This window comes from Telmatherina bonti (genome assembly GCF_933228915.1).
Source record: "Telmatherina bonti genome assembly, chromosome: 4".
NCBI lineage: Eukaryota > Metazoa > Chordata > Actinopteri > Atheriniformes > Telmatherinidae > Telmatherina > Telmatherina bonti.
The window spans coordinates 19,839,634-19,911,722 of NC_136622.1; the positions used below are offsets into that span (position 1 = coordinate 19,839,634).

General features: G+C 37.9%; 3 protein-coding genes across 3 annotated transcripts; all 3 read left to right on the forward strand.

Moving 5' to 3' along the window:
* Positions 1-1,212: 1,212 nt before the first annotated feature.
* Positions 1,213-37,901, forward strand: cntn3a.2 (contactin 3a, tandem duplicate 2; the record flags this gene model as incomplete). Its single annotated transcript, XM_079239235.1, has 22 exons — positions 1,213-1,267; positions 1,902-2,037; positions 9,241-9,416; positions 12,383-12,478; positions 12,692-12,895; positions 13,728-13,830; positions 14,146-14,330; positions 17,019-17,155; positions 20,380-20,509; positions 20,955-21,105; positions 21,311-21,438; positions 22,629-22,798; positions 24,180-24,297; positions 29,651-29,809; positions 32,649-32,798; positions 32,881-32,951; positions 33,610-33,844; positions 34,316-34,425; positions 35,980-36,166; positions 36,434-36,546; positions 36,704-36,872; positions 37,804-37,901. The coding sequence occupies 22 exons, from the start codon at positions 1,213-1,215 to the stop codon at positions 37,899-37,901; spliced, it is 3,081 nt and encodes a 1,026-aa protein (XP_079095361.1).
* A 6,890-nt stretch (positions 37,902-44,791) lies between these two features.
* On the forward strand, positions 44,792-58,941 carry srm (spermidine synthase). The gene is made up of 33 exons (XM_079238481.1): positions 44,792-44,925; positions 45,367-45,503; positions 45,787-45,910; positions 45,996-46,100; positions 46,276-46,435; positions 46,531-46,639; positions 46,723-46,798; positions 46,892-47,002; positions 47,126-47,269; positions 48,228-48,418; positions 49,042-49,198; positions 49,604-49,752; positions 49,881-49,931; positions 50,045-50,156; positions 50,260-50,307; positions 50,410-50,485; positions 50,569-50,681; positions 50,773-50,865; positions 50,947-51,015; positions 51,126-51,231; positions 51,315-51,388; positions 53,412-53,589; positions 53,694-53,758; positions 53,909-53,985; positions 55,176-55,239; positions 55,397-55,578; positions 55,876-55,996; positions 56,373-56,465; positions 56,998-57,151; positions 57,240-57,323; positions 57,504-57,649; positions 57,763-57,885; positions 57,988-58,941. Exons 1-33 carry the CDS (start codon positions 44,800-44,802, stop codon positions 58,003-58,005), a joined length of 3,636 nt encoding a protein of 1,211 aa, XP_079094607.1. The 5' UTR covers positions 44,792-44,799; the 3' UTR covers positions 58,006-58,941.
* Positions 58,942-62,493: 3,552 nt separating this feature from the next.
* LOC306755491 (somatostatin-1B-like) lies at positions 62,494-63,189 on the forward strand (the record flags this gene model as incomplete). The annotated part of the gene is made up of 2 exons (XM_079239892.1): positions 62,494-62,598; positions 62,962-63,189. The coding sequence occupies 2 exons, from the start codon at positions 62,494-62,496 to the stop codon at positions 63,187-63,189; spliced, it is 333 nt and encodes a 110-aa protein (XP_079096018.1).
* Positions 63,190-72,089: the final 8,900 nt, after the last annotated feature.

The following is a 72,089-nucleotide window of genomic DNA, read 5'->3' on the forward strand; positions in this document are numbered from 1 at the left end:
TGGGGGGGAAGAAAAAAGACTGAGCAAACATGAAAGGTTGAGAAGAAAATCCTGGCTGAGACCCCACATGTCTGATTTGACATCCAGGCAGCTGACAAACAATTAGGCTCTCCATAAGTAGTGCTCTGAACAGACTCGCCTCGGGATTAGGCCACAAATGAGCCGCACATCACGGCTTATGTCTTCTAAATGGAAAGTGAGTGAGTGTGTGTGTGTGTGTGTGTTGGAGAGTTTCTGTGTGTGGAGGTTGGCTGTAAGCTGTGTGTTATACATGGTTAGAAAGCAAGTTTGGTGTGTAGGTGTGTGTGTGTGGGTTGTGTGACATTCAGCAGATGGATGCTATTATCTGTCCCTGGCCTTATCCTGAACACCTCTCGAGGAAATGTGGTCTGTTTCTTCCTGCTTATTCATGTGCACGCCTTCATGCAGGTGCAGACTAATGTACACAAATCTGCATATACTTCAAACATGCTGCACTGCTCTCTTAACTGCTGCGTTATTGCTGCTTCTCCATTGTGTGTATGTTTGACATTTCATAATTGCATCATTACTTGCTCAGTGCATCGCAATTTGCAACACATGCTACGAGCAGACAGGCTCCCGCCCTTGATTATGAACCTGAGTGGAATGGTTTCCTCATCAGGCTGTCTTGATTCACCCCAGCATGTGGGGAGACACATGCTGCTTTGGGTGAATCTAATTGATTGGATGGCACCCAATTCCCAGGTCCAAGTCTTCTCAGGCAGCCAGAGACTAAACCGTCCAAGTGAAGGATGAGCTTAGGCTTTTGGGTGCCCCTCTAATAGATTGGCATGGACTTCCTCCCATATGCCTTTGGTATCACCCTCCGACATCTCTTAGGACAAGCTGGTCACAGCACAGGGCAAAAAAGTGATATTGACAGGATCTCTACCGATTAGAAATGTGAAACTGAACCAAAGAAGTTGGACACATCTGACACAAAGCTCGCGTTTTTCAGCTTTATCAGGAAAATATTCCTTCTAAAAAATACCATCTGCTGCCTGTTTTTTCCTAAATAGATTATTAAAAAGCCTAATATGTAAAACACGTGTGATTTTGAGTATCAAAACTGCAGTTTTTTTTTTGTTTTTTTTTTTTGTTTCAACAGGTCCCGCTCCTCTCAATCTGAGAACACAAGTGCCATTTCAAAGCTTATTGGATGAAAAGCTCATTTACCCCTGGCTGCCAAAGATGATGCTGCCATGGAAACAGCTTCTACTGTTATCAATCATCCACTGTCTGACAGGTAAAGCACCTTTTTATGTGAGTAATGATTTTTTTTCACATTTGGACATTCAACAAGAGATGTCAAAGATTATAGGAGGGCCAGGTTTAAAGGGGCACTCCTGAGTATTGACTTCTATTCACACGACAGACACAATACTCTCAATCTTCTTTCTCGCTCTGCTGTGATCATAATCTGATGTTGGGATAAAACAGTTTTATTCTGTAATCTTTACTATAGAAAAACACAGAACGAAACCTTTGCCATCCATCAGAGCAATATATTAGTTGATAAAATGCATGTTTCCATTCACCAAGAGCCCACGATGACTGAGCGTCATCTGCTCTATTTTTGTGAGAATATAATGTGAAAGAGTTTGCTGATGAGGGAGTAGAAAATGTTTTTCTATTGGAATATAAAAACACAATTAGAGTTAATTACATAGACAACAGCTGATCTCAGCTGTTGATTTGGTTTTCAGTTTATTTGTTAAGAGTCGTCTACATCACTTCAAGATCTTAAAAATACCGGAATTACTTTCAGTGTTTTCTAATAACACTCACACAAACCGGGAGAAATAAAGAATTGTGAAAGTCTGGTGTCAAAATGATTTTTCTCTGTTTTTATGCTCCTGTTTTTTGGTTTCTCTTGACAGACTGTCTGGAAAGTGGATCGTACCATGGGCCACGGTGGAGGATGGAGCCAGCTGACTTGTTCATTCCAGTTGAGTCCATTGAAGAAGAAGCCACCCTTACCTGTGATGCTAAGGGAACGCCACCTCCTCAGTACAGGTAAGAGTGCATTTTCATTCAAATCTGAACACATGATTTGTATAATAATTTATCACCTTAGATAGACAGAGAGTGCAAAAACACTGTGACTGAATAATGCGTTAATGTAATGACTTAGTTTGTGCACTGTTGAAGCAGATGGCTGCCCTCCCTGTGTGTGGTTATGATGGTAGTCTCGTCCTGTTGAAAAATAAGTTCTTCATCTGTTGCTCAGTCTCCTATGTATGCTTAGGATGTGGAACTGAATCAGGCGGAAGATTCAGTGTCTTCTGCTGCTTTTCTTCGCCAAACCTTTGATGAAAAAGCATTTTATGAAACATTATTTTCGGAAATCAAAAGGAATTGAATTGAGTTGGATTATGATTGGAAATGTAATGAATCTGTTTACTTTCTCTGTGGATTATACAGAAGCCAAGAGTGGCTTTGCTCGACTGTTATTCTTTTTTAATCGTTATCTTGAGATAACGTAGTAAATGTTCTTGTTAACGTGAGATACTGAGGGCTGTTTTCTGGTGATAATGGGATCATTTATCTCGTTATCCAGAGAAAACAAAGTTTGTATTCTGGAGATGGCGAGGTGATTAAAGTGGGCTCATAAATAAGTGGTTACAGTGTTACACCTGATTTAATTGATGAAGATACATCTCATGACAGCTGAGGATGGGCTGTAGTCATGACGTACTGTATATGTGTAAGTCTGTAAATGAGTGTTTGGAAAAACCTAATAGTGAGACATGTTCAGTCTTTGTCAGAGTTGATAGAAGTGAAATTGGATGTGTTGACCAGTGATGGATGTTCCTTGATCTGACGTCAGAAATGTACTGGGATGTCCCTTGGACTCCCCAGCAGAAATATTGGGAGAAGAAGATTAACCAAGCCTTCATCCATGTTGAAAGACCTCCGAAGTACCGATAGCCACGCAGAGCTCCTTCGGTGACACACTGCTGCATCCAAAGCATGAAGAAGCTTTTGCAGGTTCTTAATTCCTGCAGCAGTTAGGCTATAAACCAGCACTGCTCCCAGTAGACTACGAACACACTCAATAAAATCCCATATAATTTATTAATGTACATACTTCATTTTACTTATTTCTATTCTTATACATTAACAAGTACTCAGTGTGGAGATTGTGCAATCTCACCATGTATTCATTGGTTATTTCCCAGCTTCCACCCACAGACATAGCTTATTTGAGTCTCTTAAATTCGCACAAGGACTGCGTGTGAGTCTGATTGAATGTTTGTCTCTCTGCGTTGGTTCTCTGATGGACCAGGAACAGCTCCAGCCCACTCACAACCCTGTATTTAAATGATTCATTATCTCAAAATGGCGAGATAATTTATCGTGTTATCATGAGAAAACAGTGTTGAAAAATGCAACCACAACCACTCTCAGTTTACCTAAAATAGACCTGAGATGACAGTCATTGTTAACCCTTCAGGCATCGAAGTTGCAAAAGCGCAACATGCACCAGACCATAAATCTAGAGAGATTTTAAACCTGTAATCACTTTCTACCACTAGATGGTAGACGTGTGAATCTACAATATATAAGGGGGAGGGTCTATTCAAAGATTGTAAGGAACTCGCACCATACATAACTAATACAATGATTAAAAGTGCTCATAGGTGGTAATGCAGGGTGGATTATTGAAAAAAAAAGCAACGCATCAAAATTTCTTAAAGGGGATATTTGCAAACAGAAGATGAAGATTGGTGAAGAGTGAAAGTGGTGCTTCATCATAACAATGACAAGGAATCTTTAACTAAACTAAGTCGAGATGTTATGGATGGAAAACCTAAACTTAAAAAAAATATGTGGGAGCAGCAGAGGTCCAAATAGCTCTATAAATATCTTCCATGATGGCTGCTTGTATTTGTAATATGAGGAAGTATGTCAGGCGTTTTGATGAGCCAGTTATTTTGTCAAGATTTGTTAAGTATATACAGTATATGTATATACATATATATATATATATATATATATATATGTATACATATATATATATATATATACATATATATATATATATATATATATATATATATATATATATATATATATATATATATATATATATATATATATATATATACATACATAAATACTTCCTCATATTATATATGTACTTAACTGAATGAGATCCAGTCGTCGCCAGTCACGGGAAATATTTGATTGCAGAGACTGCCTTAAAAGATTGTTCTGCAAAACATTACTTTAAGAGTGACGTAAGCTACACTAGTTTATAATGTTTGATTGTTTTAAAAGATATTTTTATTGAACCCAATTCAAATGTTGCACGAGCAGAGTTCAGCACAAGATCCTAAATTTCACATAGTGGTTTTATTTTTCAGGTGTTTATGTCATTTTTTTAAGAGTTAATGTGTAAAACATCAGATGGAAACACTGAGTGCAAATAAGTTGAGACATATGCTGCTGACATGGCTGATCTTTGTCAACATGGAGGATTAAATGGAAGCGAAGATTGATGCAACCTGTTGGTTTCTACCGCTAGGCTACTAATTGAAGTTATCTGAATACAATCATGGTGAATTGGACTGAATTGGCAAATAATTAGAATATAATTGCACTGGATTGGACTGTATTTAATTAAATCTGTTTACTTGCTTACTTTGCTGTTCAGAGTTCTTTTCAGGACTAAAACTGCAGGTGAATAGAGTTGTCGTTCTTTTACAGAATATTTGATAGATATCACTGTGAGAATTTCCCAGGTGATCATTGACTTTCACCTGATAATAACACATAATAACATAACATATTTTTTGGCATATTTACTTGTAAAACTTGAATCAGGACATAACTAGGGTAAAAACAAACCCATTCATAATGATAATCAGGACAAAGGCTCATATAAAGCTGGAAAATGTTTTCCATATGCTGTAAGTGTCACTAGAATTTGAGATTTGTAGTTTACAGATATCTCATGTCAGCAAAGCAACCTTCGGACATGTAAACCAAAAAGACGTTAACTATTTTTCATTTTTTAAACATTATATTTAAATGAAAAACTTGAATATTAATCATTATTTATTGATGTAAGGGAAATACTAGATGTTGTAAAATAAACACCAAAAACATCCAAAGACATTATATAGCCCAAAACGCCAGTATGATTAAAACCAGAGGTTTTACCTGTGAGGTCCTGTCTTTAGTTCAAATAGTTCAGTAGTAGTTCAAAATATATATTCACATTCATGTTTCAAATCAAAAGAAAAAACATTCTCATTCTCTGCTCGCAGCTACCCTCATAGGCAAAGCCATTTTCTGTCATTTAGGCTGAAATAAGGATGGCTAATTACAAGATTATAGTTTTCTTCTGGAAATGAAGGTGCTTTCTCTTCTATTCATTTTCTCCTAATTAGATTGAAATGCATGTAGACACTCCAAGCGGTGGTGTCATTATGGCTTTACTAACTCATATTGACTAACACACCACCAATCTGTCTGCTGTCTCACCAGATAGTATCTTAGAGACACACGTGTAGCATCTTAATGATCGTCTCCTCTTATAAAACACCATGAGAACAATGCAGGTTGCTAGACACCGGGTAGCACTAACAGGCATTGATTACGAGTGTCTTCGCTGTTCAACATTGGAATTAGTCCAGCACAGTCAGAACACATGAGCTGAATGATAGTGGTTTGGAGTACGAATGCTCATTATTTCAGGTTTTTCACATTCCCCATTTAAGACCAGGTATTTCCATGTGCTGATTGAAGGTGAGATGAGCATGTTTAACGTGGCTTCTCGTCAAACTGCCGGTGCAAGGCTCTGCATGCCCCCAGCACCTTTCTGGCTTCTCCCTTGAAGTGTAAATGGACTTGTGCTGCTACCTCAGCTCGTCTTCTCTTTTGCCTCTTTTCCTTCTTTCTGCTGCTTCTGTCATGTACAAAGATATCAGACTTTCTTGGTATGCGCACGGGGACAGTTTAATAACTCATGGGAGAAAGCCAGCTCTTCAAAAGAAGTACAGCTTCTATAGATAAACGTAAACATAAACTTTACGTGGTTGGAATTTCTTGACATTTTAACGTTGTGTGACATTTAACCAGAGATTTGAGTCGTGTGGGTTCAAGCTGCCAAACCATTCAGAAGATCCTGTGCCAAGATGGTCTCGGAAAGGGTCAACAGAAAATTTATTTTCAAATTCAGTCAGATTTCTGCTGGTCGTCGACCTGCTTGCATGTTCATGCAACTCAGATCAACAGAGGTACATCAGAGCAGGTTAAGAAGAGGTGGAATCTTCTTGTTGAAGGTTAAATAGCTAAATGTAAGTGAGTGTGAACCGACACCTCCACTCTCTGGCATGTATCTCAGACCCATCTAGTCCGGCTTCAGGTATCCATAGTAGCTGATTTCCCTAAGTGTGTTTCGACTATTGTAGAAAACACTCATCATCATTAAATGGCATGGATATTTTCTTTCAGAAATACTTTTGAAGGTTAGACTTGAAACCTTTTGAAACATCTGCCATTATAGGCTTTCTTTTCCACTTGAGGAATACAGAATAGAAGAATGTGGCTGATGGAAAAGAAATGAGTGTTTTCTATGCTCGAAGAAAAACATGCTTAAAATGTCGGCTGTCCTTGAACCTATCAAAACTGAATAGCTTTAAAAAAAATTATATATAGCGTCGGCGGTTGTTGATAATGAAAAGGAAGTATTTCAATCCATGAATAATGGAACTGTTGTAAATCAACAATTTAACCTTGTAGTTTAAGAGTTCTTCCAGGTGGCTTATTTATTTGATAGCACAATCAGAATCTGCTGAGTAAATATTATGTATTTCAGATTCCCACACCTGCAAAGTCTGGGCAACATATAATAGAAGGTGAAAAAGAGTTTAAAAGACATCCTTTGTTACATAAGCCTCTTTTACCTCTTGCTAGGTGATAATGTTTGGTCCCAATGAGAAGTCAAAGGTGGAGTTAACTTGCATTATGTAAATATAATGTGACATGGAGGAGGTGATTATTATTAGACTGATGATGGCTTCTAAAACCTTTATCTTCTTCTCCTCTTAAATAGCAGTGGATGGCTTCGTGTATGATACGATCAGATTAAAATTTAATGATCCCTGTGAGGAGAATGGGATAGCTGCTGTGGCAAGTGCTGTCAGAGCTAAATAAAGAAAACTGGAAGGAAAAAGGCAAATACCAAAAAAAAAAAAAAAAAAAAAAAAAAAAAGCCTTTCCAGGTTTATATTTACATGGCAAGTAACTATAAAACATCTTTGGAAAAAGAAATGGATGTATGAACATTGGTGTATGTGAATGAGCACTTATTCTGTAGGGAACGCTTGTAATAGTAAACAACTAAAACAAAGAAACCCAGATAAGTTTGGTCTCTTTGTGGAGACTATTTATACAGCCTTATTTTAACAATATTTCACTAAAAGTAGCAGCAAGAAAAATGATACTCCTGCAGGTGGATCAAAATGGACAATTTAGTTAATACAAACATATGTCCTTTACCAGCTGAGCCAACTAGCCAATATATTTGTTCACAATATATCTCGGGGCTTTATTGTTGCTGTTACAAGGACATATGGCACTTTCTGCAGTTGTTCCTGTAAAAGCTTTATTCTCCAAAAAAAGTGTTCTGGTGTTAAACTTAAGATGATCAAATTGTAAGCTATTAATGAGATTTATGTTTTGTTGCAAAGTAATCAAAAATTAGAGTGTGAAAAGAAGTATTTACAATAGTCAGGCCACGTGTCAACATGCAGTGACATCCTTTCAACATTGGTCACATTTAAGTTTATGTTTCTCAAACCGAAAATGAACGCATAGGCATGAAGAGAGAAAGATGTGCTACGCAGATTGCTGTGATAAATCCTGCTTGTGTGACCAAGTGCAGTGTATTGGAGCAGGTTTTTCTATGTTTAAGCTTATCAGTGGTATGATGATGGACTCTTGAGGAGTTCTTATGCACAAGGCTTTCATTACACTCCCAGTAACCTTCATTGCATCTGCGCTGACTGTCTCCACAGCAACCCCTTTGCTGTCCACTGCGTGTGACCCATGACCTTAAATGAAAGCAAAACCCTCAATCTTGCCTCTTCTCTGCTCAGCCGCTTGAGGTTATGTGAAAATCTTTTAGGCACTGTGCACAATAATGATCGAAATTCATAAAATAAAGATACTTCTGCAGTGCTGTTTTATGTTAAATAGATGTCAAGATTTTCTCTCTTGCATGATCCCATTTTCTGACATATTGGCTTGTCAGATTGCTGCTTTTTCTTAGTTGTTTTTGTTTTTGATTTAATTGGCTTAACTCATGAAAGACAACTTCAGATGTAACATCTAATCACAGGCCCTGGCCAAAGAGTTTCCAAATGGTTATGTGTAACAAACCATCTGGCATCACGTTTAGTCACAGTTTATTAGTCACATAGTCGCATAATAAGTCACATAATATTCAACAAAGTATTTAATACAAACATAACATTGTATAGTGACTGGAAGACACAGGATGAACCATAATGATTATAATATAAGTTAAGGATGTGTCAAGTTCCTCTGAATCTAAAACGCAGATCATTTGCTAAAGGAAAGATCCATTCCTCCCTTCATCTTATATTTTTATATTGACAAATGTGACTGCATGCAGCATTCCAAAAATAAATAAATGAAATAGGTAATATGTAGAATAATTGTTGGAAGGTTTGACTATTCCAATTTTACAGAAAAACAATCAGCCTGTTCATTCAGACATGAAACTGCCAAATACAGTTGGGAAAGAAAAATCATAGAAACACATAAAAAAGGAAAAGAACAAAAAGAGATAGCTGTAGGCAGCAGTCATGAGACAGATGTAAGATATGGCAGGCAGAGGTATGATACAATCAGTCAACAATATGTATGCAGAGCCTTTCAGATGCTTATCAATATACTTTCTTTTGACTGACATACACACATTTATCAGCTTTCTTGCCAGCCTAATCTGCATGACTGGAAGATTTAATTGGATTAAAAAGAAGGCATGGAAAACTTTATAACCACAAATGTTTCAACTCTTTTAACATCAGGACCCAGTATATCCTGTGTTATTATCTTTTCTCCAAGTGAGCTGCCACAGTGAGTTGTGTTCTCTGCTCACCTCCTGTCATATCACCTTGGTTGCTAGAAAGAAATGAAGCTCAAATTTGCCAGCAACTGATGGTGTCTTTGCCCTCGCAGATGGTCACTGAACGGGACTCTCATAAATCTGGGCTTGGATCGTCGGCGACGTCTGTCTGGGGGCAACCTCATTATAAGCAGCCTGGACCGTTACCAGGATGCAGGGTTGTACCAGTGTATGGCCTACAACACTGTAGGAGCTATACTCAGCAGGAGAGCCAGCCTACAGTTTGCCTGTAAGTGACATTCAGTGTTTTTTTTTTTTATTGTTTTTTTTTTTTTCATTTACTTTTTGTTTAAAGTAAAAGTGGGTCTGCAAGTGCATCTGATTCTAACTACAGGTAACAACAAGACAAAGCAACCTAAAGCTGCACTTACCAGTGTTCTTCTACTTTGGTGTGAATCTGCTTTGAACGATTAAAATGAGACATCTGGAACAGAATAAACTTATATTTAGTTATATTTAAACCCATTACTGTAGAAAAAAGTGAGGTGAGCCCTATTCCTATAGGAATGGTTTTACCAAATGACTGCGTGTAAATTGTACTAATAGCAGAGATTGTCTGTGATGTTAATCCCATGAGAATCAGCCTTCCCCTGCAAACTACCTACTACGTTTTGCTTAACTCTGAGGTCCTGTGATCATACTAATCCAGTGCAAATAGACTTCTCTGTGGTTTGGTCAGCAGTGGACAGAATCTGATATGAGATTTAGTTGTATTTGTTTCCTGGATGCATTGTACTTCTGTTTTGGGGAAGAATGGAGGCTGCATTGGAGTGTATTGACAGTTTTTGGGTCTTGCACCGGCAAGACCATGTCAGCCCATAATATACGGTGACAACAAGCAACGTAGGGTACAAATCAGGGGTGGGAAATTGAACTGAAAAATCAAATATCAGGATTTTTTGCTTAACAATTTTTACATAGTTTTTTTTTTTTTGTTAAAAAAAAAAATCAATATTTTTTTCCAAAAAAATTAAAATAATCCATTATAAATTTTTTTTTTCATTTTTAGTGATCTTTTTACTTTTCTTCTTGGCATTATAGCAGCAGAATGATGGTCTAGGAACTGTGCTGTTTTTTTCCTAATTGGAATTTTTGAAAAATGACAAGTATAAAAAGTTTTGTACATTTTTCTTTTATTTTTAGTTTACAAAAATCAGCAATATCAAAGATATTGTGAGAATTGCAATTGAAATCAAATCGGCACCCAAACAAATCGGAATCGAATTGGGACAAAAGCATATGGTCACAACCCTAGTACAAATGGTGAATCACTTCACACATTGCATTGGGCAGTTAGAAATAACGTTACTGTTTTCCAGCTTCTTTTACAACTTTTTTTTTACCAGCCACTTAAATTGACACATAATCACACAAACAATTTGGGTGGTTTCGAGGTGGTTTTAATCATACAGAATGTAAAAAATGAAGGTTTACTCACCGTCGTCGTCTGTGAAGTCACGCAGCATAGCAAGAGGCACTAGGGTTCCACTGAACTCGCTTTGCGTCACACCAGTCTGTGCTGCGGCAGGATTCTGCAGTTCACTTTGTCACACAATAGTTGCTGCATTTACAGGCATTTGAAAAGAAATTAACCAGCAAAATCTTATGAGTCCTACCCCCATGTCATGTGCTTGCTCATCCAAGACACGTTCTTAAATTTTGGTTAATTCGCAGACTTTATTCATCCCATGTAAATTTGCCACAGAATAAACAGAGGGAGGAGGGTCGTTTAAATAAGACACGCGGTCCCTAGGTGAAATTAATCCAGTTCAAATAAGATAGTAAGAAACTTTTTCTTCTGTTTCACAGAAGAATTCCCACAAAAGTGTGGAAATCAAAACTTACTAGGAGATGGCTGCTTGGCAAAGGAGTGAAATATTTTTGTGATACTAAAAAAAAAAAAAAAAACCCCAAAAAGGGTTGACAAAAAAAAAACCTTTTTGTTTTTTATGTTTTAAAATGATATCAATGTGAGATGATAAGTAAGTAAGCATTATTTCTTAAATTTACTAAAGCTTGTTTTTTTTTTTTTTTCAGCTGTATTATGTATTCAAGCTCCCACAGTATCTTTTAATTTCACAGCCTCCATAAAGCTGTGCATGGCATCAGTTATAGTTTCTTCAAAGTTTCCATATCATATATTTAATATATAATCACAAGGCAAGTGAGCGTTTGTACCTTAATCAATCTTCCCACATTTTTCCAGGGAAAAAAAAAGGAAATTAGCTGAAAACATTCTGAGACAAATTAAAGATGAAAGTGTCTCGGAGGCTGAAACGTGACCATCCCAGAACAAGATTTATTTCAAGCATTCGGGCTGGTTTAGGCTGAGAAATACTTAGTTAGTGACTCTTGGTAGGGCAGATGAATGGATATGTACTACAACATTTATAGATGTCAGGTTGGGGTTAGGGGAGCTTTAGCCTTTACATTTTCGTGGCAGACTGAAAATAATTTTCTATAAATGCTGTCAGATTCTGAAGGAGGCTTTCCTCCAGCAGTGGTACAGTAGCACGTCTGCAGCATGTATCTAATCCAAATCAAACATAACCAAATAATGACATGGCCTCCTTCGGCAATGAAATGAAACCCTTATAAAAATTTGTCTCTTAAACCTCTTAATGACATTCAAAAGTTTATTTTTCATTTTGTGTTACTAATTTGCTACACTGTGATGGAGTGGCGGCCTGTCCAGGGCGTACGCTGCTGCTCGCCTGATGATTACTGGGATAGGCTCCAGCTTCCCCGCGACCCTTAATTGAATTAAGCGGTATAGAAAATGAATGAATGAATGAATAATTTGTGTCATATGGTTAAAAATTGAAAATATAATTTACAAGCAAGTTATGCAAGATTACTTTTGGGGTTTAGTGGCAGAGTAATTGTGCTAACAGATGTGTTCCTCTGAGGAAGACTCAACTTACTGTCCCTTTGTTAAACGCTAAAAATCTGAAGTTCAATAACATTTTATATTTATTAAACAATAGCTTAACAATGATTAATATAACTTGAAGTAATTGTGCTGACAATGTAGAATTTATATCCACTAGCTCGTTTAGGTCCTGATAGTTTTTCTCTCTGGCAGATTTACAATCCTGATCGCAGATTTCTTAGATCTTTGTCGTTCTGACACTCACAGCTTTCTTGGTGTGCAAAGAACCTTCCTTTTATCTATTTTTTTTATCTACTCCCCAGATTTGGATCATTTCAAAGTTCACACCAGAAGCGCTGTATCAGTCCGAGAGGGACAAGGAGTGGTGTTACTGTGTGGAACGCCTACTTCCTCTGGAGGTAGACAATCTGTCCTTCGTTTTAACCTCAGATTCTTCATTGTCTGCATTATTTACAACTCTGGGCTGTTTTTTAAAATGATTAAAAACATCATCTTGCTGCTACTGTTTGGATTTTTATATTATCTTGGGTTTTTTTTTTTTTCTTTCTTATTCAACGTAATGGCTTTGGGTTTCTGACTTTGACTCATATACTTCCTTGTTTGACTTTTAGACCTCACTTATGCATGGGTCTTCAATGAGTACCCATACTTTGTCCAGCAAGACAATCGGCGATTTGTCTCCCAGCAGACGGGAAACCTTTATATTGCCAAGGTGGAGCCCTCAGATGTGGGTAACTACACTTGTGTAGTGATGAACAGCATCACGAAGGGCAAGGTTCAGAGCTCACCTACGTCTCTGATCCTCAGGACAGATGGTGAGATTCAGCTTATGTCCATTACATGACATGTGTGCCTTTTAGCTTTGTTTTATGGGGCCCTTTCCTTTTTAGGTGTCTGTAATCGCCAAACTAGCATTAATGCTCTTTGTCCTGCTGTGCCTCACTGCAGTTGAGTCACTGAGTGCTAATGGCTTTAAGTAAATAGATGCTTCTCAATGTAGGCCAGTAAACAAAGCACCCAAATCTCCTCTTTGCTGACTTAGCTGTCTTGTAATTTGCATTCCCTTTTAAAAGCTTTCTTCCTGCGTTCACATGAATTCTCAGGCTTTTTTCTCAGTGGTGTGTTCTTCTGTTCTCTGTTATGCTTTAATAGAAAGAGTGAATAAAGATTGCCTTCAATGAATTAAACATCAGTCATACGTCACTGGACCATTACATTGAGTGTTTCTGGAGGCTCAACCAGTTAGTTTCCACTCAGTGTACTGTACATGTAGCTGCATAAATTTGAATGCAATTGCATCACTGTCTGATCCTGATCTTGACTGTCTTCCCTGAATACTGATATAAACAATAAAACTGCCTACTCAAGCTTTGAAATAATAGATAAAAAGCCACTGGCTTAAAAACAAGATATGAATCCCCCCCCTAGCAGAGCTTTAAATTATTCCTTACCAGTATCTCACATCATCCTGGTGTCTGTACACCTAAGTGATGCACTACTATGAGTTTGCCCATGAGAGAATGTTTGTCTATTATTTCTACTCTGTTAGTTCCACAGTGCCATTGTCTGGTCTATAGTGCCAACCATACTGCTTGTAAGTCATAAATAATGGAAAACTGAGCTGATGCTTGTGTTTGATCTTCCTAGGAGTGATGGGTGAATACGAGCCAAAAATAGAAGTTAATTTTCCAGACAATGTACCTGCTGCAAAAGGATCAACAGTAACACTGGAGTGTTTCGCCCTTGGGAAGTAAGCTGGATTCCTCGAAGCATGTTTTCAATCTTCCTCAGTCTGTCATTCCAGACACGCAACCGCTGGATTTCTGTCGTAAAGTTGTCGTGGCAATTATATTTCTGAGTGAGGCAAGAGGCCATGGTTGTTCTGAAAGTCATGGAAGGAAAAAAAAAAGCTTTTTTTGTGGTTGGATTGGGTTTAGTCTTAACCATTCATCCGTAAAAGAACACACTGAGTCGGCCTTTTCAGTGCTTTAAAGACTTAATTATTGCTGGATTGTTACAGATGGCAGCAAAGCGAGCGACATACTCTCTTCTCTGTCTCTTTCAGCCCTGTCCCAGAAATCACCTGGAGGAGGGCTAATGGAATCCCCTTCCCCAGCAAAGTGAAAATGAAATACTCGAATGCTGTGCTGGAGATCCCAAGCTTCCAGCAGGACGATACAGGAGGGTACGAGTGCGTTGCTGAGAACAAGATGGGGAAGAACACAGCTGCCGGTCGCCTGGCTTTTTATGGTATTGTGACTTCAGTTTGCTTTGTTGAAATAACACATCTGTTACTGGCAAGAAAAACTGTACATATGTTGGAAAACCTTGCTGTACATACAACTGCACATAATGCCTTCTGTTGTGTTTATATTTTTTTAAACTCATCATTGGCATATTTTAAAAATCTTTTGATGCAAAAATAATTGTATTTGTTAGATCTAAAAAAAAAAAATACTGGAGAAGTTTCATGGTAGAATTTGTTGCTCAGATTATGAAGCCTGAATATTCGGTTTTCTGTAAAAAAATGTGAGTAATTGTACAATCCCTAATTTTAAGGAGTTTTTATTACAAGTTCTAAATTTGATTTAAGGATCTCCTAAAGGCCAATTAACATGTCCTAATGATAAAATATACAGTATGCACATTAGGGCTGCTTGATTATGACAAAAATTGTAATCACAGTTATTTTGACTGAAATTGAGATCTCGATTATTTAACACAATTATTCGGCATTTTTAAACAACGCTGTGCGTCGTGGTGTTCTGGACTCCGTGTCGTGCATTATAACTGTCTAACGCACGATTCTGAGTTGTTTAATCAACTTTTACCGCTTATATTTTTTGATGTACGTTTTATGCCAAACAACCGCTGTCAGGCTGCAGCGCGTTTCTCTCATTCACCTGTTGAAAGACAGCTGATTTGAACAAGCTGATTAACATGTTGCTATGGTAACGCCCCATAACAGAGGGATATTACAGTGACTTGACTTGCCGAACTATGTATAGGAAAATAATGCAGCCAGTTCTCACTGACAATGGTATAAACTATGTTGTAGTGAATTTCCATAACCTACTGCAGTTATTCTACATTGACCTGCAGCCGGAGCAGACTGACACTGGCCGCCTGGGAGCTCTTTAGGACAGGAGGGGCTCCTGCTGCTTGTTTGTTACAGTAACTGCAGAACAAAATGTGCCTTCAAGTCAGTCACCAAAACACCAGAAAAGTCTCTAATAACTCCATTAAAAGTTGCTATATTTTTCTCTAGTCGCTTTTAACAAAAAAAAGTCGTCAGATTTAGCGAGAAAGTCGCCAAGTTGGCAGCAATGTCTGAATGAAACCAATGCGGCTGTGGGAGGAGTTTAAAGCACAGCGCTGCAACGCCAGTGAAGACGGCAGGAGAGGAAACTGCAAAGAGAAAAATAATCGTTTTATTTTTTATGATCGTTAAAACCCAGATCGCAATTGAGATTAAAATCCGATTAATCGCCCAGCCCGAATACACATCCTTTATTTCCCATTTGTTATACTCTGCACTTTTTTTAATCTTCGGTTTCTAACTCTCAGGTTTAAGTCCTGCCTCCTTAAAGTGTAACTGCACTGTTTGCATTTCATGTTACTCCTCCCACTGCAGAATTTGGACATTTGTAAGAGGCTGTGAAAGGTGGGGGTTGCGGAAGGTGCTGTGGATTCTGAGGATGCATGTAAAAGAAGGGGGGAGGTTATAGGTCAAGAATACACAAGGGAGGATTTCAGCAGTGACATTGTTAGAGTTAACATGAAAACAAACTGCATCAAATCTCTCCGCTCTGTCGTTGTTCAGGGACACTGTCCTGCGTGTTTTACATACTTTCCTGCTCCGCCACACTCGATTCAAATGAAATGGATGAAAGAACTTGTCAAGTTCTGCACAATAACCCATTAACTTGATTCAGGTGTGGTGAGGCAGGGAAACATCTAAAACCAATAAGACCTTCAAGGACTGCAGTTTGAGATCCCTGCACTACATCATATTGCTGATTGCAGCAGTTTTGAGAAGCCTCCTCTAAATGTTTACCTGATTGGCCAAACATGGTCAAGTGAAACACTGCTGTTTGTGATTTTAGACATGACAAACTAGCAACTTGGTAATGACTGTGTAAATGTGTTTCATGGTGATGTTATTGTGTAACGAAAGGCTCGACATGAGATGTTTCAGGTATAGTTGATTTTTGCTCCGACTTCGCCTGCCGAAGACGTCGCACTAAATTGCGCTTCATGGAAGTGCAATAAAATGCTTATGGTCTCTTATTTATCAATGGATATTTTTGCTTTTATTGGACATTTTCTTTGTCAAACTAAATTTAGTTTTTACCATACTAGTCTTTCTGAATCTGAAGATGTATTGAATTTATTGCCATCATAAAGAAAAAGAGGGGAAAAAAAGTAAGTTTTTTTTCGGCATAGTTAGGGCTTTGACTTTTGACTTTTCCTTAAATTGTATTTATTTATCTATTCATTTTCCATTTAGGCCTTTGGTTTGTTTCAGCTGTTTAAATTTGTGAAAGTGAAAAATAGGAGTGTGTGAAATTGCCACTTATAATGTGAACTGTGCCCTCAAGAACTTCCTAAAACATGCCAGTTCAGAGTTAGTGCTGATACTGTTTGCTCAAAAACCTCCTGCTTTGTGATCCCATGTTTCATGTTAATCTTCTGTTGCCACGGGCTAGTGACACATTCAACTGATGAAACATTCAATATTCTTCACTTTTGGCCCCTTTAAGACAAATCAATTCTCTTCACTTGTTATGATTTCCTCTGCTTTGAGTTGCCAATCTCCACAAGTTTTCCTTTGAACTATCTAGCATGCGGCATATAATGACATGACGCTGCTTCCTTGAAAGCTGTCCTCTGACTTGTTGTGAGATAGCTCACAGGAGAATATTTCTGTGTTTTCAGCCAAGCCTCAGTGGATCCAGACCATGAAGGACACTGCCCTGGCCATAGAGGAGAGACTGTTCTGGGAGTGCCGAGCCAATGGCAAGCCCAAACCCTCCTACGCTTGGCTGAAGAATGGCCAGCAGCTTCTCTCCGAGGTAAATTACTGCCTGCCTTTCTGCCACCTACCAGTGTTTCATTTGAGAGACTTAATCTTCAGCTATAGCTCATCCTTGTATTTGAAAGAGCCTGATGGGAAACATGCCGCTGTTTTTCCGAGTGCAATTCAGAGGTCGATGAGAGTAGAATGTAAACATCTAGCAGACGTAAGCCTGTGATGAGACATGGATGTAACTGCCACTGGTTCTGCTTCACCTTGGCGGATTACACAGTCTTAGTGAGTGGATCAGTGTAGCTCCCAAGAGATTGCTCTATTTCATCTGAATGGAGTCGAGAGTTGTTTTTCATTATTCATGGTGCATGTTTAAGCTCCTTCAGATTTAGGGACAATGGGCTTAATCTACTGTGAAATATACTATATAGGGCTGAACACCTTATTTCAAACCACACGAGAAATTCACATTGTATATTGTCACATCAGTAGCTTTAAACATGGCTGACTGTAACCAGCTTCTGAAATGTGTTTTCTTGGCAATGCTTAATGAGGCTCAACGCAAGGCATGCCTCCTATGAATAAGATGGCAAATATAGCCAGAGTTTTTATTAAAGAGGCCAGTTTAAGAGTAATTATTTAGTTTGAAGTATTTTCTTACTGTTACAGGACTTTTTTATTTGTTTTATATGAGAAATTCAGTCTTTATCATCAGGTATACATGTACATACATGGTGTGAGAGCTGATTTGTATGTTAGGAGTGTGTGTCTCTCCTCCATAAGACAAACTGATGCATTCGAAACAATTTCATTTGATTGAATGCAGTCTGATACAGTTATAATCATCTGTGTAATACAGATAGTTGTTTTTCAGTGTTGGCTACCTGCATTTGATTGTTCTTGTTGGACCTCCTTGTCTGTTTTAATGCAAAAGCTGGAACTGATTTATTATGGAGATATTGTGTGGTAGATAGAGTTTATGATGGTTCTTAACTTTGTGTAAAATTAAATTCAATTAAATTCAATTAAATTCAATTAAATTAAATGTTATCTATTCATTTAAGAGGGAAATTAGGGGGAAATTAGTATTCCTTATATTAAGTGTATTTTGTCACCATAGTTCTCGCCCTCAAGCTCTTAGTAAAATTCTGTATTTGTCACAGTAAATCAGACAGTAGAAGCCAGAACAACATTTTCCTTGTGGAATGGAAAAAGTCTTAAAACAAAAATAAAAAAAACACAAGTCTTCAGCATGGAGAGTTATATGTTTCTGTCCTGGCTCTGCTTGTTTTCACTTAAAAGAACCATTTCCTGTTTTAGCATCCAGGGATTTATCAGGATAATTGTTCATATCCATGGTGCTGGAACTGTATTTTATCCTAGTTCTGCTGTGTTGTGCCGTGTGGCTTTTATTACAAAGTCCAAATGATCTCTAGATGATAGGTTCAATGAAAGATGGTAAACTCCATCAGCACTTGTTGCCTAACTTTGTATTTGTTTTTATATTGCTGGGCATCCATGTTGCTAGTTAATCTAGATCTGAACAGAGTATTGATACAGACACACTGATGTTTTATTCTGATGCTGATGCAGAAATTTTACTTTGAAGGATCTGAAGTCAAATCTTACTCAGCCATCTTTAAACAGAATCAGGACACCGTCCAGTTTGTTGTACATTTTATCCAGTGCAGAGTGCTGCATACTGATCCTTAACATTAAAATCAGGTTTAGTGTGATATCTATTCATTCCTAATCTTTTAATTAATTAAAATGAAATAGAGAAAGAAATACAAGTAAATGACAAAACATCTGTGCGCAACACCCTAAACATGTTTGAAGAGCTGTATTTAAAACACATTAAATGGTAATAATGTTTGTTTTGGGAAAGAGCTTCAAGCAGAACCATAAATATGGATTTACTCTATTTATTCAGTCTACACCCAATCAAATACAATGACAATGCAAACAGATTTTTGGTGTCTTTTTTTTTTTTTGTCTTTATAGATTTCCTTAAAATGAAAGATTAAAATACCTTCCTACAAATATTCAAACACAACATATTGTTGTACTGTGCTAAACCATCTTTATCAGCCACAGCAGCTTTGTGTCCTCTTGGGAATAATCCAACAAACATGACACACATTTGCTTTGGAAGCTCCTCTCCGTCTTTCTTGGCAGAAACATTCCAGTTTAACCATGCTGGGTGAGGCGCATCACTGCACAACCTTTTCCAGATCTGTCTAGAAATGTAGTCCTGCTCAGCTCTGGCTGGGCCAGCTCAGAATGGTCACAGTTTCTCCAAAGACATTCCTGTGTTTTTCTACTACTGTGGTTCTTGTCCATTTTACCATCTATCATAACAATGTCTGACAATAAATGCGGAGTATGAAGGGATGCTTAGTGCCTGCTTTATTCTATGCATGGAGTAAACCTGCTGCTAAAATTGTTGCCAAACAGTTCAGTCTTTGTTTTATCAGATGAGTAGATTTTTCTTCTCCTTTTTGAGGAATCGCAGGGGTGCCTTCTGCCTTTTAATGAGTTACAGCTTCTAGTCACTCTGCCATTAAAGCCTGAAATGCTGAAGTGCTTTACTGATGGGTCTTTCATCTACACAAGGGATCTCTGGGTCTTATTCATACCAGCCACTGGCTTACTTGTCACCTATCTGATAAAGTCCCTACATCTCGAATTACTTTAGCAGAAGTCAAACGTGTAAGTTTCCCTCCCTAAATGTTGGTATAGACCGTCAGTTTTGCAGATGTTGGTTTTCACTCTGACTGAAATCACATCTGTAAAACTGTTTGCAGGTGTGTACTCTGCAGTAAAGAAAAGGTTGACATCGGTAATGTTCTAGAAGCCTCTGCAGAGCCAGTGAGAGACATCTACAAAAGTTTGTAATGAGATATGTCACTCATCTGTTTGTAGTAACAAACAAAAAGCCCATATCCTTTTGCTTGTCATTGTGGAGAATTTGTGTTCACATATAGGAAAAAGTAAACAAAATGTATCTAAGTCTGTCTGAAAGGAAAGTAAGGAATGCTAGCTGTCGGCCCTGCACCTAATGGTATGAAAATAAGCAAGGCTGTATTTAGAAAAACAAGAATGTCTGTTGTACTCAGACTGATTATTATGTACAACAACATCCTGATTTGATCTTCACCCACTGACTGCGCCTCAAACCAGTCCGCTGTTTTACTGAGTGCTTTACAAAGAAACAGCCACCTTTAAATCTTAAACAATAATTGCTTTCTTTCATGCTTTTCCTCACAGGATAGGATCCATGTGGAGGACGGGGTCCTGTCAGTGTCAGGACTGACACTATCGGATGCTGGGATGTACCAGTGTGTGGCTGAAAACAAACACGGTGTCATATATTTTGCTGCTGAACTAATGGTTTTAGGTATGATGGCATTTATCTCTTAGATCCTCAAATCATTGCTGCTAAAAAACCTGAAAGGTCATCTTACTGTCGCTCTTAAAGGTTGTGTGGGATTAAAGGGGTCGGCGAGGGTGATTTTAAAGGGTCAACCACATTTGAATGGCTTTTTCTCTCTATCGTGTCATAAGGATGTGATGATAAACAGTCAATTCTCCTTTTTTTAACATAGGTGGTACGTTTAGTTATGTAGCAAACACTTTTATCCAAGTCACTTTATCAGTGTGCAAAAAAATGAAGCAAGAAACAATAAAAGATCCTTTTCTATTCCCAATACAGATGTTCGAAACGTCTGTCTCCATTACTTTACCGTTTGATGATTTTTGCTGATCACATTAAAGTATGTTTCTGATGCCATGCGAGTTCTGTCGGAGTCTTCTACTAAATTCATTTTACTGTTTCCCATCAGCTTCGCCTCCAGACTTCACAGGGAACGTCCTCAGAGCTTTGCTCAAAGCCAAGGCAGGAACTACAGTGACTTTAGACTGCAAACCACAAGCCTATCCCATAGCCAGCATTTTATGGAAGAAGGGAAACCTTCCTATCCACACCAGTGACAGGTAAGGACAACAGAAGGTTGGCTTTTCTGTATTCGCATGACTACGATGATACTAGCATTATTTTTCCTCATCCGCTCTCTTGGACTAATCAGTATTCACTCCGCATGCACACGCGCCGCTTTGATAACCCAGAACACTGAAAAATCAGAAGTCATTCTTTTATGTGGTGATAAAAATGAGTCTTTGTTCTTGCTGTCTCCTATAGGATCACCCTTTCCCCAGACGGAACGCTGAGGCTTGCAAACGTGAGCAAATCTGACGCAGGCAGTTACACATGCTTTGCGAGGAATAGATTTGGCATGTCAAGTACAACTGGAAGGCTCCTGGTTACGGGTGAGCTCTGCCGTTTAATAGGAGACTGCGTGCTCTACTTAGTAAGCAGAATTTACTGCTTGGTATGGATTAACATAAGAGAGAGCGACTGCACTTGAATCAATAGCTGAAAGGTGGAAAACAAATGCAAACTTTGAGTCTTGTGTGTGTCAAAACTTTGGGCAATTTTTTTTTTTTATTTATAGCCTACATAGCACAGGTGATTAAAAAAAAACACTAAATGTTAGCGCAATGCTTACCCAGAGCTCCTTGCATCTTAAAAATATGTCACTTTCTCAGTCGTTTCGTCCAACTGCATTTTGCAGCATCTGCATTAAAACTCTCAGAAGGTATTTGACAAAGTACTTGAACACTGTTTCCCTCAAAGCAGCAGAAACAAGCAATTCACTGCAGCAAATGAAAGTGCCCTGAGTGGAAGCAGTGAAAGCATTAGTGAGGCGGTGTCAAACACCATGTTGTTGTTGAGTGTGTGTGTTGTTTTTCTGCGGTGATAGTAGAGTGTTTTCTCTGAGTTTCTTATTGGTTTTGTTAATATGTTGCATGATACCATTTCCCTCTGTTTCTGTTGAAGCAAAAAAATTTTTTTATGATGTATTTTCCAAAGCTATTAACCATCAGCACAGACATGGAGTCTGTCTACCTTAAGATCTGAGAGCCTGTCTGCATGCATTTTTTTTTTCTGCCTCTTGACACTTATTGTAAGGTAAGTTGTAAGAGTACAAGCCCTCTTCCTTTGTGCTGTACCTTCTTCATTTGATCGTTGGAGATTCATTATCTTGACTTTTGAGTCACAGAGGGCTTCACCAAATGATTGCTTGGGAGACTTTAAAGCTGTTCTCGTCAGTTTTGTACTGGATGCGCAGAGGAGCCTATTACATGAAGTTTAATCTGATCTGCGGTGTATTGTAATTGCTATCAGGATTTCCGAAGATTATGTGAGCCGCGTTATCCTGCAGTATCATCCATTTTTACTGGTGGCAGTCTGCATGTTATCACAGATGAATTGACTGAGACTTTTATGAGAGCTTTCCTTTATAAAGATAACTCAGCCCATGACTCACTGTTTCCAGCAAGCGTTGGATTACTGGTTCCATTTCAGCAAAACATCAACAAAGGGCAGCTCATCCGCTTGCAAAGGAAAGGTCTTATGTTTTGTGATTGACTGGCACCCATACCTTTTCCTCTGGCAGATCCAACCAGAATCATCCAGGGGCCGGTGGACATGGAGATTATTGTTGGCGAGAGCATCGTGTTACCCTGCCAGGTCGACAGTGACCCCGTCCTTGATGTTTCATTCTCCTGGGCCTTCAACGGACAGCTGATCGCCAAGGGAGACAGTCACTTTGAGCTAGTGGGAGGGGTGAGTGACCCATGGTCATTTTTTTTTTTTTTTTTTCAGATAGTGTGAATGAGCAGTTGGCACCTCTTTCCGTCTTGCTTCACTCCATTCCTAGCATTAGTTAAAAGCAACAGCTTGTGGCTTGACATCGTGGTGTTTCTTGGAAGGATTCACTGCGCCCAGTTTTCCTGCAACTAGTTTTATGCCCCCCCCCCCCCCCCCCCCCCCCTCCCATGTTGGAATTCTAAAAGGCTGCTCTGAGGCATAAAAAACAGTGTGACGATGTGAACATCCTCACAAATAAGTGCAAATATGACAATTATGGCCTCTCTGCTTCCACTTGTATTTTTGTGAATGGAAACAAGACGTTTCTTATGTCATAACACACTTCTCACGTAAGTCATTATGTTGGTAATGTGCTGGCTGTTCAGCCATTGTGACACGTTGTCATCTTTCTGGGTACTCTTCTCTGGGTCCTGCTCATTCTTAGCTCAGCTCATCTCCTTTTTTTTTTTTTTTTAATACCTTTGTTGAATGTCTTGAGTTTCTGCTTCGGCATGGCCTGTTGCACAGCCCCGCATAACAGGAAGTAGATACACATTATTAGATGTGTCTTCTAAAGGAATCAAAGCATGGCAGACACCCAAATGACAAAACACTTTCAGAACATCCTCACACCCTTTGAGATTAACCATTCTTCTTGTGTGTGCCTGACTGAAAATGTTCTTATCTGAAAAGAGACTCCTTCCCCAGAAATGCCAGAATGTCCCCAGTCCAAAGAGATTATCAACTTAACTTTGCTGCTTCAGGGAATTTAATTTCCATAATTAAACCACATTGGCTCTGCTGCCGCGTTTCTCTGCCAATGCTAGGAGAACGATTTCACCACTAATTTACCATTTGTTGCTTACGGGTGTCCTCTCAGATGAGAACGTACAAGTCTTTCTTCCCCTCCCTCTCTCTCTCTCTCTCTCTCTCTCTCTCTCACACACACTCACTCTCTCGCTCTCCCAAAACCAGGAAACACTGCTTGAATAGAGTATTTGTGTTCATCTTTGCAACAGGTCTTGAAGGTTATACTAATGACCTCTGCAACAAGCAAGCGAAAGAGCTGAGACCTTGTCAGAGAGAAAACGCTCCATTCGTTGCCAACATTATATTGTGACTTATGGTCTTGTTCCTTTTCATTTCAGCTCCTGTTAAGCAGCCATTTATGACCCTCCGTATACGTATATTTTGCTCAACTGTATTCTCCCACATGAAGTCTTTGTAAATTCACAATGTGCAAATGTTCATGGGATCACTATTTATGGCGCTTTGTGTATGCTTCGCTACATTTAATAAGCTGTCACAGGGTCGGTTATCTTCCATGCTACATAAAGCCTTTTCTTCTCCTTGGCAGAGAACAGCAGGAGATCTGATGATCAGGAACATTCAGCTTTACCATGCTGGCAAATATATCTGCGTGGTGGACACAGATGTTGAGAGCCTGTCAGCCGTAGCTGTATTGATTGTGAAAGGTAAGAAAACCTCCTCTCTGCTCAGCACTCACTAATTAAAACAGGACTTGCAGTCAGGCTCATTTGATTGCTTTCTCTTTAAGAGAGAAGAAAATAAAAACCTAACCCTAACAGTAAAATGAGCGATGGATGTAGAGATGTTGAAAAAGATCTGTATTGTCTAGAAGGGTTGCTGTGTGATATTTTGGAGCTTGTGTGTTGTGACGAGCATACAGAAAGCTGATTTTCAGGATGTGTAGAAAGTCAAATAAGCTTGTTTTTATGGAAGATTTTGCAATATTTTCATGAAAATTGCTCTGCACGTATGTAATGTAAAGGTTTTGGGCTCCATGTATTTATAGCAGCAGTTGCTTAATAACAAAAAGCATTCTTTTTAGTTTTGCTTCAGAGATATTTATTGAATTGAAAAACCAAATACATTTTTTTTTTTTGGCTTTTAACAAGCGATTTTCAGTGTTGCAATGTACTTGACAAGGAAATATTAAGATGCCTGTCTGTGCTCACTCATGCAGTATGCATTGCTCCAGAGAGACGCAATTGTCGATAGTTGTACTTGGCAAAGCAAAATAAATTTTGTTTCCCGTTTGAGGGACTAGCAGCTTTTTAACGCTTGTGGAGGGTGCTGGAGGGTTGTTTCTAGCCCAGATCAATATGCCAAATAGCCCAGCAAATTGACACAACATAAATATGCTAAATGTCAGATGAGGTGAGGGATGATTGTGTCAAGATTTGAAAAGGTTGGATCCATATCTTTATCTTGCAAGGATACTCAGCAGAGATTCAGCTGGGTCTGTTTGAGATTGTCTTGGCAAATTGTATTAATAAGAAGTCCTTTCAAAATGGCTGAAGATGAAGTGGAAATAATGCTGTTTTTACAAGTAAAGGCAGAAGCATGGCAAGGGAAATGAATTGGCCTAGAACTGACTGGAGACAAACTTGACTGTGACTCAGACTGTGCATTATTTACACTTCCTGCTCACGGCAGCTGTCACGGATGTCTCATAGTTTGAATCGAATGGCTTCAAAAAGCATGAAGCTGAATAAAGAACCAGTCATGGTGGAGGGAAATGTCTTTTCGTGATCACTGCAGACAACCTTTAACAAACTGAGCGTGACCACATACATATGTACCACATGCATGCATGCATTGCCCTGTAAACCCTCATTATATTTAATGCTGTGCAACCCACACAAATCCTTCTTTCAGAGAATATGCAGCAACATAGGAAGTATTTACACTGTATCAGTCATTCATTTAGTAAATTAAAGTATGTTTATTTTCTTTGGAACTGAGCCAATAAGCCAGTTTTGGTTGGTAAATATCTTGATTTCTGTCGGTTGAATTCTGACACGTTGCTTAATAATCAGTTGTTATTAAACTATATACATAAGACTAGATACTTTACATAAGGTAAAATATTATTTTCACCCATATTGTGGGGAATCATTTTAGAAATATCTGTGTCCATAATTCTGTCCAGATTCCCAAGCCTTAATGGAATCTAAGTTAGATTAGGACCCATTATCAAAAAAAACCCCCACAAAAATCTGTCGTTTTTGTGTAAAGGTGCTAATAAACAGGCAGACAGGTAAATGTGAGCTAAAACATAACCTCCTCAGCCGAAGTAAAAAGACTCCATGAAGAAAAATCTCTGTGAATGAGATCCTTCTCACATATTGTTGGTAAATTTTAAATGTCTTCATATATACAAATTTCGGGGAATATCAGCTTATTTCTCAATTTCGTATGCCATAATTCTTTAGAAGTCCAGCTGACCAAATGAAAGATTAAATGGTACACTGGACAAATGAAGATTACCATGAATCAAATGGTCACTAAAATGTTCCTTTCAAGCTGTGAAGAATTGCTCCAACTAATGATTGTCCTTCTTATGTGTTGCTTTTCCAGTCCTCTACTCCAACATGCTGTTTTAGATCAGTTGAGATCAGTTATTATAGCCAAACTGTCACTTCTTTACCTTTTTAAAAATCCTGGAAAACTTTGGCACTTTGCTGTGGTTCGTTTTCCATCTCTCTGTGAGCAGATCAACTTTGCTGCATTTGGTTTAATCTGATCAGGCAGTATGACCTTATACACATCACAACGCATTTAGCTGCTCTCTCTTCTGTCACGTCTTAAATAAAATAATTGACACAGTGCCACTTAAGGCCTAGTATGCACATGCCATCATACTGCTTCCATGTGTTTACAAATGTTCTTCCCAGCCTTCTACACCCTTTTTTCTTGTTGTTTGTTATATCTGTCCAAATGATTCTGTTTCAAAACTGCTCTTGCTTTTTTATAAGTCTATTTTTGCAGAGCAAAAAACACATATAGTTGGGTTTTTTTTTTTTGTTTTTGAGGCTTTGAAATGACTGAATTCCTTGATATAGCTTTTCCTTCAGTTTTCCTTTATCAGAGATTGGACCTAACCATCATCCACCCTGCTGTTTTCTGTGGGTGTTCAGGCATTGTCATGTTGCAAAGCTCTTTCTGTTTCGGTCACCACTTTATTTTGTTTTTGCAGCATCTGGATTGGACTGTTTTAGTTGCACTGAAAACTCCTTTGCCTGCATTTTATAAGTTGACAGAAACAGCTTCCAAATGCAAACCATCAATATGGATTCGACTCCAGGCCTTTCACCTGCATAACTGCTTAAAAATACATAACAGAATAACCAACACAGGAAAAAGCTTTTCATTCATTTACATCAGAACCTAAAGAGCTTCTACACATGGAAGAACTTTTAATTCTGACAACCTTTTATATGTGAAAGCCCTTAAAGCTGTACTTCAAGCCTATATTAGTTTTGCAGATGTGACTATAAGATGTTCTGGTGATAGTTAAGCAAATAAAAGTTCTGTCTATTTTCACCTCCACATGGACTCGAGTAGATATCGCCGTATTCCTTAGAGGTTGTGTGAAATGAGGTTGATGTTTATAAATGATGACGTAATCTTGCATCAGCAGTTACTTTTAGCTGTGTTCTGTTAAAATCTTCTTCGCTTGTATCAGAATGAAACCAGGTGAAGTTTTTAATCCCCCTTTTCATAAAGATAAAGTGATGCAAGTTTCGGGGTTCTGACAACATTTTGGATCATAAATGTCATATTTACCAAGGTTATCTAAAAGTTACAGATGCTTGTTTTAGATAATTATGAACACATCTGTAAAATATTATCCAGTTCTGCATCATTCATCTATTTTATTTATATTTCAGTTCATGAAATGTAGCATCATTGGATTATTACAGTGAAATTCATCAACCCTTCTCAGTCACAGCTTTTGTAGATATTTCAGAGGAAAAATATGCTCAAACAAGATTGTTTTTTTTTCCTTGAAAATTTTTTATGAACCAATTCATGAGTAACTCTGCTCCTTCCCCCAATTTGAACAGATTTATGCAAAAACAGAAAGACGCATGTGTCATTTCTCTACCAGGATTCATCAAATTTAGCACATTTTCCAATTTTTGCTATTCTTTTACAGGTGGGAAATAGAGACTTGAACTGCACTGAATATTGAATATGCATCCACAGAAAACAGATAATCATCCAAGGAGAAAATAGAAAGAACTGTCCTCCATCTTTCATCTTTTAATGAAAGATGTCACTGTCCCTGGCTGGAAACTCAAAGTACTGTTTTGACTCGAACTCCTTTTTCTAAAAAAGAAAAAAACAGTTTCATGTTGTGTGGATTATTCAAAGGAAAAAGAGATCTTGAATGAGGACAGGCATATAGTATTGCAGTTGAATTTTTCAAAATGCGATTCATTATTAAGTTTCTATGCAGTTTCATATCTTTGGAGAAAGAGGCAGAATTTTCAGACATTTTTTCAGTGTCTCTTTGTTGTCACACTTAACATTGGCAACTTCCTTCACTGTGGTTGTTTCTGTGTGACTACTGCAGCACATACAGATATTTATGATCATAGTTGCAATAAAAGGGATTATTAATGTTATTGGCAATGGAAACACTTTTGCAATCAGGTGTATTAGATAGCTTGCTCATATCTCAGGGTGTGATTTTCAGTCCTGTTTGGTTCCTCTCCTCTCCTCTCGCTGCATTGAAGGTCAATGATAATCGCTCCTGACACAAAGACTCTTGAGTGATCATCTGGGTTCTTGTTTTTAACGATGGCAGCAGTTAATGTTTTCAATGCCTCTCCACAATGTCTCACAAACACTCCACAGGGTGGTCATTGTGGTTATGGAGAAGGTCACAGTGTGAGGATAATATTGTTGGCATTAACATTCAAACTTCTTGTTAAGCAATTGTGCTCTTTTAAAAAATGATATCACCATCTGTATCTAGTATGTAAACAGATATGTCTAGCAACAGTCAATATGCATGCAGTACATCCACTGCATCTCACCACTGATATTCAAAACTGATACTTCAACTTGAAGCTGTGTATCTTTCACATTTATGTAACGTTCAATTTAGATCAAAATAATATTGCAGGCTGTCTGTGCCAAGGTAAAAATAAAACCCAGATCGTCTTTCTGTATTAATCAGAGATCATATAAATACTCAGGAGGCGCTGACAGCATCTTGTTGTCTTCAGCCAATTAAATATAATTATAGTATAAAGGATTGATCCTTGATTTTGTGCTCAATTAATATGTATTAATGAGGACACTGTATTAAAGCAGTTTTCTTTTCTATTAACAGCCACTAATGGGCTTTGCAAATATCATTATCTTTAAATCCAAGTCTTTAAGGGCAGTATATATATATATATATATATATATATATATATATATATATATATATATATACACACATATATATATATATATATATATACATATATGAGAGAGAGAGAGGATATCCAATCCGGTGCTCTATTATTTCTGATAAACATGCTCATTAAAGCAGGAAGACGTACATGAAGCAAAATTAAATCCAAACGCTGCTTAACTGGCAGGATAACAAAATAAATTATCGAACTTTGCATCTTTGGGGCTGTGATGCCCTTCTTCTTTTACCTTTTAATTTGACTCCCTGCATCCACTCACGTCTGCTGTCCAATCGATCAATTACCTCGAGGACCATGAAAGAGGGGGATTACATGTGGGGTGAATATTGGAGGATAAATCCTGAATTAACTTTTAATTCCTTGTGAAGGGCATTACTTCAAATGGTTTTAAAAAAAAAAATCATCTGTTGTTAATGTGGATCTCTAATATTGAAGGCTATGCACCGTAAGATTTCACTGGGTGATTATTTACATATATATAATCATGAATGCAGCTCATGTTTTCCGTGTGCACGTCATCGTTTCTGTAGACCCGTTGGTAATTTTTGCATGGAGAAAATACCTCACAGTATCTGTTCCTGTGAGCCAGGCCCCCCCAGCCCTCCAGACTCGGTGATGGTGGAGGAGGTGACAGACAGCACAGCTCAGCTGGCGTGGAGCCCCGGCAGAGATAACGGCAGCCCCATCTCCAATTACCTTATTCAGACCAGAACGCCCTTCACTGTGGGATGGCAGAGGGTTAACACAGGTACTCAGCACTTAAGAATGACTGTTTATTGCAAAGAGCATATGATGTTATTCTGATAATTCAAAGATCCCCTCAGGGAAATTTCAGGTCCTCCTTTCACCAGTTTGGCAGGCAGGTCACAGTGTAGGGTCAGCGACTGAGCAAGGACTCTGGAGATTTTGGCGTAAAAGGTCTAACTCTTCAGACATTAAGGTCATTGTTGCGAGTTTTATAGTGTTTCAGTAAAGTAATTTTAATAACACCATGTATATGCATGTATTATATACCTCATATAAAATCAGCATCCACTTCATCTGCTTCAAGTTACAAGTCAATTTTGTTGATATCTAGTTTTTATTTTTTGAACCTTTGAAAGCTTCTGTCTAATAAAGAGAATAAGATTAAGTTATTTCTGCATAACAATGTTTTTCTTTTCCTTTGTTGGGATGCAATGTCAAATGTAAGATGTAACCGGATGATGTGAAATATGCTCAGTTTGAATCAGGTCACAAGACGTGCGTGTTAATTGCTCAGATTAATCAATCACTTTTCAGATGTAAGTCGCTTTGGATAAAAGCGTCTGCCAAATGACTGCAGCAGAATAGAATCTTTAGACATGAGTGATTTTCCCATCCTGCATGAGAGACTATACAAATAATGAACAACTTTAACTGTGTTTCTTGAAACAAATGCATGGAATTGTGGAATATTTTTATCTGTGTTGCATAATATCATTAGGTTGGTAAAAGTATCACAAGTCGATCCTCCAAGGGGCAAGGCTGAAAGTCAATATTAAATGGTTGTGATCTATTGGCCGCAAGGCAGACGTGTAATAGAAATAGAGATCATTCTGTAGTAGAAATCCCTGCTTGCACTCGGCGAAACTTTGTCAGTAAACCCAGTCCTGCAGTTGGTTCGAGGCCAGTGAAGATGGATGGAGCTATTGTGGAAAAATTGGCCGTGATCTGAGGAACCAAACTCTGAATTTATATTTGTTTGGTTTTGGGGTTTTTTTGCCTTCATTTATACAGGTAAATCTCATTAAACATTTTCAAGAGCAACCTTTTTTACATATAGATACAAAAATACAACATGTTAAAACATGGCATAGGAATTAACATTCATATAACCATGTAAGTACATGTATGCCGTGCCCTCTAAACCAAGGGTGTCCAGATCCGGTCCTCAAGGGCCACAATCCTACATGTTTTCTATGTTTCCCTGCTCTGGCACACCTGACTCAAATCAATTAGTCATTTTGCAGAACTTCATTCGGTGTTATATCCATTTATTTTAAGCCAGGTGTGTTGGAACAGGGATGTGTGGAGAACCTGCCCAACAGCGGGTTTTCCATGTATCCTTGAGGACCAGCTTTGGACAGCCTTGTTGTAAAAGAGAGTTTGTTTGGCCTGTTCTTGAAATGCTTTTTAAATACCACCATCAATTATGGTAAGGAGGTACATTCATATGGCATGGGCACTGTGCACATCTGTGAGGGTCAATACTAAGTGGTGCATACAAGTTATGCAGCCGCTCAGGTATTACCATTTTCAGAAAAATCTTTCTTCAATCCAGCAAGACAATGCCAAAACATGATTTGCACATATTATAACAGCTCGGCTTTGTTGTAAGAGTTCATTTCCAATCACATATTGGATTCATTTAACTGATTGTGAAACAGAAATTGCCAGAAAACAAGGTCACAGATGTTAAGCAGCCAAAAAAGATACAAAGTGGGAAAAACATTTAACTTTTAAAACTAGTCCTCAGATCCCAAATGCTTCCAGGCTGATGCAACACCAGAGTAAAATTTCCCTTTTTGCTACAGTTTTACTCATGTAACTGGCATTTTTCAAAGGTCAATAACAATTCTTAGTTTCAGCATTTGATATTTTATTTTTGTGCTGTTTTCAGCTCAGTTTAGAACTAAAGTGATTTGTAAATCTTTTTATTACTTTTGGAATAAACACAATGTGCAAAACTGTAATGATCTTTAGGGGCACTGCCTTCTAATTTACTTACAGGCCTTCTCATAAACTGTTACTCATCAACTGATCCAGAACATGGAATTACAAAAATTAATACAAAACTTTCAAAAATACACAAAATTTTCATCACAATTTAATACAAAAGAGTAAAATGCATGAAATGTGCAATATTGTGAGGTAATAGTCCACCAAACATTCTGTATGTGGGAAAGGAATCTGAATAAAGAACAAGGTGAAAAAATAGTTTAGTCCTGTTTAACTACAATTATTTGTCCTATTACACAGAATGTATTTATATTACAAGACTATGTATAAAACTGTAGACTTTACTGGGAATGATGAACCCAACATTAGATCGAAAACCTTCCTGGTTACACTGAGTGTCGCAGAAGTGTGTGCACGTGTGAGCCATTTGAATTAGGTGTGCAGATGTTTTGCTTCACACATACCCTTTTCATTAGTCAGTTACTGATGCTGTGACCAGATCTTTCTAGCAAAAAGGGGGTTGAGAAAATAAATATTTCCTCTGGAGAATGTAGGAGAATATTTAGCATCATGAATCATTAGAGAAGAAACCAGAATCTTAAAAGCCAAGAAAATATTAGATTTTTACGGTTTCATCTATTACAGAGTGACAGGATTGTCAGTGTTTCCTTTTACCTGCTGGGTGTGTAAAGAGACAGTTTTCTGTCAATCTAAAGAGTATTAACTGACTTTTCAGTTGTTTGGGTTCCCTCAAGTAGCAAACTAAATTATTAATGGAAAGGTGACTGCAGGTTTTTTTTTTTTTTTTTTTTTTTTGCAGACAAAGCCGGTGAGTCGCTACTTAAAGATCCTTGTTTGGATAATGTTTGTTCTTTTTTTTTTTCTAGTCCCGGAGATTATCGATGGAAACACTCTGACAGCAACTGTGGTAGATCTCAATGCCTGGGTGGAGTATGAGTTTCGAGTATTGGCCAAAAATAGTGTTGGAGTAGGAGAGCCCAGCCCTGTGTCTGTCAAAACCAGGACAGAAGATGCAGGTACAGTGAATTTAGTTGATTGTCAGTATGTTATAATACCGTTTTTATTAATGCAGATATGAACAAGGTTTTTGCTTTGTAGTTCCAGATGCAGCACCGGGTGATGTGGGTGGGGGAGGTGGAAGCAGATCTGAACTGGTCATCACATGGGAGGTAAGTCATCAGTCTTATGTTCTATTCGGCTATTCAGTGTGCCCGCACTCAGTCGTTTTATCCTTGAGCGAGGTGCTAAATATTTCTTGCTGAATCAAATTCTCTGTCCTGTTTTGCTTATGGCTGTCATAAATTTGGGGCCAACGGAAGTCTGTCACCGCTGTAGTCATTTTCTGAAAGAGTCTGCATGTAAAGCAGCAGCAACGTACAGAAAAGCAGAAGCGTGGACTTGGCAGTTAATTTCATTTATGAGGCTTCTAACAGTGTTAAATTACTGCTGCTTAGTCAAATCTACACCGCTCAAATCTCGCAATAAGTTAAAGAGTCTGGTGGCTGAAAAGTAATGCTGATATCGTAGAAAGCATTAAGCCCTGAGTTATCTCATTGTTTTCTCATTTCATTAAATGGAGAATAACTTCTCATTTTAAAAACAGCCTGTTCTTTAATGAGTGCAGATGTTTTCTTTTTCTTTTTTTTTCCCCCCTTCTTTTTAAATAGCAATTTATTGCTCATTTCATTTTATCAAGTGGGTCACAAAAGCAATTTATAGGTCATGCACTTCTGAGTTCTGTGGTAATTGTGTGAGCCCAGCGGTGGAGTGGATGTGAGTGGTTTGTATATGTTTTAATATCACTATAGTTTTGTGTTTCACTCTCAGCCCGTCCCTGAAGAACTTCAGAATGGTGAGAGCTTTGGCTACATCATTGCTTTTCGTGCCTTCGGAGAAGTTAGCTGGACACACGTGGCTACTTCTGCCCCCGGTGCGTCTCGGTATGTGTACCGAAACGACAGCATCGCACCCTTCTCTCCATTTCATGTCAAAGTTGGCACTTACAACAGCAAAGGACAGGGTCCCTTCAGCCCTGTGGTCACCATCTACTCTGCAGAAACAGGTAAATGGATGTGAGTGGGCATCTTGGCAAAGCTTTAAAGTTGCTTCTCTTTTTGAAAAGGACAAATAGCATTAAAAAGGTTTTACTGCAGCTGCTCCATTAGGCTGTAGAAATCTATTTACGGGCAGAAAAAAGGCAGAAAATGTGGGACACGCTTGCAACACATTTATGTAAGTGTAGGCAGTTTGCTTCCAAATATCACCATTGTCTAGAAAAGCTGAGCAAAAATTAAAAACCTGTTGGCATTTAAATCTAGTCTAACCTCCCTTCGTGCTGAGAGGAGGTCAGAAGGTAGCTCAGAGTGAGCCTGCTTACCAGCAGCACCTTTTGTGTGATTATCCATCTGAGCAGAAATCATCAAGGATGCCACATGGTTATAGATGTAAAAAAAAATACAAGAGATTTGCGCCGCTTATCTCTGTGCAGTTGGAAGATGGCAGACGCGTTCAGTCTCCTGTTGTCTGTTTTCAGAGCCAAGTGGAATGCCAGCGGGAGTTTGGGCCAGAAGTGTCTCAGCCTCTGAGATTGAGGTGAATTGGCAGGCTCTCTCCATCACCCCTGAAAGGGTTCTGGGCTATGAGGTACTTTTTACTCTTTTAAATGGAAACAGATATCACACACAGCACTATTCAAAATGCTTGTCATCACCCCTGTTGTACTCCCAGCCCATCACATCCAAACTGTGTCGCCATGGAAATGGCCGCCTCAACTGGGCAACAGCCAGAATTATACACTTCTTCATATCAGCATGACAGGAAAACCTGTCAAAGCATTCTCAGGAGAAAAAAAAAAGAAAATTGCTTTTTTTTTTCCTGTTGGTGTAATTTATAGGAGATCCTGGAATTAGGCTTCATGGTAGCTGTACTCAGCTTCACGTGACAATATCAAGATCCTCATACCACACAGACCTGCAAAAAATAAATGAGAAGTCTGGTGATTAGTCTTTGAATAAAAGGAACGTTAAAATGTTAGATCTTTAACTCCAAACAGCTGATTGTGAGCTAGCTTGTCATCAAAAACTGAGGCAGCTTATGGCCTCGTGTTTATTTGCCCAACTGAACAATCAGAGCGATCAAATGGCTTCAGTGTAAGATGCTGTTTGTTGTTTGCTTTGCCCAATGTAAACAAAGTTGTTTTAATATTCTCATGTCAGGATCATATCAGATCTACTTATGTGATCTCATTGTCCACATATGCTGAAAAATGAGGGCAGAAGAGCAAACAAATGCAGGATGTCTTTTGTGATAAACTAATTAAAAAGCAAATGTTTTGAATTCAAATGATAAAAAGGCATTTGTTTTTCTATAGTCATAACGTAAGTAGACATTTGATCTGTAGAACACTATTTAAAGGGGTATTTTAATCAGTCTGATTTGCATTAGTGGAAAGATAAATATGTTATACTATATTGCACAACACTGATTTATTGCGGATTTGTAGAAGAGGACAATAAATCCATTTTGTTGAAGGACCAGTATAAGAAAAAAAAAAACTCTTTGTTTTTCATTACTATGATTGCTTAATTGTTGTGGTCACTGAGATAAAGCAATTTACGGATACTTGCTTCTCTCTGCTATTTGCTTCTATATTCATGTTGTGTTTTTATACAAAATAAGATTTTTTTATGGCATCACATTGAGCGGTCCATTTTTAATTATTTCTGACAAGTTCTTAAAAATCCATCTGTGTTCTCGTGTGAGGGGCAAAGTCTATCCCAGCTGCTATATGGCAAGAAGCAGGCTCCAACCTTAACAGGTTGCTATTCCATCACCGAGCCACAATTTATGAAATGCTTCATTAATTTCAGATCTTTCAGTTAATTGCCAGTGGAAATAATCACTCATCTCCAGCTTGAATTACTGTACCACCGACACGGGTCGTTCAGGATTGTGGAGATTCCTGGTTGTTATTACAAAGTGCAAATCCATGTAATGTCAAATCAACAGAACTATGACTTATCTTCAAAGGATGTACCCAGAGAGAACCATTTAAAGCCACCACATTTCTCTCAAGCCATCAAAAACCACTGCAAGATCTGTTTTGTGCAGAATAATACTCATGAGGAGAGTTTGCTCCGATCAAAAAGATATCTATCTCATTTATATGCCGACTACTATGCTCTGTGTCTCAAAAAGGTTGTTTACTGGGAGGATGACACTAAGCCAGAGACCATGGGGAAAGTTAGGGTGCCTTGGAACCAAACCTCGGTCACAGTGAGTGGCTTGGCAGGAAACACACAGTATTTCCTAACAGTTAGCGCCTTCAACACAGCAGGCACCGGCCCATTCCTCCCTGCAATCAATGTTACCACAAAAAAGCCACGTAAGTAGCAACACACGGGGGCATTCGATTTAGTAATATGCAGATGTGGAAGCTGTGAAGTCCATTCTTGTCTTTTTCCGTTAAACAGGGGAGAGATGATCAATGTTTGCATGCTTACCAAAGTCAAATGGTAGAAATAAGATCCTCCTCGGATCTCATACTTTGAAGTCTCATAAGAGAAATGTGATCATTCCAGTGTACTAAGGAGACAGTCATTTGTTTCTATGCTGACAAGTAGGGAAAAAAAAATCTTTTTCTATCGTGCAGCACCGACTCAACCACCGCTGAATATTGAATGGACCCTAATTGGTTCTCAGCTGTCTCTTTACTGGGAACCTGTGGTGGCAATGGAGTCGGAGTCAGAAGTTACAGGCTATCAAGTGAGTTTCAATATGTCTCCCGGTGACATGTTATGCCATGCTACGTTTTAGGTCGAGAGATAGCACCTTAGCTTCAAGATGTTAGGCTATAAGAAGTCATATTTAAATGAATGCCTTGCTAACATTCATGTGCCACTTGTTTCTCTTCCGTATTCAGCTTTCATACAGGAGGCAGGCACATAGAGAGATCAGCACACTCACAACAACCAACTCAACAGCAGAGCTGATGCTCCCAGAAGACGATGAAGAGTACATCATCCGCATTCAGACTCTGAGTGAAGGAGGCCTGGGTCCTCCCTCAGATCCTATACGGATCCACAAACTGAGTAAGCGCTTTGTTGATGTGTCATGAAGCTAGAGCTGTTAAAAAGGTTTGGTTTGAAAAATCTTAATGACTCCCTGCTTCAAATTAATTCTTTTTTTTTATTTTTTTTTTTTTTATTATTATTATTATTATTATTATTATTATTATTATTATTAAGGAACTTTTATAAGTGAAGACAGCAACACTTTGTAACTCTGACAGGGACATTTTGTCCCTGTCAAGTCACATTTTCTAACATCCCCATTCACCTTTATTGGGTTCTCCTGGGCTTATCTTTTTGCTGAAATATGCAGCGTAATCCATCTCTGTCACCGGGTCTCTTTGTATTAGATGCTACTCCTGTCCTGTGAGAGTCCAGAGGGGGCCTTATTTTGCTTCTAAATGCTACTTTATGTTGTTTAACTTGAAGCAGTTTAGAGACTGTAAGAGTCCATGTTGGCTTTATTTTTTCATTTCAATTTTATTCAAAAGTCTTTGGACTCAAAGTATAAGGTGTGTGCAAAACACACTGCAGCACAAAAATATAAGTCTGTGTTTATGAAAAAAAACAATATTTCATAAAGTGGTTCAGGTTATATTTTCAGCATCAGTTATGTGTTTTTGCTTTGGGAAGATTTTTCTGTTTATCATTTTGTAATTGACTCACTGATACTTTTATGAGAAACTATGAGAGCAAACTGCATCATCTCAGTGCTTTTGATATTTTTTACTTTTTAAGTGAACTCATACTGCATAAATGAGCTTTTAAGCACATTTTAAGCAAACCTCAGCATATTTTTCCTGTCAGGATGTTTTCAACATTCCCGTTTGCTTTTGAATGTAAGAAATGCAGAACAGAATCTAAGTTAAGATTATTAATTGTATTAATTATTGCATCAGATTTTTTTTTTTTATTCATGCATTTAATTTGTGTGTATGTGTGTGTGTTTTAGGTATGAGTGCCCATGGCTCCAGAGCCTGCAGTACAGATTTCTCCCCTCTCTCCTTGTTCCTCGCCATCACAATGTCTACATTCAGGTCAACATTGTGACACAACGCGACTCTCCTCGATTTGCCAACATTCAGTTTTTGTAACTTTTTTTCTGTAACTATGGAGTTTTTTTCTGTTCTTTTTTGGACATAACCATTTTGTAGATTTGTTATTTACAAAGTATAAGGCACAGAAGAATGAAGCGTGCTAAATGCTTTTTATTCCTTTGAACTCTGGTATGTTTTGACATTTTGGTTGGTATCAGTGCTCCAGTTTCACTTTTTTTCTTTGACTCTAGAATGATACAGATGCCTTACTTCCATTCATGTGCCAAAGTAGTTTCAGACCTCTTATTGCAAAGCTTCATGCTTTTCCTCGGCATTCAGTTCCTTAACATCTCCCTTATTAGGATCAGTGTACCTTGCGGAGGACCCAAATGAAAGGTTTTATTTTGCATTTCTGAAGTATCAGTTTTCCTCTTCGCACCTGAATTAGAGAATTTAAACATGCTCATTCACCCATGCTTGTGCCTTTGGAGATTTTTGTAATGGCCTCACTTACAGACACTGGCAAGTGACAGTGTTGCAGAACATACTGCAGCCGTTTTCATCTTTACATGCTTCAATAAAAATGGGTTGCATCCCAGATGAAACTCGTAAAACACCTCATAGTGTTAGCCGTTCAACTTGTATCATTTGCTTTTGGAGAGCTGAATGTACAACAAAGGCTCCTAAAGGTTTTAATGCCTCCCACCAGTTATTGTAAAGACCTGCTGCCTGACGGATAAAGACTTTACTTTGCGTTCACAAAGATAAGGTTTGCCTGTAAACAGCAATAGAAGAAGAGGTGTATAAGTGCCAGTAGGTTTCCTTTTTCTTTTCCCAACAACAGTGCTGACAAAATCACAGTAAAAATAGTCATAATCAGTTATTTTGTTATTTAAAAAGGAAATTATGCTAAATGGTCATTTTCTTTACTTGTTCCAAGTGTGAGAATTTGATTAAGTATATTTTATAAATATTCATGTCAGAATTTCATGAATAGCATCAAGTACAACATAAAGTCAACATACTCACAATTAAAGACACATTGTTTATCTCACTGCTCCACTTTAAAGCAACGCTATGAGATGGTTGTGAGCTCCACTAAACAAATGATTATTGGAACAGACTGGTTTCACAAGGCAGTGCCCGGAGTTTCCTTCAGTCACGTTACAAACAAGCAGACAAAAAAAAAAAAAAAAGTGACAGGTGATTGCTTTTTTTATTGCAATTTATTAAAATTACCATTAAAGCTGGATTTGGGAAATGATTTGCATAGTTTATCATAAACACCAAATGCAAGAAATGCTCAACTTTGTCCACAATTTATAAATGCACATGCATTTGGTTCTGCAAAGCTTACTTTGTATGTTGTCGGTAGATAGTTCTTGTTCAGCACACCTTTCCAGCAGGTATACCTCACCCCTGTATCTGTTTGTGTTACTTCAGAGGGATTATGATTTTATGATTGCAGGATGAAAAGTTAAGCACACAACTCCTGAATTCTGACCCTTTTGAAAATTTTCATTGAACACACCATTTGGGGCGGGGGGGGGGGGGGGGGGGGGGTTGTTCCTAAGTGGATTCAGATTCTAAGTGGTCATCAACACAGTAAATAACCTATTTGAAAGCACTTATATCCGTCCTTCCATTTTCTATGCCCCTTCAATTCAGGGTCGCAGAGAAGCTGGAGCTTGTCCCAACAATTAGCAGGCGAGAGGCAGGGTACACCCTGGATGGGTCACCTGTCTATCGCAGGGCCAACACAGAGACAAACAACCACTCACACTCGCTCTAAGGGACAATTTAGAGCGACCAGTTAACCTAACATCGTGCTAAACCCTTGAGCTTGACAGCCCCTATCAACCAACAGTATTATTTACTGTATGAGTCCCAGTTTGAAATAAAAATATCCAGTTTTTGGTCTCAGGCCTGTTGGAACGATGAGACTATTTCCCAAGCATCCCACATGGTTCTTTCAAACAGAGTGCAGGGGTTTTTATTACAACTGTAAAATTGTTACCAACTGAATGAAAGATATAGTGCTGTTTGACATTTAGAGAAATATTTGTAAAGGAATTAAAGCTCTTCCATCTTTGCATTTTCACAGTCTAGGGATTATTCCACCATAACAGATAATCCAAAATTGATCTCACATTCACTTCACACCCACTTCACACTTACCAGGTGGAGGTGTGAAAGTAAACTGGGTTTGAATCTCATTTTCATCTGTTTTTCAACACAGCTCTGCATTTACAACAGCATGACTGATGCCTTTACTAAAAGACTGAACATACAGTACCTGATACTTTTATATTGAAACTGTTATAAAATGTCACCCTTCACTGATGGCATGTTGTTTTAATAGCAATGTTGTTGTTCAGAATGCTCATAAATACTCACTAATTGAGTTGAATTTATCATACAGAACAAAAACTCCTAAATTGGCAAAATCCAGCCAATTTATCTGGTTGAGACAAGTTACTTTATTTGTACCCCTCAGTACATTTGTTTTGCAGCACGATTATTCAGTTAAGTTCAAATCAGTTCAATATCCAATTATAAAACAGCATTTAAAAAACACAACACAGTAAAAATATTAATAAGATGCAGTGAAAGTAAACAACTTGAAAAGCACTATAAATTCTTAGGACTCCACTAACCAGAAGAGAAGCAAAGTAAATTATACTAAAAGCAAGCCATACATTCATATAAAGCAACTGCATTTAAAAGAAAAAAAAGAGGTAATGAGTGGATTTCCCAACTGCTCCTGTGAATAATTATTTTGCTTGCTGGAAAGGCATATACTACTGGTAGTTTAAAGAAATAAAATAATCTCAGCTGAAGCTCAGCTCAGTTACTTGGGAGCTCAAAACAGATATTTCTCTCCTGCTTTTCTTCCAATCTTCTCCGTCAGCCTCAACCATCGCTGTGAGCTGTGGTTGAAAACGCCAGGAAAATAAAGTGGGCCTTTATTTAAACTCATCTGGTCAAACAGATTTAAGACCGTTGTGCTCCTTCTTAATCAGAAAGAGCGTGCCTGATTATTCTGCCTGCCCACCGCAACATACAGAGTGGCTGCTGCTGCTGGTCATCCAGAATTTGACAATTTCAGCCGTTCACGATTCACATCACCTTGACATGATATGCATTTCCTCCAATTTTAACGGCATTTTAGAAACTGAGTGATTAATAGGAACTACAACTGATTGATTAATCAATAAGAGAAAAAATAATTCATTTGCAGCCCACCTGGGTGACATACAGCCAGTGCCAGTCAATCTGCATCATCAGCCATTGTGGACAAGAGGTTTAACATGCTGCCAATTGTGCCAGTCGGAAAACTGAAATCTAGCCACCAGCTTAGACATTATTTGGCTAAGTGTATGGTTATCTGTGCTTTATAGCATTGTGAATTTGTCCTTTATTGTCAGTTGTGTTGGCTTTTTTTTTATGTGGTATGTGTTGTCATGGCTTATGTATTTCAGTCGAATCCTGCTGCTCAGGTATTCACCTGCTTCACTCTGTCTTTCCATCGCTCTAAAATGCCAGAAGCGTATAGATCAACATGTTGATAGCACAGAACACAAGGGGCTACTTAATGGTCTGACTTGATGAATGGAAATCCTGATGTGTGCCATGATTTAGTAGACATTAAAACATCTTAATAAATTAGAGCAGACCTTTGGGGGTTATGTAGAAAAGGGCATATGAGTAATGGTACTAATGACACCCATGCAAGACTTTTATATCAGGATTTAGTGGAATCTAAATCAGGACAATTGTATCAAGATGACTCCTGGATAGGGTGTGTGTATGTGTGTGTGTGTCAGTGTGATTGAGATGGTGAATGGCTGTTTGTATTGCCTACAAAGTCGTGGACAATTCTGCCATTAACAAAAGTTAAAATAAGATAAATCTCATCCATGAGAAGGTGCTGGGTTACTGAAGCATTACAGACAGTTAAGTAGAATCATCCAAGGCGAATGTCAGAAGTAGAAAAAGAGTTTAACCTCTTTCTTTTTAATCAAGTTATAAAAGATAACGAGAGCAAAGTGGAAAAACTCAACAAAATCCAAGGCTGCATAAGGTACATCCTGCTGTTAAAACTTGTATTAAACGTGTTTTTTTTTCTCCCCTGATGGGTGTTAATTACATGAATGCTGTCTTTGAATCTTCTTATATTTTTTCTTTTTCTTTTGTGGCTTTATATGTGATCAATCTGTATATGTTCATTCACCACAGAATGTTACTGTTGAGCATACAGATGTTTACAGAGGAAATGCATCATGCTGGTGGATTTTATTGAGTACATGAACTAAGATGAAGGCAGCATTTGTATGTCGGGTACATAGAAACATTACCAACCTCTTTGTTTTTGTAATGTATCAGTACTGTGGAGATGATTTGATTTTTAGCTTCTCTTTTTTAATGTTTGATATGTTTCTGTGTTGTTGTTTTTTTTTTTTCTTCCAAAAGTTCTGCACAAAGGTCAAGTGTTGTTTAGAGATAACGATCAACCGCAAGTGTTTGCTTCTATAAAAGCCAATGCTGAAATCTTGCTTGCCTTGGTACAGTATTCTGTACTGTACATATTGTGTATTTGTTGTTTGAAGCAAGCTCCCCACCCCACACGACCTGGGAGACCAAACTGCAGCATCCTACTTCCAATTGTTATCCTCAGTCAAACCTCAAATCTGAAAAATACATGAGCGGAGCAGCTGTTGTTACACAAAGCCTTTTGGTGCAGTGACACAAATGCCACCTGTTACAAGGTGGTCCACCAGTGCACACGTGTTACCAACCAATTGATACTCTATTCTACTTTGTCTTTTTCTACATCTTTACAATTTTCAAACTAGACTCAATTGCGAAGACAGTACCTTTCCTTAAATTTCTAATGTAACAAAGACTGAAAATTACAGCTCTGGGTAACAACGCTTGGCCTTTCTGTTGTGACTCCTCAGCATTTTAATGTCAGGTGATCTCTGTGAGATCGTGGCAGTAACATTTTCACATTGAAAAGTCTTCAGCTGATCTTGATATGCTGAAATTGTGCATGTATGATATTGTTTGGTGGTGCATTTGTGTTTTCTAAATGAGAAAGTTAATAAAAACACTTCACTGAGGATTTCTTTTTTTTCTTCGAGGATTTTTTAAAAATTATGTGTGGGTTGGTGTCATTTTCAGCATCAGCAGTTTTAGTGTCTTTTACTGCAGCAGGAATTTGAGCGGAGCTTTGGGGCGCCATCAAAGCCATAAAATGCATAATATTATGAAAAACCATATAAATAGGGGTAATTGGCGGCCATAATGTCCTATTCAGTTGATGAAGAACACAATCCACACAGGTTTTTGCTGCACATGCTGACTATATATTTTCACATCATAATAAGTCATAATAATACTGCAGCTCTTCAAAAAAATGCCAATTCATATACATTTATGTTATATGAGCATGTATGTACGGACGTTTAGCTACCTTCCACTAAAACAATAGAAGGACATGGATAGTTACTGTGAAATATTGATTGAGCCAGTGTTGCAGAGATGCTTTTGAGATAATAAGAGGGAGAGGACCCTGTGAAAAGATCAATACAAATGGGAAGTGAAGAAAAGAGAGGTTCTCCCTACACACCACAGATCATCCATAATGAGCTAGGGTGTCAATATTTTGGCTCTTCGCATCCTATTGACCACTAGATCACAACATCAGGTTTCTGTGGCTTACTTTTGCACCTGACACTTGTATTGTTAGTATGTCTGCATCATTTGTGCAGGCCTGCAAAGTGCTTTTTGCTTCAGACATGGTCTAAATAGCTCTTACACATATATACATTGATATGATTGGTCCATATTACTTCTCCCAGTACTGCAGATGCTCTGGTGTGATTGCTGCAGATTTTAAATGTAAATACTGCCCCCTAATGGTACCAGCTCTAGGTGCATTGTTCTGTCCAGAGTGGATAAGATCAGGCAATATTGGGCAGATAAGACTATGACTGCATTGTCACTGCATTGAATGGTTGTACGTCTGACCAGTTTGGTCATTCTGTCTTAAAATGAAAAGATTGATGCCCAGTATAATTTGAAACTCTAAGTGGTAATATAGACACCTGAAAATACATAGACTATGATTAAATTAAACATGAACATTTCAGGAATCAGGTTGCATGTGTGTAATATTTTATAAAAGAACACAATATGCATCTGCACCCTTAAACAGAGGTGAGACACTCATACTTTAGTAGATAAAACAACAAGAAACAAGATGTATTTTGAATGTCTTTATTGCATGTAAATGTCGCCATGTTGAGGATATGTATAATCTTTAAAAAAAAAAAAAAAAACTCCCATCTTCTTTTATTTGTGTAAGTTTTTTTTTTCTTTTTAGTGCAGATTCAATTTAAAACTAATACCAGGGATTGTTTTTTTTTTGTTTTTTTTTCTGTTTGTTGACTCTTTTGCTTGTGAGCCATTAGGCTTTTTGTGCCTTGGGTCATTTTTCTCATTTGGCTTGTAACTGTTTGTCTTTTTTCTCCTTTTTTGGTTATATTATATTCATTCCACAAATCCTTTATCCAAAGCAACTTAAAGCTGTAGTGCAGACAAAGCTTTGTGGGATTTGGTATCCTGCCCAAGGTGCTTTCAAAATTTAGGCTAGAAAGTTGCGGATCAATTAACCACCTAATACCACTTCATACCCATGGCAACATAATATTCTCCTGTAACTTTTTAGATCAGTAATATTACTATCATTTCACTTCTGACTGTGAGACGCACGCTATTTCAATATGTCCACTCCACGCCGCTTGGGGGCGCTGTAGCGTCTCTAGACTGCTGCAAAGCGCCTGAGAAGACAACATTGGAGAAAGCGGCTTCTTCCTGTGGCACGCATGTACACACAGCACAAGAAGATGATGGATTCTTCTCAAATTAATGATCCAACAAACCGTAGTTCTGAAGTCAGTGAGTCGGACGCCAACGAGGAGGAACAGGACGAGCTGTGTCCCGGTTTCAAAGACGCGGACACTTTCGTTAAAGTAAGTGAACTTAAGCTTTGGATCACTAAGACTTTAGCTCGGGCTAGCATTATGGTGATCATGTGGATGAGGTTGTTGGCTATGAACTGATCACATTAGAAGAATGGTTTTTGTTGTAGAGTTCATTTTTTACTTTTAATGACGTTACCGGTTAAACATTAATTGTTAATGCAAGTCTAACATATTTGGCAGTTGACTGAAAACTGCGTTAGTTGTTAGTTTAGCGGTTTTTACACGATGGGCTGCTGTAAATATTTAAATAAGGAATTTAAAAAATGACAGTCTTTAGGGAATAATATACCCAAGTTTTACTACTTTAAGTGATTCGTATTAAATGGATTAGATAGGAAAATGTTCAGTATGTCACGCACACTCAGTGTAGGTTTACGATCAGGTCAGCACATAAACATATTGTAAGCATGCTTGTCTGCTTTTCTACAGTATGGACTGGGTGCTGTGTTGTCAGCTACAAAAGCGTCTGCTGGCTTACCTCAGGCCGGAGATGAATATGATTTCTATCGCAGCTTTCCAGGCTTCCAGGAGTTCTGTGAAAGTCAAGGAGATAAGATTTTACACTGGTAAGTAAATAGTTTTCTGTTGCTTCTCTTTGAGCATAACATCGTCAGGCTGCCTCCTCCTTAACAAGTATGTTCTCTATTCAGTTTTACTTAATCTGCTTTAACTTCCATGTACCTGACTAATTTAAGATTGCTGAAACCTTTTGTCAAGATCTGGAGATGCACAGTACAATGACTGATTAACTTGAATTGGGATTTTGTCTATATGCCAAGTGTGATCCAATAAGTAGTTCTGATGAGCATCAAGAATAATTTGTTATTTTCCCCTGTGTCTCTGTGTTAGCATGAGTCAGATCATGCAGTACCATGGCTGCAGATCCCACATCAGAGACCGAAACAAGCTGACAGGGATTGAGGAGCGGTTTGACTTGGTTGTAGACTCAAATGAAGTTATCCTCGAAAGAGCGGTATAACCTGCAACTTTGGCATTCAACATTTTGATGGATGAGAAAGTCTTTGTGAAATAACTCAGCTCTGTTGTCCTATTTCCAGGGGATTCTGCTTGATGAGGCCGATGGGGTGAACAGAAGCCAGAAACCTGTCATGCCTGCTGGATTTCAGCCTCCAAAAATTGTCGTTTCCAGCTGGAATCGCAAGGTAGGCAAATTAACCTTTGAGCCCTTTTACTGAATGTGCCAGTGTGTGTTATTGGCCACATTCAAGTTGATATGTTATATTACAGTCCTGGGATTCTGTCTCTTTAAGTGCTAAAAAGTAAACTTTCACATCATGTCTTGCACCTTTTTGTAAACTTTTTTCTTTTATTGATCAGGGTTCCAGCTCTAGCAGTCGTTCTGAGACATTCAGGCTTCTTCACGCCAAAAATGTTGCAAGGCCTCAGCTGAAATTCAAGGAAAGAGTTGACAACAGCAACACACCTTTTATCCCAAAGATATTCATCAAGCCCAATGCGTTAAAGTCACTTCCCTCTTGTAAGATGTTTATTTTGTTTTGTCTTCAAGTGTTGTCCCTTTACTTGTGATTTTTAACATTTTAAAATGTCTGACTTGATCTTATCAAACTGTAGATTTCACCAACAAACAAATACGGAAAGAGAGGCCGGAGGACCTTGATGTCCCAGCTGCCCTGGCTGACTTCATTCACCAGCAGAGAACTCAGGAACATGTTGGAGACATGTAAAGCTTGTCCACTGTCTAACATTAGTATTTTGTTTATTCTCATAGCTTATTATCTGAACTTAGTATCTTGATCCGTGTAGGTTTGCGCATCCATATCAGTATGAACTGGATCATCTTACCATACCAGAAAGCCTGTTGTCCAAGCCAGAGCCTCAGGTAATGCAGACATAAGTTGAGTGATCCCAGTTGGACAGTCCTGGATAGACTTTTTTTTTTTTTTTTAATGTGTGTTCTGCATTTTCACTTTAGATGTACAAACCCATTGCTGAGACAAAGTTATCCTTTATTGATTCTCTGGAGGACCTAGTGGCTCTGAATGAGAAGCTGTGCAAATTGTCTGAATTTGCAGTGGACCTTGAGGTACAAATATGACATTTATATTCTGATCTGACCAGGAAACAGGAGATTCTTGAGACTTGTAACTTTGACCTTGCTGAATGAGGATTTATTGATTGGATTCTTTGGCTTTCCTCCCTATTGCAGCACCATTCCTACAGGAGTTTCCTTGGCCTCACCTGTCTGATGCAGATCTCCACCCGAGAGGAGGACTTCATCATTGACACCCTGGAGCTTCGCAGCGAGATGTACATCCTAAACGAGGTGTTCACTGACCCTACGATTGTTAAGGTAATAAAACTTTTCCGCAAATCATTCCTTGCTGTTTTATGTCTCTAAAAGGAAAATGAGACGTCATTGTTCATTCTTATCATTCAGCCGTGTAAAAACAACACTCTTGAAGTCAGAAAGGGTGTAAAGAGCAAACACTTATCATAAGTGTCACACAAATCCACCTGGTTTTGCTGCTTTAAATCCCTTAAGACCCTCCTATTTTCATTGACATTTTACCCAGAATGAGTTTGCTTTTATTGCTTGTATTTACTCAATTCATTCTATTATTTATTTATTTATTTTTTGGTTTAAGATTTTAATTATTTTATGTCCAGCTCTTTGTTCAGCAGTAGCTGTTGGAAAGGTCTTTATAAATAAAGTTGACTTGGCTTGGTTGGCTTTGAAACACATTGAAAAGATTGGATGAGGCTTTTCCTTCTGTTCATATGAGTGTTGTGTGTCTGAATGTGTCTACAGAAGAAGTAGACGAGCAGAAAACTGCACACAAGTAGTCAGGAAAGACTATACATATATATATATATATATATATATATATATATATATATATAAAATGGTTTTTTTTAGCAGTCACATTAGTAAAGTTTAAATTACAACCTAATATTAATATAATGAACTTGATGTATTAATGGAATGTGGCTTTTAGCTTTTTTCTTATTGTGTCCAGTTGAGGTTAGAGAACAGCCTGTGGAAAGGTCTTCATATCCTTTCATATTTGTTAGTGGGTGTCCTGGGATGTGTGGGAGTCAGTGTGTGACTCATAAAATGTGGGACACCTGTGAAAAACTGTGGGGTGTCAGCATGAATAACTGAAAATTATGCAAATAATGGAGGAAGCAGTACTTCATGCTTTACCCAGTCTTTAATACTTTTGTACAAAGAACTTGAACTTTTTTGTTTGTTCTTTGCAGCTTCAGATTGAATTAAAGCAGATGAATGTGCTTTTTCTGTTTCTCAGGTCTTTCACGGTGCGGATTCCGACATTGAGTGGCTTCAGAGGGACTTTGGTTTATACATTGTCAACCTTTTTGACACACATCAGGCAAGCCGAGCTCTCAACCTGGCCAGACATTCGCTGGATCATTTGCTCAAACACTTCTGCAATGTGGACTCAGACAAACGTTACCAGTTGGCTGACTGGAGGATTCGGTATGTTGATAAGTGGCTCATTTGGTACTATGAAGGCCCTTTTATGCTCCACACAGAATACGGATACACAGATGGACGAACAGTTTATCTGTTGCCTGCGTAGGATATGCACATAATTTGGTAAATTTTCAATAAAGCAATACCACAGTATAGTCCACACACAACTGACAGAAGGCACAAACTAGAGAAGAAGAAAATATATGATGCAGAAACCATCAAATAAAAAGTACCTGAAAAAGACAAAGAAATTGAGAACAGCATAAAACACTGCAGCTGTATTCTACTTACGGTGTTTTTGGATGGTTGTAAAGTACTTCATAGCGGTAAACTAATGTTCCCAACTAGATTGAAAAAGCAGATGTGAACTCTGAACTCAACACTGCCCACTAGTGGATAAACTGACTTGCAGTATACAACATAAAAGACGTGTGGAAATATGAGAGCAGAGACGTATGAAAACGTTTGAAACAGATGTCCCCATTTATGTATGTTAAGGAGCATAAATGGGCCTTAATTTTTAGAAATTATTTCTTAACATTTTAATTTCTTTGAGGTTTTAGATTTTTTTTAATTTTTTTTTTACATAACTAAAATGAAATTCATTCTTTAACATGTACTTGTAGCCCTTTGCCAGAAGAGATGGTGCAGTATGCTCGTGGAGACACACACTATCTCCTTTACATCTATGACTGCGTGAGAGCACAGCTGTTGGAAAGCAACCATGGGCAGCCTGGTCTGTTGCAGAGTGTCTGGAACAAGAGCAAAGATATTTCACTTAAGGTATGTATGCACCTTGCTTCATATAGGGCAACACTTCAGACAAAATTACGTTTTAAGGTACAAACTGTGACTCATTGGGGTTAATAAAGCTGAAATGTCCATAAACTTGTGACTTTGTACTTGGATCATTTTGAAGAAATGTGGCAATTTAGTGTATTTATACTTATAACAGAAATGTTGGTGCTTGTCTTTGTTCACAGCTGAAAAAAAAACAGCAGAGAAATCTTGAAATTTGAGTCAAAAAAAAGTTTCCAATTTTGAGATGGAAAAAAATGTTTTAAGATACTGAAATATTTGAATTCCTCCATCTTTAGTTAATCTTAATTCAATGTCACTATTTTTTAAAATTACCAAACCAGTTTCCTTCATTTTTGACATTGTGTGAAATTTTGCCTCCTTAAACAGAAATATGTGAAGCCTATTTACACAGAGGAGTCATACTTAGAGGTGCAGAAGAAGCAGAAAAAGTCTTTTAACACCCAGCAGCTCACTGCGTTCAGACTTCTGTTTGCCTGGAGGGACAAGCTGGCCAGGCAGGAAGATGAAAGCACCGGGTAAGCTTTGTGGAAATGATGGACTTGCTGTTCTAGAACTCTACTATAACCACTTTTATATTAAGACTTTGTGCAGCGTACACTTTTTTTTTTTCTTTTTTTTTTAATTGTGCCTCTTGTGTGTTCAGATATGTCTTGCCAACTCATATGATGAGCAAAATATCCGAGGAGCTGCCCAGGTAAGTTTTTATTTTTCTCACTTAAGAATTATCCTGGATATGACCAATTTGAAGAATGCATTAAATGTTTTCATTCAAAAGCACCAGCATCATCTTTTATGTTGTTTCCTCAGAGAGCCTCAGGGCATCATCGCATGTTGTAACCCGATCCCCCCACTGGTGAGGCAGCAGATCAATGAGCTCCATTTGTTAGTGCAGCAAGCCAGGGAGATGCCTCTCCTGAAGGTGAGGAAAGATTGATGTCAGCAATGAGATGTGCAACTTGTGTTGTCACTTGTCAATTAATATGCCGGAATCAGCCATCAATGTTTGTGTGCTCTTCACACAGGCTGAGATCGCAACTCCAAAGAAGAAAGGACTCACCACGATTAAAAAGGTTAGCTGAAATCCAACCAAGGGAAGGATGGTCACTTTTCAGTGTTTGTCACTGACGTCGCCATTAGTTACAGTAAAATTAATGTTATTATGTGTTTCCCAGTCAGAACTCTTGTTGTTTGGTCCACATGACACATCCAGAGTCGCTGACGGTGAGCTTCCCCAAGTTTCACTGAATGGTAAGCTTCACGCTGTTGTGCCAAATCCAGGTGATCTGATACGATACCACTTTAGGCCTTTTGTTGATCATATTTATTTTCAGATGTACCAGTTAAAGGCGGGATGCTTTTCTCAGAGGAGGATGAAGACAAAATGGATTTTGAGGAGCAGAAAACAAGCGGTCTCCTGGCACCAGCTAAAATCACACTGTTTCAAGTAGAGATCAAGTCTTTAGTTCATTTCATTCAGGCAGCCTGTTTCTTTGCAACTGTGATGCGTAAGGTTAAAACTCTGCTTCCCTTTGAAGGAGGTGGGAACGCACAATGACAAGAGGTCGATCTCTGTAACTCAGATGAAAGCCAAACGTATCATCGAGTCTTTTGAAAACCCTTTCAGAATGGTAAGCGATGTCCAGATAACCCAGTGCTGTTTATGCATTTATCACCTTGACAGACTCATTTGTCTACCTTTGACATTTCAGTATTTACCCTCCACTGATGTGCATGTTAACAAGAATGCCAAGTTTGACCCATCTTCAAAAATATTTGAGGTAATCAAAAAGCCCTATCGATCACTGCGGCTTACATGTATATATATAAAAAAAGATGTTGACCTCCTCTATGTTTAAATGTTCATATCTGTACTTTTTTACCTTGACAGATTAGTAAAAGATGGAAACTGCAGAGTATTGAACAGCAACAGAAGGAGTTGGAGGCCAAGAGGAAATCCAAGGAGGAAGCAAGGCTGCAGGCAAAGAAAATTTTAGGTGAAAAAAAAAGGCTTACTTTCTTTATATTGGTATTTTTTTAAGTAATGTTTTTCATTGTTACTTGCTTTTGATTTCCACAGAAGAAAGAACCAAGGCTAAACAGAGCTATCAAGAGTCTCTTAAAAACGTTGCCACCGTGCGCCAGCAAGCGGCGGTGAGTCATTTACTTACCTGCTTTTCCATTTTTCTCCTCTCCAGTTCAGATAGTTATTTCACATCCCTGTTGGGAAAGCATAAAGTTGATAAAGTTTGCGAACTGAATTCACTCAAGAGTCTGCACCAACTTGTTAAAGTTGTGAAAAGTCACACATACGCATCATTATACTTGAAGATGTGGCTGGTTTCCTCTCAGTAACCTAGAAACATGTACGCTACTGCTCCCAGTCCGCAACCCAGGCATAGAAGTGGCCTTTTTTAATATTCACATCTGTCACATAATATGCCGGAGGAAGGAGAAGAATGCACAGCGGGGGGGTCAAAGTATTTGAGACGCGTCCTCCACTCAGCAGATACATTTCTTTCATCTTGTGGAAAAACAATAGCTGTGTTCTTCTCCAAAGGCCTCTTGCTTTTAGCGCCATCTCTCAGGGGGTGTTAGTTGGCACCCACTTGGTTACTCAAATGTGCTCTTTCCACCGTATTGTGTTTCCTCTCTGTTTTTAAGTACCCAAACAAAGTCCTTGTTAGCGTTTTGTACAAAGCAAATAAAAATGAAAAGTGGTCACCACCCTTTGACATTTATCTCTATTCCTGCCACTTGTACTGCCTTCCCTCATCTTTCACCAAATCACACAGTCGTGGCACCCTTCAGGGTAATCTGCTGTGTTGAAAGCTTCAGTCTTGGCACGTTGGGACTCTTTGCCGTATGCATCATAGTCAGAAATGTTGGAAGCAGCACTTGAAAGCAACAGTTGCCAGTGAGCCAAATGCAGGCAAATATTGGCTGTTACATTGACAAACTGTGCTTTTCAGCTGGCCAAAGTTTTCTTGTCTAATTGGAGTTTGACAGAAAGCTTTTTTGTTTTCTAAAGCTCACATTGCACAGATATTATGTAAGGTGTTGGTGCTCTGAGCAGGCTCCAACTTTGCTTTCACTTTTCTTCCTGTCTTCACTCCGTTTTGCATGGAATAAAGAATTAGTTGTCAGGTCATTTAATAAATTGCTTTGTTAGTCACTAAATAAAGAACGTTGGGGGCTGTTTTTGATTTTCACCATTTTAAGTTAATAAGGTTAGTTAGTTTTAACTGAATAAAAGAGTTCATCTCCACATCAGTTGAAGTTAAATATTTATTATTTGATAAATCTTATCTGCTAGTTGTCCCTGTCGGTTTTAGTGCCTCGTGTGAGGCTCTAAAATCATTTGAGGTGTTTTCCTGTCAATAAAAATTGTACTGTAGCCTTTTTTGTTGCCCACCGGCATCATCCTCAGTGACAATTGGCCTTTATACCCAGCACTTGTGTTGCTGTTCATTTAGAACGCAGCTGGAGCTGATTAAAACTTGCGTTTATGATCGGATTATTTGGCGAATGACTGAATGCTGAATTCCTCTTCGCTAAACAGCCAGATGTTACAGGGGTTAAACTTTTCCGTCTTTTCTTTGTTTATTAACCTGTGTGAAATTAGTCTTCTAAGAGGTGAATATACTTTGTTTAAACAAAACCACTTTTTTTTTTTAACCTCAGTCAAAGATTTATATTACTTTATTATATACTACATAGTTATTAACTGAAACAAATCACCAAAGCTAATTAATATAAATTTATTAGATTAATAATAAAATGTTGACTAAAAGAAATGCACTTGGGTATGATATGGGAATATTGGTATGATATTTTTGTTGTTGTGACCATCAGTTATATCTTGAAGCCCCAAAGTTTATTCATAATTATGTGTAAATATGGTACCTGAATAGATTATGTGGAGTTTAATGAAGTAAACAAACCATGTTTAGTTTAAAAAATGCATGCACACACAATTTTGTTAACTTTCCTTATTTGTCTTTTTCTGGTTTCTTTAATATAATGTTGCTTGGCTAATTTATCTCCAGAGTGTTAAAAAAAAAAAACAACCTGGTTGCACAGTAGAGCAGTGCAGTCGTATAACACTGATAAACTTAGTCAAATAAAGCTAAATTGCAACTGTTTGTTTTGAATATAATGTTCTCTATTTAATCAGGAATCTGCAAAAGGCAGCGGAAATAAAAGGGAAAGAGGTGACGATGTTGGAGAGGTGACTCCCGAACCAAGTAAGAAACTGGTGAAATCAGCAGAGAAGCCCCAGACGACAGAAGCGCCACCTGAAGACAACTTCAAGCCATTTGACTACAGTCAGTCGGACCTCAAGGTCTTTGCAGGTATGCAAATGTGACAGATAAAGACAAAAAAGACTGTTCTAAATTCACTTCCTGTGGGTCATACCAGTGAATACAAATCTGTGCACTGCACTCTTCATTTACAGGGGCGCAGTCGAAGGACAACACGCAATTTGATCCAAACCGGCAAGCCCATAATTTTAAGAAAAAGGTTGGTTTTTTTTTGTTGTTTCTATTTATAGAATTTTTGTTTCTTTTTTTTTTGTGCAAATTAATTAATTCCCTTTCTTTTAATTGAGTTTCTAAGAGTATCTTGTATAGAAAAATCATTCTTAATTAATTTTACCTCTCTGCCTAAAAGAAAATGCCTCATGGACAAAAGAACAGTTTTGCAAGTGGAAACCGAAGTATGTCGTACCTGGCTGGCAAATCAGAACGGTAAGTATGTTCACTGTAATTTCCTTTCTTTGCTTGTGAAAATCAAACATCCCAGCATATTAACCAACACTGGTCTTTATGTCTTACAGAGGATTCCGGCACAACTGGCCCAAGAGATGAACTCTTTGATGCCATTTTCTCTTGTTTTAAACAACTTACTGTTTGATAGTTTCTTTATTTGCTAGGAAAATTTGATTCATATCAAACCATATTTTTTTCCATATGTGAAACAGTTTGCCTGTTAAGATGTGGAGGCTCACAACTCTATTAAAGGTGATTTTAGAAAAAAAAGATGTTGCTTTTTCTTTAGTCTTAATTTTCTGTTTTTTCTTGTTTTAAGAATAATGGAGTGGTACAATGCAGTCATTTCCTAATTGACAATAATACATTGTTTAATTTGTACTAAAAACATAAAATTTGAACATTGTTTATCCCAACTCGCATATCCTGTGTAAAGACATTGTGACAGAATTTTATCCCATTATTTTCAGAAGTGGATTAAGCTTCATTAGTTAGAAAGTTGTAACAATTTGGGTCTATGGCTTTATCACCAGCAGAGTAGATAAACTGGTGTAATACATGTATGCTGCAACTTATTAAGAATCTAACTTTCTGTATTGAAGACTGGACCCAAGTAATCTGACCATACCATTGCGGTTCTTAAATGAGTAACTTGTTCCTCAAGCTATCTTTCATTTAGATCTGGCTCTACAACTAACTGACAAGCATTGCATTGCACAGCGACATTTAATCTCCAACATTTTTCAACATTTTTACATCAATTACATCTAGTGTTTAGAAGGGAAGCACTGGGGGAAATAAATAAGACCAGACAGATTTTCACACAGAGACATAAAATAATAGAAATGGATAAGTTCAGGGGACATTATGTTAATGTTTGCTTCAAAGTTGAGGAGGAGGGAGCCTTTAAATGTGTCTCAATAAGGAAAATTGAGGAAAATAATTTACCATATCCTTGTTCCAAGTTTATGATATTTCTATTTCAAACTCAGACTTTTAAAGGATGTCAGATTGATTTTAATAAAATGTCATTCAAATTGACCAAAGTTTTAAAACAAATGTGCAATGTTATCCTTATAACATATATATATATATATATATATATATATATATATATATATATTCCTGTATAAAGGAACGCTTAGGTTTGCGCATGCGCAGTGTTGCAGTACTGTGGCGTACCTTCACGTGGACTTCGTCTCTTTCAGGGCGGTGCCGAAAGCATCGCTGATGGTGTCAAGTCTAACAAACTATGTACTAACCTGAACTCACTGCCACGCTATTGGTCCAGACGTGTACAAACAGTTACGTCAGAGGAATCCCATTGGTTATAATCCGAGGCAGCAAGTTTAGCTGTCAGGAAACGGCTTTTGTCGTAACTTACTCACAGTGCCACACTTGCAAACACGTTAGTATTTGCCTGTGCCTGTTGGCAGCTGTCATGGACCACATTAAAGATGGGTGGTTTACGGAGTCGTGCGCGTTATGGCCGGGGCAAGCGATGAGCCTCCAGGTAGAAGAGGTTCTGTACCACAAGAAATCCAAGTTTCAAGATGTTATGGTTTTTAAGAGGTGAGTACAGCAGCTCCATAACTGGGCTAATGTTGCTAGCTTTTTGCTATTCACTGTAGTCAGTAGCACTGATTGAGCAATCTAGAGCTCGTTTCTTAGATAATCGACTGTGAGTCACTCATTTAATCACGTACAGGTATTGATTATTAATCAAGATTGTTCCCCTGAACTGTAAAGACTTAACATCAACAACAAAGTGTTTTTGATTAAAACAAGCTAGACTTAGGTAGTAGTAAAGCTTCAGGGTGTACTCGATTTAAGAACTGTCTCACACTTTGCTTTACCGTGGCATTTTAGTAAAACCTACGGGAATGTCTTGGTGCTGGACGGAGTGATCCAATGCACAGAGCGAGATGAGTTTGCCTACCAAGAAATGATTGCCAACCTTCCCTTGTGCAGCCACCCTTGCCCCAAGAAGGTAATATAAACTAGTTATTGTGATAACCAGGGCCGGATTAAAAGTGCACAGGCCGTTGGGCTCAGTGTTCCAGGGGCCCCTTTCCCCACCACAATATTGTGACAATTGTGAAAGATACACTGCAAAAGGACATATCTAACATCTCTCAACCAGTGGTGCCAATAACAATACACTAGACACTGTTGTATAACTATGTGCCTTCTAGTACATTTTGATTAATGTCCAAACTGCTTGTGTTTGCTCTATCTGGGCCCCACATGCCCATAATGCCCATTGGAGGATCTGGCCTTGGTGATAATAATGATGCTGCATTGTGAATTAGTTTAAGGTGAATCATTTCCTGCCATTGAATTGTAGTGCGTTTCTCTTGTTACAGGTGCTGGTCATTGGCGGTGGAGATGGTGGTGTGCTTAGGGAAGTAGTGAAGCACCCACTGGTGGAATCGGTTGTTCTGTGCGAGATAGATGAGGTAGGAGCAACAACTCTGACAGAAATTGTAGTTTAGCCACTATTCATGCTGTTGCTGCACTGGAGAAAAACCATGATCATGACATTTTACTAGACGAATAATTAGATTGTGATTTATTCATTTAGTGTTGTTTGTATTTAGATTTTTGTTAGATTGATTTAAATCAAAACAATTGCTGATCTTAATTTCCTTTTTTTAATTTAGTATATACCCATAAAGTGTCTACATTCACAGATTGTTTTCCATGCTTGCAGCTATACCATTTATATTAATGTCCAAGAATTATCATTAAAAGTTAGATGTTACATACCTTGAAAGAAAATCTTGATGCAGTTAGACTATAGCAGTGGAGGGCAGTACAAACAACAAAATGCTACATGAAAACGTGCTCATGCCGATCCAGTTACTAAGCACCTACATTTTAATAGATTCTTATGATTATAGCAAATTATGTCCTTATCAAGTCACTGCAATCATGTGATCAAGATGAGAGGCCCACTAACATTTGGTGCTGATGTTGGCTGCTCTATAGGATGTCATTAATGTATCAAAGAAGTTCCTCCCAGGAATGGCTAAAGGCTTTTTCAGTCCCAAGCTTACGCTCCATATTGGTGATGGTTTTGAATTCATGAAGCAAAACCAGGATGCGTTTGACATCATTATAACTGATTCCTCAGATCCAGTAGGTAAGTACCACACTTTGCATGCTGTTTTGTTTCTCTGATCCATGTTTTAGAGGAAAATCTTATTCAGACTTCTGTTTTTGTGTTGCAGGACCTGCAGAGAGTTTGTTCAAGGAGTCTTACTATCAGTTGATGAAGGCAGCTTTGAGAGCTGGTGGAATTCTTTGCTCCCAGGGTGAGTTTAAAAGTTAGTTTTAATGAAGTGAAGACTAAAGAAGAAATCATAACTGTGAGACTGAAAAGACAATATCATTTTTAAGTCTAAAGTGCTATTGTTTTAACATGCATACCTGAAAACGATGCAAAGCATAACAAAAGTTTAGCTTTTTTTTTTTTTCCCTCGTCAATTTTTCAGGAGAGTGTCAATGGCTCCATTTGGAGCTGATAAAGGAGATGCGAACCTTCTGCAAGACCCTGTTCCCTGTGGTAGATTATGCTTATAGCACCATCCCAACATATCCAAGTGGCCAAATTGGATTCATGCTCTGCAGTAAAAATCCTGTAAGTCTGCTTGTCATTTTCTGGTCGTCACATCTGCGTAGTAGTGATTGCCTTGAAGTGATGCCGGCTTTTAGTAAAAAACCATCTCAAAGCAAATGGCATTTTCTCACCAGGAAACAAACTTCAAGGAACCAGTGAAAGCATTGTCAAAAGAAGAAATGGAAAGTATGAACCTTAAGTATTACAACCCTGAAATCCACAAAGCATCATTTGTCCTCCCGGAGTTTGCAAGAAAGGTACGTTGCGGTTAGTTTTATGGAGCACATAGAGAAATGTAATTTGAGGCTGCCTATCCATAGCTGCTACTTTTTCCTATTTGCTTTGTTGATCACTAACAGGTGCTCAGCGAAGCATGACCAGCAATGACAGACTGCCATGTTCTTCTTCTTCCACCTGGCCCTCAAACCCGCAGATGTAAACAGCCTCGTTCTACAACTTCACCACCTCCACAGCATCACCCAGGAGAAATCCACTAGTGGGAACTTGCTGACTAGTTGTCTCGGTGTTGCCCTCTTATACACGACTGTTTTTATTTATTTTCCTGTCATGTATTTTGTTTTCCGTTTTTATCTGTAACTGTCTTATCAACATGTTTCTGGAGAGCAGTTTGATTGGCTGGGCTGAGTGGGAAGAGCGTTGCCATCAAACCTAAAGCCATTTCTAAACAATTTAGTGTTCGTATCAACACATTATGCAATATGTTACATAACATAAAGTATATATACTGTATACTTGTAATGTGTTTCTGCAAATTTATATGTAGTGTTTAATGTCAGGTGGTGTTTATTAGAATATGTGCAGTGTCCCATCTGTCATGTTTGGGCATTTAGGTAACTAATCTCCTGCAACGCAAACACTATAGTTGTTGGTACTGGTTAGTGTGTTAGAAAAGACAAAGAAACTTGACCTAATATAATTTACTGGCAAGTAGTATTGTGCATTAAAGCTTAAAAGTTAAGAAAATGAGTATTTTCAAGTACGGAATATAACAAACTTAAGATGAAATCCATTTAACTAATGCTCAGCTTTGATAATGATTTTACACAATGCAAATACTTTGAAAAAGGAAAAACGGGAAACTAATATGATTCAGGAAACTCAAATGTAATGCACATTTTAAGATGGTATTTCATTATGCAATCTCAGTGTTACTGCAGGATGCTGGTCATTTCTCTACATGTGGAGATCTTTATGTTTCACTTTGGTTTATGTGGTGAGTCTCTGTTGAGCCATGGTATTCTCCCAGACTTATACATTTCTGTTTTTATAAGATTTCTGAACTGTAATAAAATGGTAACACAAGTGATTTTGTTGGTTCATGTTTTATATCTGTCCTATTAGGGGGAAAAAAACTAAATTGATTGTTTACATGACAATGAAAGGTAAAAAATAATTTTTCTTCACTGGAAGCACAGCTAAAGTAGCCGTATCAGAATCTTTCCAACAGCTTGATGCAGCTGCTGTGAGTTGTATTACGGTTCAGCTGCAGTACTAGATTCAGCCAGAAGGTGGCGACCTTGAACGTGTGCAATTCTGTCCTCTAGTGTGGTGGGGGGGGTTGAATTTTAACATGCACACTTCACATTTAGTTTAATTGTATTTTATCCCTTTGACTGCATTAGACTTGTCAGTCTGTTTTGCATTATGAAGTGTGACTGTGACACGGTTGCTGCTCAGTTGCATCAACTCTCGGTATTGTAGTAGGTAATAGGCTGCATCTGTCCTCAACTTTTTCATTTTGACCAACCTGCAAAAAATGTGCAACATTGTTGTCATATTGCCTTTAAAAGTGCTTCAGTGGCTACATTGTAAGCTGTGATGTGAAGGATTGAAAGTTTTCCCTTTCCATAACTATTAAACAAGAATTCAAGAAAATGATTATCTGTTTTACAGAATTAGAACTAGAAAGACAAAGTCAATTTTATTGTCATGGCTTTATAGCTTCACTGATAAACTTTGGATTATAAGATTATCCACGTTAATCTCCTAAATACTATCTTGGAGGACCAATGCCAGCGTCATAGTGATGCTTCTCACTGTTTGAAGTCTTCTGCAAGCTTGACTTCACGTGCCTTTAAGGCGGAAAGTTGTGGATCCTTCAAACACACTGAATTGCTCGGACTGTAACTGCTTCAACAGTCAGCTAATCTTTGGATTGGACTCGGGGCTTTCTTCAGATCAGAGGAAATTACCACCCGAAACTGTTGTGAAAGCATGACAAACCCATTTGAACATCCCAAACAAGGCATTTTGCAATAAAACTTGCTCTGTGTTCACTGCCGGTGGTAACAGAGAAAACACGGTAAATCTGTTAATTGTGCTTCTCTCGCAGATTGACGCCAGACGTTCCGAACTGATATTTGTTGTTGATTTTTTTTAATGCTTTAATCAGCTTTACAGTCAGTCTTGGTCAGAAGTTGGCTTCATAGAAGAGACGAGAATGTGGTTCCCTTTTTTTTTTTTTTAAAAACTAAAAACAAAAGAACATTATACGATATAAGTTATAGAAAAGCCACAACATTTAGAATTCATTCATTCGTTTGTTTGTTCGTTTATTCTGAGCCTTTAAAAGTATCCAAAAATAAAAAATTATATGTTATTATATTAGCTGCAGTAAACCAACACTAAGACATAACAGAAGGATTGAAACTATTTTCAAGTGCAGTTTTAAACAGACTTCTTCCTCATTGCCATAACGGACGGCCTTATTGTCCTCTAAGGAAAATACAATATGCCGTATTTTGTCACCAATGGAATTTGTCTTCAACTTACATTGCTTTGCACATAATTGTCATAATTTAGAAAATTAAATATATATATATATATATATATATATATATATATATATATATATATATATATATATATATATATATATATATATATATATACCCATCTAACCATCTAACTATCCATTTTCTTTACTGTTTATTTCAATAAGGAAAAAAAAAGTCAAATAAGACCCAAATTGCAAACATTGTCTGTATATGAAGAATACAAGTAGCACTTAGTCTGATGGAGAAGTGGTTCTTTTCTTTAAACACCCATGCTTGGTCTACTAGACTTGTGATGTATATTTCCTGAAGACACTTTCCCACGTCGTAGGGAGTGTCAGACCGTTCAATTGTAATCTGCAGGTGTCAAAGAAGCACATAGAGGCAGTGTGACAGGAATCACATGTTGCCTGCAGTCAAGTGCCAATCACTATAAAAGTATCGTCAGGCTATCGTCAGTGTGTTTGTCTTACAAGCCCTTTTGCTGGCTTTCACACGGAAATGTTACGGATTGCTAAAATATAACCTTAAGTACAGAAATGCGAAGATAAAAAACAGGATGAAAATATTTGCAAATTTTATAAACCAATATTTTATTCACAATAGACCACAGAAGATGTATCAAAATAGAGGAATATATCTGGCCACAGGTCATCAACATAAGTAAGAAGATATAACAGGAGCACCTTATAGACAACGTCTTTCAGAAGTAAAGATGGCAGTTTCAGCAGTCTACAATATACTAAAATAACAAACCATGGAGCAAATTTCTTCCTAAATGCAGAATTGCAAAAATTTTGAATAATTGTCTTCAGTCCATGATGTCATTAAAGATTCAGACAATGTGGACATGTTTAAGGAGGTTAAAGCTCTATCATGCAAAGAAGAAGCTCCATGTGAACATCTTTTAGAAACAATGCCAATCTCACTAGATTAAAACTATTCTATTCTAAACTATTATTTCTTTGACCAAAATAATTAAAATTGGAAAATTATCTTCAGAAATTCTTGAGATTGTGTTCTCCTGACTTAAGAGGACATGGTCAATCCATCTTGTTCTCTAATGGTATAGAACAGCATAATCTCTCATCACAAAAGTGTCATTGTTGGGGATGTACTTGCATGTTTCACCAAAGCATTGCTAAAATACATACCTTATTTATTACAGCACCACAACAGAACAGCCTGCTATGTGGGATTAGCCGGCTGTCCAGATGTTTTAACAACAGAAAGCATTTTAGGGAATACAAATACAACAAAGAATCCAGACTTCCCAGTTTAAATGTGGCCTATAGCCCAAACATTTTTTTAAAATTAATTTTCTTGCCATCAATTTAAAAAGGATGTAATATCTTTAATGGAATATCTTACTTTAAATATTTGGCACATCTATTTGATATTTTTTATTTATTTGCCATCAATCATATTCTGACTATATTTACACATTTTCAAACAGCATCACAAGCTTTTTGTAATTCGGGTTTCACCAGAATGTAATGTCATGTATGACTGCTTAAACTGCCCATTCTCCTTAGTGTAAAGGTGTTATTTCTAATTGTATATTATAACTGCCATTTAAAGCGTTTAAACGTAGTTATAATGCAGTGACGATGTTGCTCTCAGCAGCATGTTTTCTGATGAATCACACAAACCAAACCAATTCATAATTTGTCGGAAAGGTTAACTTTTAAATGGTTTCCTTTGTTGTGTCCTGACCCCTCCATCTTCCCCTCTTGTTCATGCTCACGTACTCACACCCCCAACGGCATGCACACATACACCCTCCGTCATACACCCACTACTCTCTGCGTCAGTGGCAGACAAGGGGGAGAGGCATATATAAGAGTGAGGGACCTTAGAGGTAGAGCAGAAGAAACATCTGTGGCTTCCAGTTCTGATGAGCATCTGCCACCAACCGAACCGCACTTTCTTCACCACTCTCCTCTGGCCCTTTGACTAGTCTGAGCTGTTCAGGCTCTCTCTTACTCACACACACTCAGTCACACACTCTCATTCTGCAAACCTCTTTCTCCTGCTTCTATAGCTCTGGTACTGTCCTCCTGCCACAGCATGCAGCTCCTGGTGGTGTTAGCAGCTCTCATGGGTGCTCTTTACAGCGTTAGAGCAGCCGCCGTGCTTCCTGTGGACGACAGAAGCTCCATCCACGTAAACAGGGTGAGGAAATGATTATTTTTCATATTCAGTCCATGAAAAAAGGTTTTCTACTCATATGTTGACTAACTGTTTTTATTAGGAAATTTGCAAAATTGTTGTTTTGGGTGTTGTGTGATTTAAATTGGAGGGGGAAACAAATTAACTTAGAAATATAGCTTCTGGTAAAATAAAAATAAAATAAATTAAAAATAAATAAATAAAATCCTCATATTTCTAATAAGCACCAAAACTATTTTGTGCTCTTTCCTGCAAATTTACAGTTAATAATTGTGTTGAATAGGAATAAAAATTAAACGCCATGGTGAATATTAAATTCTCCCTGCGATAATATTTGTTTATCTCTTGTCTAACATTTTCATTCAGGAGCTGAGCAAAGAGCGCAAGGAGCTGATTCTAAAGCTGGTCTCTGGTTTGTTGGATGGAGCTCTTGACACCAACATGTTGCCAGGGGAAGCAGCACCTGTGGATCTTGAGGAGCCACTGGAGTCTCGTTTGGAGGAGAGGGCTGTCTATAACAGGCTATCACTGCCTCAGCGTGACCGCAAAGCCCCCTGTAAAAACTTCTTCTGGAAAACTTTCACCTCCTGCTAACAGTGCCCGAAACCGCCTGCCTCGGCCCACCTCCCCATACTCCTCCTCTCCTTTCCAGCTCTACATGAACTGTAGGACACCTCAGCTGTACATACCATTTCCACCTGTGCAGCGTTGGCGGACTTCACTGAGACAGTGTCTGTTTGAATATTAACTATTTATGTACACAATGTATGTATTTCTGTGTCAGTAACTTTTACTTTCAGGGTCAACAATAAAGCATGGATATAATATTTGAGATGGTAAAATGCTTTTTGCAAATTGTTTACAAAAGAGAGTGTCATATTTTCCACCTGCTTCTACAAACACAAATACAAGCTTAAAGTTAATGCAAACACCATGGCTGTATGTTTATTTTTTTTTTTAGTTTTTTGGTTTCGTTTGAATTGTTGCATTAAAACTGTGAACTCCTTTCAGGATTCTGCTGTGCACAAAATATATTTCTATCAATGAAAAACTGAGTTTGGGTCATAAATGGTAGAGAGAGAAAACACTGTTTTTAATCTTCTCTGTTGAGAGCCAGCCAGCCAAATTCTTCATAGTGTTTCTTTTTACATAAAAAAAAATTAAATAAATAAAAACTTAATGGAGGAGCAAGTTTCCACACTGCAAATGAAAACATTTGACACAAAGAAGATAGTGCTACAATTCCAATCTGAAGTCAATAGCCTATTTCTGGTGTATATGACAAGTCAAATCGTTCTGTCATAACATCTTTTTGTTTTAATATGAATATATAAATGAAGACAATTCACCTTGATGGAGTAGCAATGGGTATGAGCAAAAAGATAGAATTGTACATGTCTTCTTTTTTATTAGTTGCCAGTCAGTGGCCCAAATGAATTCCTGGTCACAGGTTGAAGAAAACACCTCAGTGACTTATCACAGGTCGTTAGACATGTCAGTATCATAGAAATGTAAAGAAATCAGAGGCTTCCGCTTATTTTGACTCTGTGTTGATGCAGCAGAAGCAGTCACAGCATATTAGCATCCTTAAGAGTGGAAAGTGGTTCTGCAGTTAATTAAACAATGAAACCGTGTGACTAAAGTACAAACGTCTGTGCTGGTTAGAATGGAAGAAAGAGGAGGCGGTAACTGCAGTGTTCCCTATGTGATCCATTTGATGGTGAAGACACAGCCAAGGCTCCTGTTTTATGTCGAGATAATGAAGAGTTCCTGTGTGACCCTATTGATCGGCTTTGTAATTCTGGTTGTAAACAAGATTTAAGTTGGCGACCGTCTGCTTTGTCCTCCATCAGCCACACTACAATTACTATACATACTCATAGCTCCTCTGCTACGTGTGACCATTGTAGTATGTGTGTCTTTTTTTTTGTTTGTTTTTTTTTAACTTATGTGTGAGTGTGTTCTGGCCACAATCAAACTCTAACCTGGGCTCAAAGTCCCTGTTATTGAGCTGAAGTATTCTCTGCAGGTGAGATACCCTGCTGTTCGAACCAGTTTTCATAAATTGTGTTCTTGAAGTTGTAAACAGATGATCAACCTGTAAATCACATAGCATGAAAGGTCCCTTTCAGAACATTAAGTCTGTGCAGTGAAAACTTTTTTAGCATGTCTTGCTTATAAATTATAAATCAATCAATCAATCAAACTTTATTTGTAGAGCACTTTCACATACCTCAAAGTAACCAAAGTGCTGTACGGGTAAAATAAAATAAATCAATATTATAAGCACTAAAATAAAAGACAACATCATAGTTAAAAAGACAAAATAAGACAGAAAAGACCTAGTGGTCTTAACTTGTTTACTGTCTCAATGTGTACAATAAAATTAGATTTATATGTTAAAGATTTGTCTTGCTCCCATAATCAGTGAGAAGAAAATACATTTAAATAGTTGAATTTAAACAACACAACTAAGATTTGCTGGCTGTACTTCAATAACTAATATTAGGACAAGAAAATCTTCCACAATTAATGACAAAACTCTTCTCTGCTATAGTCTCGTCATCTTTTTTTTTTTTTTTTTTTTTTTTACAGAAGAATAGCAGCTAATGATTCATTATTAGGATGATTCAACACTCACAGTTCACATTCAATTCCAGGTTTTACACAAACGGTCACATTTCTGACATTTCCGTTTTTGTGTTCATGTTTGAGATAGCTGGAGAGCAAACCTTCCCATTGGTACGAATTGTTTGTCATTGAAATCTTCTGAAAATCTCACTTGATGGTAAGTAATAGTGACGTGGATCTCAACGCTAAATAATTACACGGTTCTCACATCCAGCTGCTCTTTTAATGATGCTGAGCAGACAAAGCAGACTGTGGGTTTACCTAATTACAGTTCATCGTGCAGCATCTTTCACTCTTATGTTCGTGTAAAAAATGACACGTGTCCACACCAGTAAGAGACAAACTGTGCTGTTTGAAAAACAAATAGGTTTCCAAAAAAAAAAAAGCATCTTACATAAATCAGCCTTTCCAGGTCGACATTATAAACACGAAACAATTTGATGTGTGTGGAGGTGCTGTCCACTCCTGACTTTATGCCTCTGAGCTCAAATGAGCATGCTGAGGAGCAACATCAAAGCTGATGGCTGCAAGCAAAGCATTTTATTTGGTTTTCTTTTGATCTGGAGGAGGAGGAGGGAAAGGAGTGCTCATGCCTAACTGCGTAATTCAAATTTAAATGTGACTTCATATGTGCTGGTGTTTAAAAATAACAAAGACTTTGGTACTGATACTCCACATCATAAAAGAAAACAACTTCAAAGTAAGGCCACCATGGTGATTTATGCAGAGAAGAAACTTTATGAGAAGTGACTGCATTTTTACATAACCTGCCTGGTGTTTAATCATGACGTTTGGTATAATGATGTTTCTTGTTTCTTATGGTACAAAAACACAACCTTATGTTCTGGAGAATTTGATTGATTTATTCTAAAAAAAAATAAATAAATTTTTTAAAAAAACAAAAAAACAGAAGCACAGCCTCAAATGTAATGTAAAAAAAAAATATTTTTATTGAAAATAACATTTTTCACTTTAGTACAAGAATCTTTGGGTTCATGTGAAAGAGGGGTAAGGAACACATCTTCAGAAAAAGTGTGCACAGAGAACCTCTAAAATCCATTTTATACCCTTACAGAGGTAGCCATCTGCAGCACTTTCAGCCCCATCAGGTGGCTTTTATTTTCAACATAGATGGACAGATATGATGACACCCACTACCAGATAGCCCTCAAAGACCAGACCCTTGCCAACTTTATTCATAAAACACTTTCAAAACAGCCGCAACCATTGACCAAAGTCCTGGACATTAGAATAAAATGCCTTTGAAACACGTGTAGACTTGTTGGGAGAACTTTCCTGCATGCTCCAAGACCCTGCTGCTAGTGTAGCACTGGTCCACTTTCCATCACCAGGATGAAAACCACACAGCTCCCCTTGAATCAAAGTTTCAGACCCTCCTCTCCAGGACCCCATTATAGACCTTACTGAAAGGTAGAATGTGTGATCCCTCAGTAGTTAAAGACATCTTCCCATTATTATCATGACCATGGTGATTTTTGTTAAATATTACTCTTTTTATTGCAGCCATCTGTCACTTTTTTCTACTACATAAAGGAAATTACTTGTTGAAAGTTAACTTTTACTGATTTAAAAAAACACAATTTCTTTTAGAGTTGGGAGGCAATGAGTCGTCATTTGGAGTCATGTGTTCCCTGCCAGCTTTTTTTAAAATTTTTTTTTATTTTTAAGAGTATAAAACCTTTTCAGTCGATATCATATGGTGTATAATTATATGGTTTGGTTGGTCACAGTTTGCTTAATGTCTTTTAAAGCCCATGAGGGAAAATTTTGTTTTTCTGCCCCATTGACCCTAGCTACACATGACATTTCCATTATTTTCCCAAGCAAAAAACCAACAGTTCCTAATTTGTTATCTAAAATCAAAGCTTTGCTAGGAACTGAATGCAACACAATATTTTTAAGGTTATTTTTCTTTTACTAGTTTTCTCATTTTATTGTTTAGAAACATTTTAATTCTGTCTCCTGTATTTTTACCTGACGACTGCCATTTTCATTCATTCAGAGTAAAACTAAAATAACATATAATATCCTGTCAGGTGGGCTGCTTGCTTTTACAAACAAGACATTCAGATAAATAAAATGAGAACAGTTTAAGAGCTTATGTGGTTTTGTTTTCATTTGTTTCAGTCAAAGCTGGAGTGAAGAGCCTTGACAATCACCAAAATTACATCCAAGATTATGTTGCAAAGACTCGTTAAAACTCAGAGACTTCTGCCACTATTGTGTGATAAGTGCTGCTTTGTACTGTGAGGATTCAAACTGTGACTAACTGTGTTAACTCAATGTATTTTCTCTCATACCATCCCTTTTCTCACTTGTCAAGTAGGTCTTTTGGTGACTCACATGTCTGATTTGCTCCCACTGTACTCTAATCCACTTCCTATCTTCTCTCTTCAACCCAGGTAATAAGATGCTATTTTAAATCATTCATTTTTGATGAAATGTTAATTTTTTTTGTTCTATGTAATTCCAATTTCTGCTCTGTTAGACCTAAATTTGCCTTTTGCTTAGCTTTTTACAGAGATTGCTGTTAGGAAAACATACATCTTGTTTGCTAAAGCATAGATTGCACACAAATGAATACATAAATATAAAAAAAAGCTTGTTCAGCCTGTATTGCTGATTAAACCTCCTGCTTGAATTACAGACAGACTACCCGAAAGGAGCTTAACATGTTCCCAGGATCCTGGGCTGGATCTGGATGATATACATTTTTGCTTGGGTGTGTCCCTGAATATTGTTGATGGCACTTTCATGTGTGCACCTCAGCACATAGTAGATCAGCCCCATTTCTGGGAATCCTGGGAATTTTTAAGTCCCTTACTGCGTCTGGTTCTGCTTAAAAGTCTAAATGATTACTTTTTTGTCTAAAAGGAATACATGGCAAATTCTGTAAAGTGAACCAATGCAACAATTAGCTGTGTAAACTGCTGTCATGATTTAGCCACAGTACTTGATAAAAACATGTTTATCAGGTGGTTCATCATCTGCGGTTGGTGAGTCACACTGGGAAGTGTTTCACTGATAAAAGTAACTTTTACTTTTAGTGTTTTGTTGGTAAAATTCCCCCCTGGCTTTTTCTTTGCTGTCTTTGCAGAGCTACAGCTCAGTATTAAGTTATCATGTTACTGATGCCATTTCTGAACTCAGCTGGTATCCTCCATGCTTTGCCACAGGCTCTGAATTTGTTTTCACTTGGTTAGTGGTGTGTACTCGGCTACTGAGGAGCCTTAGGCAGGTTTTCTTCACTGAGCCAAGCGTGTTTACAGGCAGCATTCAAAGAGCGCAAACAACTGAGTTTCATATAAATCAGAATGGTTCAAATGGAGGTCTCTACAAATGTTATGACAGTTGGAAAAGATATCTTGAGTAAACATGCAACTTTTAACTTTCCCAGTTCACCTGTGGAGCCTCCTTGTCCAACTGCATCGTATTTTGTCAGTCACTATGAAAAGATCAGACCAACAACATATAATGCTTCTCTTTATCACATGATCCTGTTCATTGTAATGCAGATGTTATTTGTAATGTGAATTTTACGGCTGTTTATCCGTTCAATCTGTAGATAAACAGAACTGTACACTGCACAGTAAACACATAAAGACAAAAAAAAGGTTTAAAGCAAGTTCAGCCTTAACCAGAGATAGAGAATGAATTCTTCAGTAATTTCATGTTGCTGAGGGAAGGTTGGTCCATGTCTTTGTCACGAGGTGGAAAACAAATTAAACGTTATGTCATTTATTCCGTCCATTAGAAACTGGCTACTTTGTTCCCCATCATATTTGGCACGTATGTCTTGTGGAAGATTCCCTGGGGTGCTGGGACTTCCATGCTGGACCCGGAAAGGCATGAGTATAAACAATTAAATGTATGGTTCCAGAGTAAGATGCTGGCTGCAGGGCCAGGTGGATGCAACAGTAGACTGCAGCATGTTCTTATCTCTGCAGGTGGGTTGGAAATGGGGTGCTATTGTGGGAAGGAGGTGAACAGGATGGAAGAGTGCCATCCAAGGGACCTGTCCCAACCAAGTGGACTTCTCTCCTTTTTTTAGTTACTTTTTAGGACCCTTTTGAATGACTTTTTAAATGACTAGTTCTTATTCCTTTTTTCTTTTTTTTTTTAATGTCTTGGTCATACAAACTAACTTTATTGTGTGTGGTTATAACTCCGCTTTGTGTGCATCTTAGGCTTGGGGCTCTGATCCCCCAGGTGGTTTTGTCCTTTTAATTCTGTTTTTGTATCTTATTTTTTTTATTCCTTGGCGGCTGATTCATCACTTTGTGCTAGTTTGTTGATTTGTGGAGTTGCTGCAGGAGAAAGCTGAGCTGCTGCACAACAGTCTGGTGTTGTGGTCGACTGTGTACTTTCATCAATATAAATTTTGTTCTGGATTCCCCTTTGGTTCCTTTAGTTTCCAGCCGCTCACATGGACCATCTTGTGATAATTACGGTCTTTTAAACTTCTGTAAATTTCTGTTTAAGACCAACACTCTAAAGCCAAATATTTTACACAGACAGAGAGCTGTTTTGCATTGCCATACTGTGGCTACACCTTTATGTGAAAATATACTATTAGAACCAAGCTACAACAGGTTTAATGAAATTATTAATCTGAATATTGATGCTATATGTATAGAAATTTCTCCAAGATAAATACCCCCCCCCCCCAACCCCATCCAATCCCTCCTCCCCAATTCAGGCCTATCAAAACTCATTTTCATATTGCACTGGTGTACTTTTAGAAACAGTTAACACAAAAAAGTCCCCTAACCTGGTCTCCATCAGTCAAAATGGCCTGAATTAACACCTACTGTTTGAATGAATGCTTCTGATGAGAGGTGTGAAACAGTTTGTGTGGCAATCCCCCCACTGAAGGAGAAAACTGTGTCCTTGTTTGGATGCATGCTTTCCTGTGCTAGTGTATAGAGTATTTAGATGAAAATACCTGCAACGATCTTTGGCGTGGAGATGTTTTAGCGACTCGTGTTAGCAGCTCTTGTATCTGACAGAATCCTTTGTGGAAATAAATTGTGCGCCAGAGTGAAATGGAAGAAGTATTTCAGCCGCATAAATTTGACATCTCACAAGTTCTACCCAGTCATAGCTGTGTACTTGTACTTTATTGACCCTATGACTGAGGACGGAGGACCTGCAGCAGACTCATTTATTCCTGTCAGCCAGGCTCAATTTGTTAAGCTATGACATTTTAGATTTGGACTGTGTCTGCAGAAATCAGTTCTTAGACGTTGTATAAATAATCATTTCTAAGCAATACTGCTTCAGAGACAAGCTATGTGCAGTGGGAATATTGGTGTATTCTCTGTATGTCACAGGTTCTCATCAGTCAGGTGAGCTGTCATTAGTCGCCTGAATTTTTTTCACTAGAAACTTCTACTTCACACCTCTCCACTGATTATTCTCTCTTCCAATAGTAAAGACTTTGGAAAAGATTTTCTTGGCATTACAAGGTAGAGACAACATAATATCTTGGATAAAACAAACTAATCTACTCAAAGACATCATGCAGATCTATATAATCAAGAAAATGAGGTGTTTGATGAGATTGAGCCAGCGAAGCATTACAATATGCACAACATACACATTTAAGTATCTTTGATGTATTTCCCTCAGAGTTTCCCTGTTTGGGAGCAATGGAAATGAAAAGATTGTTTTCCCCAGCAGAGCCTAATGATGCCTGATGGCTTATTCAGCTGCTGAGTGCAAGCGCTAAAAGCTGATCATTATAGGGCACTCTGCTCTTTCGGTGCTAAAGCCATGGCTCAGAAAATGAGCTGTCACCAGCTTGAGGAAAGGATGCAGCATGCTGGGCACAGTAGTTACCCTTTTCATTCTGAATGCTGTTACTCCGGAAAGCTAAGCTGTTCTGTGACTTGTTGAAAACACAAGGTTTTTAGTTAACAATGAAACGTAAATGCAACAAGTACTAATCACATGTTCATAGTTATCGTTAATATCTATAGAAAAAAGTTTAGGTTTTGCCTGTTTTTAACTCAATAGAGCTTAAACAATGACACAAAAAATAAAAAAAGTAAAGATGTCAAATATGAATAAAATGTTTTGACTAGATTATCTTGAAATATTGTGCAGTTATAACATCCAGACTTTTTGCCATTAAGGTGTCTCTGCAAAGCTGCAAGGAGCCAAACTAAATATGAAACAAAAGGTTTACAACTTTGGTCTTCAGAAATATCATCACATCCTATTTAAAACTGATTTAACTGTTCACACATCCTTCTTTTTCAACCAAGTGAGGGATGAGAGGGAGAAAAACAGTCACAATGCTGCCTTTTTATTACATACTGTTTAGGAAGAAAAGGTGTAAGCTCGGCTTTATCCTTGAACACCAAAAATGTTTCTTTTCTTCAACATTAAAATATTTCCTGTTGTTTTCATTCTCATTTTCACATCTGAATCTACAGCTGAAAAATTTTGTTTTATTGTCAGGGGGTGGTGGCACCAAAAGCTTCTGTTATTACTGATTCAATTCAATTCAATTCAATTCAATTCAATTCAATTCAATTCAATTCAATTCAATTCAATTCAATTCAATTCAATTCAATTCAATTCAATAAAATTTTATTTTTAGTACCAGTTCACAATATTTCATTTTAAGGTACTTTACAGACATGATCATTTTAAGCCGATTTACTGTGATGCAATTGAAACAAATCAGCACTTCTGGTAGTTAAACCACTATGTTGATTGAAGCCGATCCACTTACAAACCATCTAGTAAAGGAAAAACCAACCAATTGCATTGAATCTTCTTCTTGACTGAATCCTCTATGTCACAGCTAACAGTTCATTGTGCAGGTCTCTTAA

Bases quoted from the DNA above. Each gene is read 5' to 3' on its own strand.
- srm (XM_079238481.1), top strand. From the start codon at position 44,800: ATGATGGATTCTTCTCAAATTAATGATCCAACAAACCGTAGTTCTGAA. The intron at 46,101-46,275 runs GTAGGCAAATTA...TTTATTGATCAG, and splicing joins TTTCCAGCTGGAATCGCAAG to GGTTCCAGCTCTAGCAGTCG. The intron at 56,466-56,997 runs GTAGGAGCAACA...GCTGCTCTATAG, and splicing joins TTCTGTGCGAGATAGATGAG to GATGTCATTAATGTATCAAA.